Source organism: Vicugna pacos, chromosome 12 (assembly GCF_048564905.1).
Source record: "Vicugna pacos chromosome 12, VicPac4, whole genome shotgun sequence".
Classification (NCBI taxonomy): domain Eukaryota; kingdom Metazoa; phylum Chordata; class Mammalia; order Artiodactyla; family Camelidae; genus Vicugna; species Vicugna pacos.
In genome coordinates this window covers 24,074,003-24,146,091 of record NC_132998.1, presented here as the reverse complement: position 1 = coordinate 24,146,091, position 72,089 = coordinate 24,074,003, and positions in this window count along the sequence as shown.

Here is a 72,089-nt window from a genome sequence, read left to right as displayed (position 1 = left end):
ACCAAATGGGACAAGACACAGCTGAAAAAGAGATCTCGTTCAGACACCCAGGAGTTATCCTAGACTCTCCCTCATCCCTTGTCCTGACTTGGCCTGTGCATGGAGCCCTCTAAACTCTTCAAATCCTTCCACTTCTCTCCATCTCCACTGCTAATCCCTGGTCCAAGTTATCCTCTGAATGCTCCCGTAGCCTCCTAACCATCTCCCTGAGTTCAGTCCTGCCTTCCCTGCCTTATCCTCCATGCTCAGCCAGAGTGAACATCCTGAAACCGAAATGTGAGCAAGTCACACTCCCCAATGACTTCCCATTGTTCTTAAGAAAGAGAACGAGTCTTTAAGGGTGCCTGCAAAGTTCTGTATTATCTAGCCCCTGCCTTAGTCTGCTAGCCACAGCGTGCCAGAAGCCCTTGCTCTCACTGCTCCAGCCACACTGGCTTTCCTTTAGTTCCTCAGAGGAACGATGCTTCCCTAGCCCACAGGGACTTTGCACATGCTGTTCCCTTGGGCAGAAAAGCCATTCCCTAACATTTCAACTGGATCCCTTTCATCCTTCAAATTTAGTTCCAGTGTCCTTCCAGGAGGTTCCCTGACCAGTTATCAAAAGTGGCTGTGCCCCATCCGCTACACTACTCTCCATCACAGTAATCTGTGAATTCTCTGCATAACATTATCACAAGCTGTTGTGGGTTTACTTATTGTCTGTACTGAAATGCAGATTTCCTCACCTTGTCCCAAACTTCCTAGTCTGTCCCACACAGCTATTGCCAATCCCATACACAGAATAAATTCTCAGTGTAAATTTAGAAGTCTGAAGTTTATCTTTAGCTTCTTCCCTTTTCCCTCCCATGTTCTCTCTCACCTCTGAGAGGCTCTGTACCTCCTGGCTGTCCTGGGGCCTCAAGGCATATCCTCTCCCCCAGGCTGGCCTGACCTTTGCAGAGTGACCTTCCTCCTGCCTTCTGCCCCTCTCCCACCTATGTTGCTGCTGACCTCAACTAAAGCCTAAAGAAGAAATTCGTATTTAACCTAATTAACTTATAGTGAAGTAAGAACATGGCTATCCCCTTGAATGGTCATAGGAGTGACGCCACCCAGCTTCTTCAAGGAAAACTGTCCTTGGCTACCCAGGCTTCTCACCACTCTCCTCCTTCCTGTACTTCTGAACTTTTCCATTTCTCTCCCTGCAGTTTCCATGGCATTGGCAACTTCCAGATGGAAACAGGGGATGGAACAGTGGCATCTTCATGTGTTTGGGATTTGTCTTTATATTTACATTTGAGGATATTTTTAAGCCCAGGTTCTGTGATTTGAAGACCATCTAGATTGATCACTGCCTCAATAAATACATTTTATGTACTCTTTCCTGAATGCCATGCCAAAAACTTAACTAGATTTTTAGACTGCTTCACATCAGACATTTTATCCTAGAACTGCAAAAAAGAAGCCACTGGGGGAAAAAAAGAAATGCACTAAAAATCTACAGTTATACAATTGCCAGACTCTATAGCTAAACTAGTCTAGATCAAAGGAGTCCAGATTTTGAGTGTTTGCTGGCCTCTGTGTCGGGTCAAAAGCTCTAGCCGTGTCCCCCGACATGAGTACTTTAGGGCAGATCTTCCCACGCTTTCCCCCGTCTAAGAACCATTTGGGGCATTTGTTATGAATGCATTTTCTGACCTGCTGAATTAGATCCTTGATGGGGGGGACCACCGAGTCTACATATTTCACCAGGTGCCCCTCTGTTATAAAGATTATGGAGCAATCTCCTCTAGGAAGAGAGTGGTGACTGTTATAGTGGTGAAGGATTTGTCCTTGACAGTTTCAGTTCTGCAACCTTCATGGTCGGCCCCACTGCCAGAATTTCTGATCCAGTGGGATGGGGCCCAAGAATGTGAATCTCTAAGATCTCAAATGGTGCTGATGCTGCTTGTCCAGGCACCACACTTTGAGAATCGTTGCCCTTGAAAGAACTGTCTGTGTGTGCTGCCTCCACATCTCCCTGCCCAGTCCCTCCAGAACCACTTCAGTCGGTATTTATTCCCTATCACTCCCCTGGAATTGCTATGATCAAGATCACCGCTGCCCTGCTCACTGCCAAGTCCAGTCCTCATCTTCCTTGGCCCATCTGACAACCTGATTGTGCCCTCATCCATGAAATAGTTCTTCACCGGATCCCCAAAGCACCCCTCCCACGCTCCTGGTTTTCCTTCTACTCACTTTCTTGGAGACAGTCTCTTCAGCTGGGGGACCTCTTTTCTTTACCCTCTGCACTCGCTTCCTATAAAATCCAGCTCCATAGCTTTAAATACGGTCTGTATGGTAATGGTTCTCAGATACAGACCACAAGCCTGGTGATCTCTCTGGAACTGTATATTAATTGTACATGTTTTCATACATCTGACGGCCTTCGCAATGGCTCCACTCATAGTTCTATTAAGTAGGCATCTCAAACTTAACACGTACAAAATCAGACTCTCATGCCCCCTGGCCTCCACTACCCTGCTCTGCCTCCCCGTCTGGGCAAAGGGCAATCCCATCCTTTTAACTGCTTAGGCCACAATCATTTAGTTATCTTTGACTCCTCTCTTTTTATCACAGCTTGTACCCAATCCATTAACAATGCTGCTGGATTTCAAGTCTCACCATCGCTCCCAACCTCCATTGCCACCACCCCAGTCCAAAGGACTTTTTGTCTCTTTGCTGGATTATCACAACAGCCTCCTTCCTGGTCTCCTGACCTCCATTCTTGCCCTACTTTGGTCTGGCTTCCACACAGCAGTCAGAGGGATCCTGCCATAAGAAATCAGTTCACTTTCTGCTAAAGACTCTCCAGTTGGTTCTCATGCTATTAGAAATCAAAAGGAAGTCTTCACAGTGACCTGCAAAGCTGACACAGTCTGCGCATCCTCCCTGCCCTCACCATCGTCCACCACCCTCCACTCAATCAGGCCGGTGCAGCCAGGCCAGGCCGGCTAGAGTATGCAGGACACTGCGAGTCTTAGCACTTGCCCTTCCCCCGGCCTGCAGTGCTGCTCCTCTGTGTGTCTGCACAACTCACCCCCTCCTCCTTCCAGCGCTTGCTTAAATGTCAGCTTCTCAGGAAGCCTTTCCTGACCAGGCTCCTTAAAATCGTAACACCCTGACCCCTCACTCCCTGTCCCCTCTCAGTTTTTTTCATAGGACTCCTTCTAACACACTGCTTACCTCTCTTACATTATCTGTCTACCTCCACAAGATTGTAGGTCAATAAAGGCACAGATCTTGTAAGGTTTGTTTATTGATCTATCCCAAAGGATAAAGGCACATAACTGGTATCTGAAAAACAATTGTTGAATGAATGAACGAGTTCTAATTTTGATGCCAGAAGCTGTACATACATTATCTCATGTATCCCCATTTCTCAGCTGAAGAAACTGAGGTTAATAGTGGTTACTTAATTTGTCTAAGGTCAATACAACCTTTGGGATAAGCCTCTGTTTGTCCATGGGCTAGAAGGGTGATTCCCTAACCTTCTAACTGATGTCTTCGGATGTCTCATTAGACATTGAAATTTGTCCCAAACAACAGGTTATTCTCAGTTCCAAGTGTACCTGGGACCCAAACAGGTCTTGAAAGCCCCCTGATTCTCCCACAGTGTTGCCAATCCTCACAGGTTCCATCATCTTCCAGTGACTATGTTTAGCTCACTGAAAGCATTCTCAATTTACTGCATGCTAAGTCCACTTCTCTATCCCAGCGCTCAACTCTTCCTAGATTTACTAACTCCTGGGTGGTTGATTTCCACTCAGCGGCTTTCTGAGCCATGTCCCATCTTTGGAGCCTGCAGTGGGCTCGGGCTGGAGACAGGGTCCGCTCTGGCAGTCTACAGGGTTGTGAGTACATCTGAAGATGTCATCCCCAGTTTTCTTCTCTAAATGTCTCTTGGTCTTGCTTTCACTGTGTTCTTTAATATCTTCATAGTCACCATGTCAACGTTAGAATCTTCACAAAACTAACAGGAAATCTCACTTTATGGGAAAAATAAAACAAAAACAAACAAAACAAAACAAAAAAGTTCTCCAAGGAAGCTGGCTCTCTCCCTCTTGGCCCCCAGCTACCTTTCTGCTCCCATTTAAGGGATATTTTCAGATCTGGAGAAACAGCTCCTCTTCCACCATCAACAGAGAACTCTAAGTTATAAGGCTTGGAATTATGTCTCCTGTGATTCCTTTGCTTTTCTAAAACTGCTGTGCAAAATCACTACTGCTCCATCATCCCCTTTTCTTTCTTGTTTACAACTCTCTTATCTCTCTTTCAAAATCATTGTTCTTAACCAGGGTGCTTTGAACTTCATGAAAAGTCTTGAAGATGCTTAAACATATAGAGAGAATGTAACTCATATTAGGAGACCTCTTGATGGAGGAGATGCTGCTGTCCTTGTCACTGAGAATTGCAGAGATTTGAATGACAAATTTCATGAGTTGCCTAAGGAATGAATCAGAGGGTTTTGGCAACATCCTCTAGCAAGATCACAGACAAATAGAGACTGCTCCCCCAGGGAAGGGTGTACCAAGGCAATGTTTGGAGAAGAGACAGAGGTCACAATTCAGATAATCCCCATGACCATGGTCAGCACTGCTGCCATCTGGCAGCCTCCCCCAAGGATCAGAGATGAGGTTATGTAGAGCTATTGTGAGGAGTCGCTGTCTATCCTAGGACTTCTGGGTCTGCAGAGGTACTGAGTGAAAACAGGGAGAATAAATGTGAAAGCAGCAGAGACTGCTCAGGGATCTGGTCTACCAGCACGATCCGGTCCCCACTGTAAGAAGGCATCAGGGAACAGGCAGCTGCCCCAGCAGAAGGTATGATGCTGCGTCCATGGTGGCCAAGGGGCCCATCACAGGAGGAAAAGTTACAGGCACCAGACCAATTAAGACTTATAGAGGCCCTCAGCGCTGAGAAGGATACAGTGTTCTCCTCCACAGAGAGTTAACTCTTAAATAAAAAATGGTAAGCCATAAAGCAAGTATGAAAGAGTTCAAGAAGTTCTGTTTTTCCCTAGGACATCAAAGAAATTGAGAGGAAAAAATGCAGTGCCTCTAACTCGCTGGTGCCCTAACCACACACACGTTTGGTTTGTCTGTGGAGTGACATAGTAGTTCATGGCGGAGAAGGTTTTCCTCATAAGAGAACTTGCCTCAAAGTAGACGACAGTTATTCAGAGTCATCTGTCCCTTATTGCGTGCCAGCTCTGTGCTGATGCCATGCTCAGCAATTTTGCAAAGCTTATTTTCAAATCCTAACAACACAGTTTCATGGTGGTTTGGGGACAAATCCTCTCCATTCCATCCAAATGCGAGTAAACCAAAGAGTTTGGCAAGACCCTCCTAGACTGTGGACCATGTTTTACAACAAGGAAAACCAAATGTGTTGAATAGTAGCAGAATCTAAGACAATTGAGACCTGCAAGCGATTGACTGAAGGAAAGAACAGGAGTAGGTTCAGGAGAGCCTTCAGACCCAAAGCCTTCTGACCCTCCCCGTGAGGAAGAGGAACAGGAAGGGGAATCAAGTAGGAAGAGTCTAGAGCTGCAGGGCAGTTCCAAGTAAGGCCCCCGCCAGGTTTAGGGGGGTTATTAAGTCAAAGTTGCCCAGTAGAGAAGTCTCAAGTGTGTCCAGGACAGGTCTGCCTAGATCTTCCACCGTGCCAGCCAGTGGCTGGGAAGAGTCTGCAGGAATCTTGGTTGGGGTGGATGCAGAAGGGCAGCAGCTGGCGGGGATGGAGGGAGGAGGATGGTGCAGGGTGGGGGTTGCGGGGAAGGTGTGGGGGGCGGGGCATCTGTCAGTTACACCCCTGCAGCAGGAGATCTGAGTGGTGTTTCAAGGCTGCCACACAGAGGTATTAGAGAATTAAAATGAATTTACCTACTCACCCAGCTTGTTGGGTGGTGAAACTATGATTCAGATCCAGGCTTTTAGGATCCACATTCCATATTTTTCTCACCTTACTAAGCAGATCCCTTATGTGGGATGATGTGGAATTGTGGAACTTTAGGTGATTTTATCTGTTAAAGTTGTATTTATTATTTTTTAAAATGGTCTACTTTTAATGTGTTGCAGTCAGCTCACTTACAAGTTGAGGAGTTTTGCCAGCTACCGGGTTGTCCAGTGTAGAATTTTATCCAGGCTTCTGGGTATGACCTTGAGCCAGAAGAAAACATGACACCCTTGAAAAGTCCCCAGGCATCTTTGTACCGCAGGCATCACTGAAAGACGGCTTGCATTCTTGTTGGAGACACAGCATCCTGCCCTATAAAAAATCTCTCCACAGGCTGATGCCGTAAGACAATAAACAGAAACATCAGCCTCTGGCTGTGGCACAGATAAGCTTTTCTGCCCCATTCACCCTCCTCTTTCTCTCCTTGCTATGGAGAAGGGATTGTAGTACAGTAAGCCGTCAGAGTTGGGCTGTTAATGATAGCAAAAGAAAGGGTTGTTAAACAGATGTCACCCTCTAAGGAAGTCATTCATTCCAGCAATATTTATTGAGTACCTACCATATCCCAGGAAATGCAGTGTTGAAGAGGGACAAGTAAGGCTCTGTTATCATGAAATTTTCCCTCTAGTGGGAGGAGTAAGACAATAAAACATAAATAATTCTAAATGGCAGTAACTGCTACGAAGGATATAAAACGTTACAAGGGGCTCAAAGGTGATGGTGCTTAAATAGTATGGTCAAGGAAGGCTTCCAAGCATGGAAATGTAAGAATGGAGCCAGCCATCCCCTGAGGATGCAGGGGAAGAGCATCCCAGGCAGATGGAACCTTGGAGAGGAAGGACAGTGCCCAGAGGCAGGAGCAGGCATCTTGCATTTGAAGCAATGGGATGAAGATTGGTGGAGCTGAAGCCTGGAGAGTACATAGAGGATGTCATGGGTCAGAGAGTTAGATCAGGGCCAGCTCACATGGGACTGTGTAAACCAAGGCAAAGACTGGATTTTATTCCAGGTGGGACTAGAAGCCACCAGAGTGCTGAGTTGATCTGCTGCTGTGGGGAGAATGCATTGTGGGAGGCAAGAATACAAGTAAAGAAGCTGTTGGCAGGGATTTCACTGGTCCAGAGGGGAGATGATGGTGGCAATGGAGAAGGTGGTGAGATGTGATTAGATTCCAAAAGTCTTTGGTCTGCTCCTATGGAAGCCTACAGAAAACCAACTTTCTCTATGTGGATTGAGACTAAAATAATGGTCTCTTGGCCCTGACCACATGGGATGTCACTTGGGAGTTCAGCAGGATGCAGTCTGGACCTGAGGAGGGGGAGAGGATCTTAACCAAAAAGAAGAAAGCCAAAACATGTCCCCAGCTTGATTCTGCATGGTTGAAGGGAGATCTGATTCAAAAAGCAAAAACCTTTTAAATGCCATTCTTGGATTTGGGGTGTGTTGAGGATCCACAATTGGTAAGACTATGTTCTTTCTGGGAATGTCTGTGGCTGCACAGCCTGGAGACACCACAGGACACACTGGGGAGTTGTACAACACCTGGAGTAGCTACCAGTTATGCAGAACTTAACTACGTAGTAGGTACTAAGTGCTTTACTTCTATTACCTCACTTAACTCTCATAACAACTCCATTACGTCATCCCCATTTTGTAGATGGGGATACTGAAGCACAAGAAAGCTAAGTTACCAAACCTGATTACTCTCACTTTGAAGTCTATCTTCTGCTAAATGGGAGTAGGGCTCCAATGACTCCAAGGATATTGAACCCCCACTCAGCAACCCCTAGCTGACCTGCATTTAAGGGCACCTGGGCCAATCTGAGGCAGTTCTTCTAAGACGTACAGCCATGTGGCTGGTGCAGTCACCGTGGAAGTGAACTTTTCCACTGTGGCCATTGCCAGTACATCCTGGCTTTCAGATGGCCTAATGGAAGACCCTAGAAGAGGGTGCCCAGCCCTCAGCAGTTAGAAATTGCTGGTCCACCAATGCCATGGCCCAGCTCTAACCAGTGCTCTGCCAACCCTCATGGTGAGGAAACACTTAGCAAAAAATTCATTCAACAATATTTGTTGACCTACTAAGTGCTAAGCACTGCACTGGACACTGGAAGTGACAGGGAATAAAGCCACTCCCTGCCTTCAAGATTCTTATAGGTTAGTAGGGATGCCAACAGACAGACTGGCTAAAGTTCATAAAAGAAGAGAATTAACAACACAAAATACTCATCTAAATATTTAACCAGAAAGCTGTAGATCATAGAAGAGAAATGTGTTAGCAGAACAGAAATTAGGATCTAGAATCCACAGGGGTTGGGGCAGTCAGAAGAGGAGGATTTAAGAGAAGTAAGGGGAAAATTACTGAAGCCATTCTGGAGGAATTTGGAGTATTTCTAAGGATTCCAGACATTTCACTGAAAAGGGAGCATCTGGCTGTATTTCTGCCTGAGGCCACTGTCCTCTTTTGAGGCTGAAAGCACTTGCCATCTGCTTGATAATGCTAATGTTAATACAGGAAGCCATTCTGCTTATGACTTCAATTCTGCCCAGGAGAGATGGAGAGCAAATCTAATAGCACATGAAATGGAGGAAAATATGGTCTGGGGAAGCTCCCAGGCTGAAATCCGACTGTTCTTAAGAATTCTCCATGAGGCAGTGAGCATGAGTTGCTTGATAATCATTTATCAGTAATTTGTATATTGGGGGACAAACCAATATTCTTTGGCAGAAGAGGGGAAGTTGGGAATCTTGAGAACTCTGGAGCCCTAAAATAACTTCTCCCTCATCCACTTGACTTTCTCACGCACATGGAAGACCTTTGGGTCTTGAGTGGTGAAAGAATCACTTGGGTAGAAAAGAGAGAAAAACAAAGAATGTTTCTGATAAAGGTCCCACACTTTCTTCTAACTTAGAATTCCTCATCTGGGTCACATTATGGAGGTGGGGACAATGTTTCCAGAGGGCTGCATTAAAATGTTTTCTGGGAAAGAGGATTAGAGGTTCCAGGAGTCCCTTTCTTCAACTCCTTGGATGGATGATTAGTTCTTTGACACCTGGGAAAGACCAGTGAGTCTGGGGTGATAGGGACAAGGGAGGGCAGGTCTGGGTAGAGCCCCTACCTCATGATACTAGGCATTTAGAGCAACCAACTGCAGCACACCTCTTTATCTTTCTGATGGATAAGAACTCTTTTATCCATGACAATATTGACTCTTTGCTATTTAAATTGCAAATACATTTATTCCATTTGTCGATACCTTTTAGTTCTGTTTATGTTCTTTTTTATTTACTGAAGGATTTTATTTTCATTTAGTTAGCTTTCTCTTGGCCTTTATAATTTCCACCTTTGGTTTTATACATAAAGAAGCCTTCAACACCCAGTATTATAAATTATTGATATAAATACCACAATCTAGCCAAATATCCTAGAGCCCCTTTCTGTAGTACGCCTCCTGCAGGAGGATAAGATATATCCTGTTGAGCTCAAGTGCCACCATCTAACTTGCGTTGGTCAACGAAATGCAAGCAGGAATGACCTGTATCACGTCTAAACAGGAGCTTCAAGAGCCAGTGAGTGGTGCCTATGCTTCTTTCCTTTTGTAATAGTATCATTAATGTTTCTAGGTTGATACCATCCTATCAGCTTAGGTCCTGGGATGAAAGCAACATGGAAGAGAGCTCAGGTGACCCAGGATGGAGATATTGCTTGGGCAAAACCCAGACTTTTGTTGTAGCAAACTCTTAAGATTTGAGGGGCAGTGTTACCACAGCACAACCCAGTCAGACCTATTCCGACTAAGATGTGTTTCTGGCCTTTCACTTACACCTACTGTTAGACTAGAAACACAATCTTAATTCTTAATTACCTAGAGCTCACCTAACTAAAACTAAAAATAAATATAACCTCTCAGCTGTAAGTTCTATGAAACAAACAAACAACAGCAAATATCTATCTAAATCATGTATATCTCTATATCTATATCTGTACCCAAATCATCTTCTCAAAGGCTTTACATATTTGCTATTTTCTTTCTAAATTCAGCATTCCAGAATGCAGAGTGGCAAACTGTGGAATTGAAAAGGAAGGATAGCTACTTGGGGAAAAGCAGAAGTGTGGGATTAAAACTGTCTTGAGAACCCTTGGTTTCAGGGTTTTAGTGTTGCCCTTCCTCCTCTCACACACTGGACCAGGGCAGGTTCTCCTGGGCACGTCTGCATCGCTGCCTCAGCTGCAACCATCTCTCTCTATCAATTCCTCCATCTGGGCCTGACTCGGAGCTCCGTGTACGGAGGTCATGTTGGGTTGCCAAGAGAGGTGTAGAAAGTGACAAATTGCGTTTGTGTAGGGGAAGCACTGAAAGTTAGTGAAGTGAGAAGCTGGTGAAATTTGCCAACATCCCACTGGTCATGCCTCTGGATGCTGCTCATTCCTCAGGATTGCAAGCATAACCAGAGAGGCTGCTGGGCCACAGTAACCCTGGAAGGCATCGCTCTTTCTCAAAGGTGGCATTGTGACTTAAACACCACTGGGTTTGCCACAATCAGACGCAAAAGCCAGGAGGGATTTTCAGAGGAAAGACTTTTTAACGCTCTGCCTCCAACTGCAAGTGACTCCTCCATTCCCAAAATGGCCAGGCAACTCTGGGAGAAATGACAGAGGTCCTGGAGAAAGGTTAGAATTGCACCTTCCCAACTCTGAAACCATCTTCATAGCCTCAGATTTAGCCAGTAATGACAACTAATGGAGTCAAGTAAGAATCACATTAATTACATTTCTATATGATAAGACCTCATTCTGCTCTTCTGCCCACATTTTGACATTGAGCAGCAGCCAAACTTTGACTCTCTTTTGAGCTTGAATTCAGGGCCAACAGTACAGTTTCAACGTCATTTCTCTTCCAGCCCCCTCTACAGCCACCTCCGCAGCTCAGCGGAGATTCACAGACGTATAAATCAGCGTTGGCTCCGTTTAGAGGAGAATGGAGAACTGGACAGCACCCAAACAAGAAGTCATACCCAGAACAATTAGTTACCAGCAACACACATTCCGAACAGCACATCACAGAAACAGGAACCTCCCAAGTTTGGTGCACTTAAGAACAGAAGCAGCTGGAAAAAAAGGAAAAAAAAAAAAAAAACAGGGAAAAAAATTGGCAAAACTTATAACATAGGGCTATATTTTTGCTTGAGACTGGTTATTTGTGTCCATATGTTGAAACCTAACCCCTAATAAGATGATATTCAGGGTTAATACCTTTGGGAGGTACTTAGGTCATAAGGACTCTGCCCTCATGAATAGAATTAGTGCCCTTATAAAAGAGACCCCAGAGACCCCTGTGAAGATGCAGAGACAAAACAGCTGTCTATGAACCAGGAGGCAGGCCTGCCCCAGACACTGAATCTGCTGGCGCCTAGATCTTGGACTTTCCAACCTCCAGAACTATGAGCAATAAATATTTGTTGCTTATAAGCCACTCAGTCTATGATATTTTGGTGACAGCAGCCAAAATGGACTAAGACAACTTTATACAGTGAGAAGAAGAAATAGAGACCTCTGTAGCTGTTTCAGGGAACCCTGACCATGAGAAAAGGACTATCCAGAACCTCATTGGAAGGACACATCAGTGAACTAGATGATGGAAAGCAGGACAGGATACAAACTGGACCAAATCAAGGATGGTTTCATCCTCTCCTTCATGGAAGGGAATCCAAAGGAACATATTATACAAGTTAGGTGTCACCATTATAGTCATGCTGAAGATGGATGGCATTCTCACTCCATAGCTTATGTGCAATCATTCTGAATTAACAAAAAAAAAATTTTCTTCAGAAAATCCCAAGGTAAAGAATCCCTGCAGGCTTTTTTGAGATAGGTGTCTGGTAGATCTAGGTAAGAAGAACCCCACTGTCAAATGAAGTCAGGATTCCAGAGCCCAGACTGGACAGCTCAGATAACCAGCGCTCCTTATGGAACTCGTCCTGTAGCAGAAGGCTTAGTCCCACCTAGGTGTGCCCCAAGTTACCCTGCACATCTACCACCTCCTTTCATCCTCACAATGCCTTTGTAAGGCAAGCAGGGTAGATATTGGACAGATAAGGAAACTGAGGCCTGGTAAGACCAGGGTCACAAAGTTGGCAAATGACAGTGCTTTATCATTGAAACTCTTCGGCCCTTTCTTCCAGCCCCTTCTGCCCACCTGGCAAACTCTTCCAGAAAAGTGCTGAGAATACTTAATGTTCAAGCCAACAAGGACAGATGAGTCTTGGACATGTCTAAGGGTAGCTTCCCACTTTCTTTGGGATCTACCCTGAGCCCAGAGGTGGACCTTTGACAGCTGTATCTAAAACGTGAGATCTTGTTGCATCCTGGCCATGGCTGGTGGGTCCAGTTGGACACCTGACCTATTCAGAACATCACACACACATACACACATACACACACACACACACACACACACACACACCAGATTCAAAGAGAGGGAGTCATTGCAGCTAGATTCTGTTAGGGATGACTCTCAAGCAATTCTTCTTGGATGCTGGTGACATACTTCAGTATCCTTTCATTTTTTTTTTTTTATTTGCCTAACTAGTCACTTTCTGCTACTTGCAACCAGAGAACCATAACTAATACAACATAATGCCCCCAGTCTCTCCCATTCTGGGTCTTAAACTTGTATTTTCACATAACACCTCTTGCTTTTATCCAAATGCAGTTCACTCTTCATTGATGATTTTTTCTGCTTTTCTCTAACAATGGCAAAGTTGGGGTACTTCACATTTTGGCCACATTTTCCTGAGACTCACCAACTATTGACCTTCTCAGATGACCATGAAAATGAATTAGAGGCTGGAGAGAAAAACTACACTTAGGCACTTAAGAGGGATGAATGGACTGGCAGAAAGCCAATGGGATTGTGAAATCCCCATTAAATTAATCAACTCCCTGTCAAAAGGCCTCAGTTCCTTTAAACACTAAGAAGGTACTAAAAGTCTGTCTCAGGCCCCCCAAAACCAGCTGGTTGGTTCACATGGCAAGCTAGGTCAGTTCTGTATCCTTAAATCACCTTTCTTTTGAGTAGAGTATGCACTTGACATAATACCGGATCGGCAGGCTGGCAGGTAAAGTAACACTCGGAGGAAGAGTATTATGAGCTTGAAGCTTGCAAGTGGAGTTATACATATTTTAAAAAGCATCATTTAAATCGTAGCACCTGCCTTTGCTTGAACTAAGGGAGACCAGGATGGACTTTCCCTGTCTCTCCCATGTGATAAGGCAGAGTGCAGTGGCTGTAAATTAGAAAACAACAGATAGAGCCGGTGCGTGAGGCAGCACTCACCGCACCCTGGAGCCTTCCCGCCCTTTCCTGACTGCGCTGCAGGGTGATGGGGAGGACAGACTGGCCCGGACCCCGGGGAAAGGGAGTGATTTGCACACATGGACCTAAAGGACGGCACACAGAGCCTTCGAATCTCTAGGTGGCACCAAGCATGGGTAACTGAGAGAGTATTTTATGAGCCTCCAGAGTCTACTTCAGTGTGGCTAAAGGTGCCCTTAATTGGTTTTCTATTCAGAAACATTAAATTAACTTTACCGAAAAATATTGCTTACTTAGGTCAATGAAGGAAAATTGGATTTAGATTTAGCATCTCTGCACAGATGCAAAATAAGCTCTAAAACCTTCACATTTTTACCACAGCATATGGGTGAAGCGAAATGCAAATGACTCTGCAATTCCTGATTTGAATATCAGTACCAGAGTGTCTGACACCAGCTCCTCCTTCACTCTCTAGGTCTGACGTTGGGGGAGAAGATAAAAGAGTTCAAGAAACAGAGTTAGCTTTGGATTCCTCTATGTTATTAGTCACCACGGATGGGTAAACCCCTTCGTTTAGAATGAGCAGGCATCAGAGCCAAGCCGGTCGAGTCTTGCTCTCCTAGTCAGATGTGTTTAGACGCAGACAAGCAGCACTGAGGGCTGAGTCCTGAGACTTAGATCCAAAGCTCAACCGAGACAAGCACTTTCTCCTGTGTGCCCCTAGAAAACGGGGGATCTCAAGATCAGATCTTCTCTAAATCGCCTTGCAAGTCTGACTCATGCTTATAAATGCCATTTTCTTTATTTCTAATTTTCCTAAAGTGTGGGTAAATTTTCTCTCCAAAAGTTCTATGCAAAACTTGAACATAATAGACTATTATCTGTTATTTATCTAAAATCTAAACACCCCAGAAGCTCAAATAATCAGAATAATTTGTTTCCAAATTTCAACTCTTAATTGCTCTATTGTTTCATTACTTGACACCATTTTTAAATAGATAAACCATTTATGGCTAATTTTGAACAAAGGAAGTTAATATTTTCTTCCTTTTAATCTAACATAAGAATAATTTTTGTGAGACCACGTAATGTTCATAATAATAGTTACTCAAGTAGAATATTAAATTAGCTCCAAAATCATAAAGAAAAGATTAGTTTCTGTTCAGTTGGGCTTTCTGAAGTATGTTCTAATTCTCTTCCAGGGAAATTCTCACAAAGTGAGAGAGGAATCAGAGTAGTTCAAAAAAGATGAAACAGCCTCTACTATAGTACTCACCAGGTTCTCTAAACTTCTCCAGTAAGGCTGGGGTTCACGTTGATTTTTTTTCCCCCTTGTAAGTAAATCTCCTTTCATTCAAACTTGCCTCATTTCCATCAGTTATTCTTGGCACCCAGAAAAGACATAATGGTTTTCAGGGTTTTGTTTGTCTGTTTATTTGTTTTACTAAAATCAGAATCCTGCCAGGCCAGCAACACAAAGAGTCACAGACAGCTTTATTTCTTTGGATCTTGAAAGGACTGACCCAACTTGGGGGGCAAGTTTCCTTAAGTCCAAAACTGTATTACAGGAAATATCTTTTCTTTTATAATCTTGAGAGCTAAGTGCGAGCATTTAAGATCTGTTTCTCTTCCGCAAGAGAGCACAGTTGCTCAGGAAAGATGCTCAGAGAGCAACGTGGGATGGGCACTCACTGGACCCTGAATCCCTGCTGATGGGGAAGACACTGTCCCCTCTCCAAGGCCACACAATCTCTCCAGGGGACAGACAAGTCCACCCTGGCAAGCCCCTGCCTTGGGTAAACACCACGTGCTATGGGGCAAAGAAAGGATGGGAGGAGAAGCCCTCTGAGTGCTATTTGTATTAGGGGACAGCATCATAAGGGGGTTACTCTACCCTTTCTTCTCACTCTCTCCTTTAATGCATTATAGAATAGTGGTCAAGACCAGCACACTGTAGAGCCAGGTGGGCTGGGTTCAGATCCCAGTTTAGCCACTTACAAGCTGAGCAGCCCTAGGTAAGTTATTGAATCTCTCTGTGCCTCGCATTTCCCACTGTAAAAAGGAGTTAATAATCACGCCTGCTTCCTAGGGTTGTTGTGGAGACTTAAAGTGCTTAGACCCATGCCTTGTGTGAGCTACTTAAAGGTTCTTATTTCTCCTCAATGGTTTAGGTTTTAATGTCTTGCCTATTTACCCTCAGTCGGACACTTTCAGGTTCTCACATAGAGCAGAGGATGTGAAACTGAGTGGCAAGCTCTCTGAAGAGTCAGCTCAGTTTCTAAGCAGCCCGGCCCCCTCCACCTTCCCCATCTCTCTGCTCACAGCTCTCCCCAGGGCTCTCCTGTCTGCCCCTGTCCTTCTGCCCTTCTTCCCACCCGACTCCTCACCCTTCCAGGGTTCTGGTTGCTTTCTGCTCTCCCCTGGAGACTCCTGATCTCACCAGGCTGCGTTCCTTCCCTCTGCAGTCTCCTCAGGACACTCTCCTTCCTTGCATTTTACTTAGTATTACAGTTAGTGTTTTAATACTTCCTTCACTCTCCTAACCTTACTCAATTGTAAATTCCTTAACGGCAAGGCCACGTCTTATTCATCTTGGTATGAGTTCTACAGTGGCTTTCACACAGTTGGTCCTGAATGTATTTCATACATAAATGTATGAAGCAGAAACAAATAAACAAAACCCACAAAAAATGTAATGAAGTTGGGGGTGGGTTCTGAAGTCCGACAGATTTGAATTCTGGCTGCAGAATATGGGCTGCAGAAACTTGGAAATTGATTCTCTCTGTTCCTGATCTCCTCATCAATGAAGAGGAAAGACAGTACCTCCCTGACAGGGTTGTTGTAGGATTAAAAGCGATGATGTGTATGAAGGACCTAGAAGGGCACCTGAGATTGAACACAAGTTCAAGAACTGTTAGCCGTAGTTGTTGTAATTATCTCATTCCCTCCCTCTTTATTTATAATTAATCTGGGGCAATTTTGTTTATAGAGAAACATCCCTCCACTTACCAATGACCCCTAAGGAGAAAATGTACTCTAAAGCAATACAACCATTAAGAGCAATAATTATGAGCCTGAGTTAATAATAATAAAAAAAAATCTAAATATGCTAAGCCTATCTGCTTAAGAATTCCAGGAAGTAAGTTTAGTATTTCAGAAATCTGTCCATCAAACAAACATTTCAAAATGCCAGCATTTCAGAAAAGTTCCCCTCTATAAGTCATTTTGTCTCCAGCCATATGATAACACAATCTACAGTTCACCTGTCTGAAGGTACTGTAAAGGTCACTTGATAACAGGTCCTAACTCTCCCTTAGTACAGCCAAAGGGAAAGGAGGCACAGAGAAACATTTAGCTCCAAGATAATAGAATTAGTGGCAAAGCTTATCCCTAAAAATCTATTCCTTCTCAAGGCCTCGCCCAAATACCAAATGCAGAAGCAAATCTCATTTAGTTGTCCTTTTAAGTATAACTTTTAGTCAAAGGCCATATCATTAAACTGAACCTTTAAAACTCCAAATCTCCGGTTAAGATGGTGTGACTCAAATACTTAGCATTCTAGTGGTCTTGCTTGTTGAAAAAGAAAAAGAACCTTAAGTATTATATCAATTGGGACCCAGTCAGGAGATAGAAACCATGCCAGTTATTTTAACAGAAAGACGATAATATAAAACATTGTTAACTAGGTATTGAAATACTCGAGAGGAAAAGAGGATGCTGTCTTTGGCAGCAGGAAGCAGCTACCAGTCCTCTGCCTGGAGGCACAAAGGAAAGATGTTGGAATTACTGAAAGGTAGACACTTGGAGGTGGGATGCTATGGAGCTGAAGCTCAGATGCTTTAGGGGAGGCAGCTGTTTGCCTGGTTCTAGTTTCTCTGAGCTTGGATGATGGGCTCCACGAGTCTGGGACACAAACCCTTAAAGAAGGAGTATCAACCAGCTGCTGCTGGCATCTCTGCGGGGTGTGAGGAAAGATGTCCCTTCTCCCTCCTCCAGACTTCTAGTCTCTAGCACATGCAGTCGGCAGAGCTGAACCAGAAAGCGGCTGGCAAAGCAAAAAACTGCTTTGCAGAGTCAAGCCTGGTTGACATCAAAAAGTAGTGGGGGGAAAAAGTGAGCTGGGAACTAAGAAACTTAACCTGGTACAAGTGCCTAAAGGAGGGGAAATTTTAAAATATTTTGCTTTGCTTCATCATAATTTATACCCAATTTACTGATTTGTTTCTTGTCTTTTTCTTGGCTCCTATTTGCATAGTTCCTATCAAAACTGAGGTAAGAAAGTTGTCTTACCAATCCAAACATGTGTTTTTATTAGACTTATAGATTAAAATCAGAGGTTTTTTTTTTAAAGGCATAACAGCAGATTTTTCTACTCTGAAGCCCTACAAAATTATGCTTTATCCACTATACTTATTTTCATAAATGCTATTTATCTTCAAGAAAATAATATATATGAATCTGTAACTGTAAAAGATGATTGAAAGGTAACCCTGCAAATCTAATGGACTCTATACTGTATGAGTTAATAATTATAATGAATAACTTTGATAATGTGAATTGCTACTGGAATCCACCTATCGCTGGAACATTCTCCATTATTACCTTTGTTTGAATTGTTACAAAGAATAAATTGTCCAAAACATCTAATTCCTAACCCAGCCTGGTAAAACTTGATTGCATTTTGCTCAAAAGTAACTAAGAAGTTGCATTCAGGTTCAATGAAGACCAATTCTGAAATATTTAGCCAAAGAACATACCCCTATTCATTTAGGAGTACTATTAATTCAAGAAGCATTCTTAGGATGGCTTATTGTGTCTGTCACTATACGTAACTTTGTAGGTTACGGTTAAAACAAGGTCTGTACAGAGAAAGGCAAATATCAGATGACATTGCTTATTTGTGGAATCTAAAAAAAAGAGAGAGAGATACAAATTTTATTTACAAACCAGAAATAGACTCACAGACATAGAAAACAAACTGTGCTTACCAGAGGGGAAGAGAGGGAGGGATAGATTAGGAGTTTGGGATTAACAGCTACACATTACTATATATAAAATAGATAAATGACAAGGACTTACTGTGTAGCACGGGGAACTATATTCAATTTCTTATAATGAGTTGTACTAGTAAAGAAATTGAATATATATATATAACTGAATCGCTTTGCTGTACACCTGAAACCTCTGTACACTTCAATAAAAAATAAGAATAGGAAAAAAAAAAAACAAGGTCTGTAATTCAAGAGACAACAAATTAAAAGAAAAGATGTTCCCAACACACCTAAAAGGGTCTGAGTCTGAGACAGATAGCTCCTCTCCCCCCGACAGTGGGGCATCTGGAAGCCTAGCTACAGCACATTTCCCAGCCTCCCTTGCAGCAAGCTGTGATGACGAATTTCTCTCCAGTGGACTGTGACAGAGTTGGGATGCTTGGGTCACACAATATCCCACATGTACCCACCCCCACCATGTTTCTTCCCTTGCCTTGGGGTGCAACAGCAAAGACAATGACTAGAGTGACACTGGAGGCTCCGAACTGAGGACAGCAGAGCGACATCACCCTGAGTTTCTAAATGCAGAGACAATCCCCTCCCACCTCCTCCTACCCTCAATCTAGTACTCCCCTGGACTGTAAAAGCAGAAATAAGCCTCTATACATTTAAGCTAATATACTTCAGGTGTATTTGTTTTAGGAGTTTGGCCCACTCTAATCAATATATAGTTGGAGACTAATACATTGTTTAGAAGGATTTGAAGTAGTCAGAGTTCCTAAAAGAAATAAAACCTAATCTGGGTTTGCATTAATAACAACCACAATTAATTTTTTAAAAGAAACTTTTTGTGCCAAAAAGAGACTGTGCCAAGATATGACATGTATTAATTGATTGTCATGACAGTCCTTCATATCGTGTGTCATTAAACCTTACTTTGCAGATGAAAAACTTGAAGTTCAGAGCAGCTGGGTAACTTCCCCTAAGGCCTACAGCAATAATGAATGGTAGACCTATCATTTGAATGCAGGTATTTCGGCCTCCAAAGCCCATGCAGGCTGGTGGGGCATAGTATAAGGAAAAGCATGGAGGCATTATTGAGGTGGGAAGCCCCATTAAAGAGATCAGCAGGACCCCCAGGCAGGGCCACTACTCTCCTGCCAGCACCATCTGGTTCCCTGACCTGGCAGCATTATCTCGCTTTTTGCCTCTGAAACGGCTTCTAGGAAAGTGGAACTTATCCTTGATTCTATTGGTTCCCTGAGCTAACTCCTGATTGGTCCATTTGTGGTGACTCATTTGCATGGAGCTTACTCCTGGTTGGTCCATTTCTATCACTCCTGATTGGTCCATTTCTATCACTCCTATTGGTCCATTTCTAAAAAGCTCGTTCCTAATTAGTCAACTGTTACACCTTATTTGCATATGATGTTGCAAAGTCTAGACTGGTAGCCTATAAAAGCCTGTGTAAACTTCCCGACAGGGTCCAGAGCTTGAGTGTTAACTCTTCTGGACCCGCCAGCATAATAAACCTGAGTTTTCCACTGTCTGAGTGCTGCATGGTCTCTCACCCGGCTCCAGGTTGCTGTCACAACTGAGCTGTAACACACTTTGCTGCAACATTTCTGGAGGCCCCTGGGAGGTTCCAACCTTGCCGGCCCCTTGAGCTGCCAGGGCAGCGGAACAACCGCCTGGAGGTCAGGAACTCCGAAAGTGAACGAGGAGGCGCTCCACCTTACAGTAGTCTGGGTTCTCCTTCACGGAGGTGATTCAGTCCTCTGGGCAACTGTGCCCCAACCAGACTCAGTGGAGGGAACGGACCAACTCACCAAGCAACACGGCCAGACAAGGTAGAAGCCCCGGGAAGCGTCCATATTTAGGTTAGGGTATTCAGGTCCTGTCCAAGTGGACAGAAGAGACTGACCACCTCCTTCAGGCTTCCCGTCTGATGGTATTCCGGACAGGGAGATTAGGTTAGTTAGGGACGCCCCTGTGATAGGGAGGGAATGTGCGAGTAATCTCCGTGTGTTTGTGTGAGTGTGTGTGCGGCCTGTGAAGCATGCGATCAGGCTCGAGTTTGTAGCTCCACAGCATTCTGCTACGGAGTTCGAGTGAGTCCCAACCTGCGGTTCCGTGGTGACCTCATATGGCTCATGGCGGTATCGGCCCCTCAGGGTATCGATCGGAGTCAGCGGTTTATACTGACCTGCCAAAGCTAAGAGGCACCTTCGTCCCCGCGAGGGGAGCGGCCAGGCGGACGCAGTGAAAACCCTCCCTTTGTCTTGTTTGCGACACCAGCACAGGGTGGCTACACAGGGAGGGAAAGGGACATAGGACAGTCTATGAGTAAACGACCCCTGTGCCCTTGGGGACTAAGACGAGACTACTTTGAAAAAGTTTCAGACGAGACCTTGTCACCAGTCCTCCAGAATATCCTGTCACAATTAGTGCACCAGCCTCAATACTACTCCTCTGTCTGAAATTAAGAGCGTAGGACCTGAGCCAGAGGGAGCCACCACAGAACCGGCTCAAACCCTCTTTTGAGGTCCCCCTTTTTGGTCCATTTATTCTGCCATCGGCCGGACATCCCGGCCTCATGTTTTGTCAATCCAGGCTATAGAAAAGACCTTATGTAGGGACCCCTAGAGCTCATCCCGGCCCGGGAGAGCCTCAGGGACTCCTGCCTATTGTGGAACCCTAACTCACTGGCAGCACTTGCAGCCAAGCAGATAGGTATTAGGCCCAGTAAGGCAGCGGGCTTTTTGAGAACTCCACTGTTTTGAGGAGTGGAAAAAAAAACCAGAGATACAGGGGTCACAGTCTGTGGTTCAAGAAGCAGACCCACACCTATTAGGCCATAAAATCTGTCAACTAATAGTAATGCGATCCTCAAAATCAAAGCCGATAGTTCTGGACTGCATGATTAAAAATTTCAAAAGGGGTTTCTCAGTAAACTATGGGATTAAATGGTCACCAGAAAAATTGCACACGTTATGTGAGTTAGAGTGGCCCACCTTTGGAATGAGATGGCCCCCAGAAGGCACACTCTACCTGTCAGCTGTCCGGGCCATAGGGTACCCTGACTAATTCCCATATATTGACTCTTGGCTAACGATCGCCCAAACCTTCCCTGCATGGGTCCGGGTCTATGCAAATGGTTAGGGACAATATAAGATCCTCGTGGTCCTGACGTTGAAGGTAGAAAAGAAAAATACAACGGGGCCAGTCCTTTGGGGAAACTCTGAAGAACTGCCAATGGTGCCCCTGCCATGTGTTCCTCCTGCTTCTGCGGCTCCACCACAGCTGCCTCTACCAGATGGTCCACTGCCACCTGTACTGCCACGGCGGCCCTGGGCTCCGGATCGGGAGCCCATAAGGAGGAAACTCGGTTTGGCCCTGTGGGCTGCCCAGCCAGTGGCCACGCTCCGGAGGCCTCTCCAGGGGACCCAAGGGCCCCAACACATTAACGATGATAGTTCTGTACAGCCCGGCCGCTCCATCCTGTGCTACCAGCCTTTCAGTACAACGGACCTCCTAAACTGGCAACACCACACTCTGCCATATTCAGAAAAACCCCACGCCATGATTGACCTCCTGGAGTCCATCTTCCAGAACCACCAGCTGACTTGGGACAACATCTGTCAGCTGCTCCTGACACTCTTCAATACTGAAGAAAGAAAGCAGATCATAACAAAAACTAAAAAATGGCTACAAGAGCAGGCCCCAGAGGGACCCATGGATGCACAGGAATGGGCCCGGAATGCAGCCCCAGACACAAGACCAGAGTGGAGCTATAACTCCCAAGCTGAACGGGAGGCTCTGCAGACATCAGAGAGCCCTCCTACATGGGTTGCAAGCCAGGGCAAAGAAACCAACCAACATGTCTAAAACCACCATGATCCAAAAGCCAGACAAGTCCCCCATGGACTTCTATGAGAGGCAATTTGAGAGCCTCTCAATTTAGAGGAACCAACGGAAAGGAAGGATGGTGGGTGATGCCCGACAAATGGATATATATACCTGAACGATTGGCCCATCAGGTGGTCCTTCAGCAACATGAGCTCACCCACCTGGGAAAGTCTGCCTTAGAGGCCCTGCTGGAACAGTACTGTCTGATCCCTCGACTTCCATCCCTCTGTGCCTCAGTCTCACAGCACTGCCTCATACATGCCCAGAACAATGCACAACAGGGTCCAACTGGACCAAGAGGAATCCAGTGCTGTGGCCAGGCTCCTTTTAAAGATATGGGAATGGGTTTTGCAGAAATAGGGCCCAGCAGAGGATACAAATACTTGCTGGCTTTTGTCTGCACCTTTTCAGGATGGGTAGAAGCATACCCAACACGGACTGAGGAAACAAGAAAAGTAACAAAGGCCTTACTCAGAGAAAATATTCCTAGATTCAGGATGCCATTGATATAGGGTCAGACAATGGACCCTCATTCGTGGAGGAAATAGTACAAGTGGCAAAAACGCTAAACATCTGCTGGAATCTACATGCGGCCTACAGGCCCCATAGTTCAGGGGGAACAGAGCGCATGGGCCGGACCCTAAAACAGGATATGATAAAGCTCAGTCGACAAACTACCTTGGACTGACACTCTGCCCCTGGCTATCTAGTGGGTACACTATGACCCTTGGTCCAAAATGGGATTCTCCCCTTTTGAAATTCTGTATGGGAGACCCCCTCCCCTGATTATACTAGGAGAAAAAATTAGGGAAGTGGGAAGCTTCGAACTTCATAAGCAAATGCAGGGCCTCGAAAAGACTATGTGGAAAGTCCATAGTGGGTAACTGAAAGGATCCCAGTCTCACTGGGAACAATGTCAACCATTTGCATAGATAATCAAGAGCTAACTGTAAGTCATCTGTTTTTGGCATTTGGATGGCTCTAGAGGAATCCAAGGCAAATAAACAAATGTAGGCCAGGGGATGTCTCAATAAAACCACATCTAAGAGCTACTAGGCTTTGGGAAACCATCTTGAACTTTGAATAGAAGATGCAGGCATCAAGGTGGAGGCGGTTATGGACCGTATTTTCCAACGCTGTCTTTGAGATGGCATGTATAAAGTGTGAGAACTGGTCTTTTTATTTTGAATGGAGAACATTCAGAAGTCATTTACAGTGAAGATGGTCCAGTAGTTCATACTGACAGGCAAAAGCTAAATAGAGCTTTCTGCTCAGCCTGCTGTGCTCCAAGACACCCCCACGCTCCATCCTCTTGAAGCTCTTCCCAGAAGCCTGGAGTTCTCCTTAACCCATAGTGACAGCCAGCAACCAAAAAGGTTAAGGCCACTCAGACTGTGAACGCCAAACACTTTCACTGCAGAAGCATAACCACAGCAGAAACTGTGCCTGTCCTGAGTGCTGTCTGCCCAAACTTCCTTGCTTCCCACCTTCCAGACACGTGGCCCAGCACATCACATCCAGGCCTCTAGGTGGTCAAGTGTGGCCATGTAACTAATTCTGGCCAGAGAGTTAGGAGCAGAAGTGACAGTGCCACTCCCAGCTTGGAACATTTAATTGCTAGAGCAAGACCTTTGACAATTATCTTTCTTTCTGGCACAGCAACGAGGAACATTTGAGGTGATGGTTACTCCATGAGAGACACAGAGTTTGAGCAAGAAATAAATCTTTGTAATTTGAAGCTGCTAGGATTTTGCAGAAATTTATTAGGAGAACCTTGCCCTTCCTGACTGATACCAATAATTAACTATACTGAGCACTCTCTTCTAATCACTTTATATGTACTCACTGAATTCTAACAACGACCCTTTGAGACAGCTAGTATTGTGTCCCCGTGGCACAGATGAGGAGACAGGGAAGTTACGTAAATTGCATCAGATGGTGTAACTCATGCAAAAGGTAGAACTAGATGCAGGTACAGGAAGTCTGTCTCCAAAGCTGAGCTCTAACCACTGAGCATGGCGCCTCGTGACTAGTATCGTGCACTTTAATACGATCACTGTAACAAGCTTTAATAAAATCGCTCATCCTCAAAAACATACACATTGAAAACTGCAGTAAAAACATATCATCGTCTCAAAGTCACCATATGCTACCATCAAGTTTAACTCTTGTTTGCAGTTAATTGCAATTATTTTATAAGGCGAGAAGAAAAATTGGCATCTGAAATAACTGCACCCCAGATGTCACTACTTGAGTCGCCAAGTTGCATGACAATTTTTAAAAAAGTAATAGCACGCTCATGAAATAAATAACATTTAATCACGAAGGCTGTGCTTTCTGCAAGATCTGGGTCTACAGTCTTGGACATGGTCTCCGAGTTAAAGTCATACCTTAAAAAAACAGGAACTGGAAACATTATCTATTTAGCGTGTTTCATTTTAGATTAAACAGATTTTACTCCCTGTTCCCTGGTAATTATATATAATTAAAAAGCACCAAGGAATGTGTGTGAAAGAACAATGAAGTAATAATCATGTGAACAGTGGCTTATTTTAACTCACCACTGAGAGGAAGTTGCTTTTATTCAGATTAATTTGTGAAAGGACTGATGAGAACATGACAGTGAGACAGAAGGGAACATGTTCTTTGCAATTGCTCAGCTCAAAAAATAGGATTAATGAAACAAATCTAATTGCATCAATGCTTCATAAGGCATTATTACTGAGTAGACCTTGAAGGTCATGCTCCTCTGGAACAGCTTCCTCTCCAGGTGAACCCATCCTATTTTTCAGAACCTTTCCTGAAGTCAGACTGACTCAGATCACTGTTCTAAAGCAAGAGCTCACTGAGTAGCTAGAATAGTCAGGAGATGTGTTCAGGCATCGTCTTAGCATAATGCTGCCCCTTCCTCATGTGCATTCTCCAGAACAAAGTCAAGTATGGAAATGTGGACCAGCCCAAGTTTAAAAGCAATGCACTGGGCATTACAGTGCAGTAAGGCCTTGAGCTGAGTGCTATGGCGTGCAAAGCGTAAGGACCTTAACACATGCTGGGAGCTTGCGCTGTGTTGGGTGCTATCTCATTTAAGCCTCACAACTTTTCTATGAGATCAAGACCATGATGATGACCACGTTTACATCAAGTGGGATATAAGGCTTATGTTAACACCTATAGAATGCTATATAGCGATTTAGGTGTTCAGCAGAAAGCATAGAAGGAAGGTAGGAAGGGCCAGGACTATATGGCAATTTAAATAGGGTGGTTAGGGGATGCCATGAAACTGACATTTGAATAAAAACCTAAAGGAAGTAAGCGGAAAGCCACAGAAGTCTCGGGAGGACAGGCACTCTTGGCAGAGAGAAGAATAAGTGCAAAGACTTGAGGTGGGGAGTGTTGAAGGGACAGCAGGGAGGCGTGTGTGGGAAACAGCAGGGGACTTGTCAGAGGGAAGGGAAACAGGGCATGGCAGGGGGTGTAGGTGATTGAGGGACTACGGATGTTAGGTGACAGGGGAAGTCCTTGGAGCCTTTTGGGTGAAGGAGGGTCAGGATCTGACCACAACAGAAGCACTCTAGTTGCAGTGTTGAGAATAGACCAAAGGGCAGCAAAGAAGAAACAGGACGACTAGTTAAGTTATTGCAAACAATCAGGCAAAAGGGGACAGTGGTCGAGCCCAGGGTGGCAACAGAAGAAGGTAAAAAGGAGGCTGGACTTGCAATAGACTTTTTTTTAAGTAGAAACAACAGGATTTGTGACAGATCAGATGGAGCTTGTTGGAGAGTAGGGTCAGGGATGGCCCTGGTCTTTGCCCTGGCCACTAGAAGCCTGGGGCGGTCTTTTACTGAGGTGAGAAAGGCTGACAGGAATAACTTTGGAAGCCCAGTTTGTGGCACTGAAGTTCAAAATACCCATAAGACAATCAAGTGGAGGTGTTGAAGAGACCAACAGCCTTGAGCTAAAGAGATAGACCTGGGCTGGAAATAGACATTTGAGCATCACTAGTATAAACACGGTACTGAAAGTCAAGGGAATGAATGGAGCCACTAGGGAAATGAGTGTAGAAAAAGAAAATGCCCAAAGGCTGAGTCCTAGGTCTCACCAACATTTTGTGGTTGGAAGATAAAGAGGAACCAGAAAGGGGATTTGAGGAAGCAGTCACAGAGGCAGGAAGAAAACCAGAGTCCGGAATAGTGACCTGGGAGTCAACCAGACTATAGGAAATAACTTTACTCCAGCTCTGCCTCCTTCCATGGTGTTTTGAAATAAAATAAGGGGATAAATGTGAACTCCTTTAACGAAGTTATAGAGTCTTCTATGTCTCCAGGACTCTCAAGAACTTTCCAAGTGTGTCTGCAAACTAAGTATATTGATTTTAAAAACTAAATGCACACATATTTATTGTATTGATTTAAAATATATCAATTGCAGCAACATGAATAGACCTAGAGATTATCAGATTAAGTAAAGTAAGTCAGAGAAAGATAAATACCATACGATATCACTTATATGTGGAATCTAAAAAAAAAAAAATACAAATTCTGGTTTATAAACCAAAAACAGACTCATAGACATAGAAAACAAACTATGGTTACCAAAGGGGAAAGGGTTGGGGAGGGGTAAATAGTAGTTTGGAATTAAGAGATACACACTACTATGAATAAAATAGATAAACAACAAGGACCTACTGTATAGCACAGGGAACTATGTTCAATTTCTTGTAATAGCACATAATGGAAAGAATCTGAAAAGAAAAACATATGTATAACCGAATTGCTTTGCTGTATACACCTGAAACTAACAAAATAAATTAAAAAGTAAAATCCATCAATTGAAGCAAATCAATCAACCAAAATACATAAGGTAAAGCTCCAGGAATAATAATAATACATTTAAAAATACTCAAGTTATAAAACCCACCAAGATTCTTAAACATCATTATCCTCCCAACATCCTCCTGACGTTTAATCAATCTTTCAGTGGCTACAGCAGCTGAAAGGGAAAATATTTGCCTTTTGTGGTATCAGTATCACTCCAGGACTTAACCTCCTGTTTCTCTGCCAGAGGCTGCAGAGCTGTCTCTGGAAGGTTGGTACACAAGAATGAGGCTGCGTCCCTGTTCCCCCTAAAGAGAGTGACATCCTAAACCAAGTGGCCCTTCACCTGGCGTGGTATCTGTCATACATTCAAACCTATTTTCAGAATCATGATGTTTGTGTTTACTGGACTTAGAGTTTATAATGAACCTATGAATCTTTGAGTCATGGGGAAGACAGATGCCCATCCACTTCAGCAAAAATGCCTGAGAGCAGCCTAAGGCAGTATTTCAGAGCAGCGTGCTCTGCAGTCAGTCTGCCCAAGTTCAAATCCTACCTGGGCATCTGTAAAGTAGGGGACCTATAAAATAGGCTATTTTATAATTTATAATTTATTTAATAGAGGACCTATAAATTAGAGAACCTACCTCACAGGCCTGTTGTGGGGGTTCAGTGAGTTAATATTTATAGAGCTGTCAGGATGGTGTCTGGCACATGGTCAGGGCTACACGAGGGCTTCTTCCATAATTGGAAATATTTCATGCATGCCCACTGTGCCCTTGATAATTGTCATCGGCATTGGGGATACGATGGAGATTAAGACAAGATCCATCCATGGGTGGTGGGGAGTAGGAAACAAATAAGGAAACAGATCAATGGGATAATTATAGAGCACTTGAAGTATTAAAGATGTGTGACAGAGAGTGGCTAGGAGTGGAGGGAGGTGAGGAAAGGCCTCTTTGAGAAGGGAAGATTTGAGCCAGGACCTGAGCACTGAAAAGGGACTAGTTTTGGGAGGAGCCAGAGTTAGAGGATTCCCAGCAGAGAAAACCAGAAAAGCAAAGAAATCCAGCCATGAAGACAAAACAGCCAATTCAATCTCAGAAAATAAACCATCGAACTGAATGTGGGAAAGCATAGGAGTCAAACACATGGGGCCAAGTTAAGCCACTCAGGAATCAGGCAGGGAACGTAACCATGGGATTAGGTACCCACGGACAAGAGTCTCTGAATGTATTGATGAAGTATTGATCAAGCTTGATGCTACAATGGAAGGATATATATGAATTCTGATGAGACTGACCTGCAAATGTTCGCGGTAGGATTTAGAAGTATGCCTCCTCCTTTCACCCACTCACCCATCACCCTGTCGTGAATAGGTTGATATGGTCATTGTTTTATGTGCTCTAAGTCAAGGCAGAACAAGGGACAGGTAACTTCCCCCCACCCCCAGTATAAAATGGCCTTCCTCCATAGTTTTCTTTTGCCCAACTAAATCTGCTGCTTCAAGTCCTTCCTGCCAGCTGCTGAAGAAATGGCATGAATTCAGGCGAAAGGATTACCTGGTCCAACCTCTCTTGTCTGAGACTGTCCTCAAATGCTAAGCTAATAACCATGTAGGATCAAACAGCTAAGGAAGGCTCTCTGCTTTCTGCTCACACAGCCTGACGGATGAGCTTTTGCCTTTCTACCATCCCCAGTCTGACTTTGTTTCGCTTTTGACAGCTCTGGACTTTGCGGAGAAGCCAAACAGGTTTAGAAACCAGTTTGGTCCCAGCAGACCTGCACAGTGGGAACTCACCTCTATACACAGAGATCTGGGGCAGTGCCTTCCCTGGGCACTAGGAAGTCAGCCCAGGCTCCCAGAGAGCCCTAAGACAGCCAGTCTAAACAGATACATCAATCTGTTCACTGAGAGAAGAAAGCTGGCTCTCCCAATATAATTACAGGGTGGCTGATTTATTATTCTGAACTTTGGTGTATGACAGGGGTAGTGTCATCTGTGCCAGTTTATGGTATTGGGCCAAAACACGAAATACCAAGCTAGCCTGATTGGTTCCAAGAATCCATTTGCACAAACAGAGCTCCTGCATATGCCAGTGTGCGTTCAGGGATTAGGCCACGTGGCTTAGCCTCTTTGGCAAAGTCTTTTCGAGAAGGAAATTACAAGTCTTCATATATTCAGAACCATTTAATAGCTGGCAAGTTCCTGCCAACCACCTAAGCTACTGCCAAATCTACTGAAATATCTTAAAGGGTCCATCCTTGTCAGGTTAGTTTTAGAACTAAATGAATAGGCTACCTTTTCTCCGAAAGGAAAAAAAATCATTTCTCTCTAGCCATGGTCCCTGGCTCTATAAACAAGCTAAACCCCAGCTGGGAAAAGGATACTTTATGAAAGACCGTGGGAGGCCATGTGAGATCGTGGTCCAGGAAATGGTCCCTGGAAAGACAGAGACTGGAGGTTAGAATTACAGCTTTTTCACCCCGTCTGCTTCGTGTCCTTCAGCAAGTTTCGTAACCCCTACAAACCTCAATGATCTCATCTGTGAAGTGGGAATTAACTGTCATTATGAAAGTGAGTCGTTCTAGATAAGTCACCTAGCACGAGAGAGGTATTCAACAAACCAGTCTCTCCGAATGGCAGGGTCTGACGATGAGCCCTCTGGATATGAAATTCTCTGTGAAACATTTTTACATTCGTGCTTACCTTTCGATCATAATTTGAAATTAATAAAGCCATATTTGAGATTAGCTGAAAGACCCATTTGGATTAGATTGTAGACCTCAACTTGAAACCTGTGTTTACAACTACATTGGCCAACAAGTAGTGTTCCTTGAATTGTCATGAGCTAGAAAGAACAGAAGAAAATTAGAGTTGATATGAAGGCCCATGATGCCTGGGGGTTGTGTTCATGAAGGTCCTAAGAGTTCAGAACAGAGGAGAGTGACGCGAGAACCAAGGGGTCCCTTAGCCTGGTCCTTATAGGCACTGAGAGGGCATTGTGCTTGTGTCACAGCAGTGAACAACAATCAAACGCACAAAACAATATTTGTCACAAGGTTTAATTAATATTATTGTTTTGAAATTTATTGGTGTTGTAGTTTTGTTTCTAATATATAACATTGTTTTGATTTCACAATTGTTTGCAAGTAGAAAAGAAGTTATCCTAGGGTTTAGGCTTTATATATTTAAATAAGTGAAAATAAAAACAAAGTGAAAAGGACACAAATGAACTTATTTAAAAAACAGAGACAGACTCAGAGACATAGAAAGCAACCTTATGGTTACCCAGAGGGGCAAGGGAGTAGGGAGGATAAATTTGGGAGTTTGGAATTTGTAGATACAAGCTATTATATATAAAATAGATAAACAACAAGGTCCTACTGCATAGCACAGGGAATTATATTCAATACCTTGTAATAGCCTATAATGAAAAAGAACATAAAAAGGAATATATGTATATATAAAACTGAATCACTATGCTGTACACCAGAAATTAACCACAACATTGTGAACTAACTATACTTCAATTTAAAAATTAAAAAAAAACAATTCTAAGCAACAATAGATGTTCATGTAAGTTTTTCTCCATAGAAAAATAGAATGAGTTCATAGATTATTAAATTTTCAGAAACCCAGTAGCCACTGTTAGTATAATTATTATGAAGGAAATAAAGAGGCTGATGCAAGGAATAAACTGCTTTCAGTGTAAAAGCAGGCTATAATAGTGCATAGACATGATGATCAACATTGTGTTTAAAAAAAAATTATGTCCAGGAAAAACAACATAAAGGGATATTCTAAATAATAATCGTTACATTTAAGTGATAGAATTATGAGTGGTTTTATTCTGTTTTATAACAGTTTAATTTGTCCTTAACAGACATGAATTTCATAATTTTAAAACATATGTCTCAAAGGCAAGCAGCCTCTACAGGGTGAGAACATAACTTACAAAGAACACAGGCTGACTGCAGATCAGCCACTGACCGGCGGTGGGGGGATCCCTCCTTTCCAGCACTTACATCCCAAGCCCCCAGTCCCTGGTTTCAATAGATTCCTGCAATTTGCACTTCAGATCCCTAAATACCCCCTGGGAGTTCCAACACATGTGATTTATAGGGTAAGTTTCTCTCTTAAAACACCCTTCTGGGAACTCTAATTCTCCGTAGTACCGATGAGTTCCAGGAACCATCTGTGCAGCAGTGAAGGTGGTCACCCCTGCAGTCTCCTCCCTTGGCGGGTCTCCAGGGCCCACCCCTGGCAATTGGGGGGAAAAAGCCTCTGATGGCTTTCTTGTCTCTCTGGCACCCCTTTTGGCCACCTCCGCCTTCTTTCTGGCGTTCCTGCCAGCCTTAGTCACTGCACCACGTTGGTGCCAGACCTTCCTTGGCTGGGTTTCCAGGGTTGTCTGCCCATTCCTCCTTAATGCTTACCTTGGATAACATGGTGGGAATTCCTACCTGTGCCAGCTGCACTCTTTAAGTGCCTAGGGCTAATGAGATTACAAGGCACACACACAGATACATATATGTGTGTATGTATATATATATGTACACACACACATATGTATATATATATATATTTATACATTTTAATACCCAGGCTACCCCAAGGCACATAAATTAGTATCTTTGGAAGTGGGCTCCAGCATTGGAAATTCTAGTGTCCAGCCAAGTCTGAGAACCATCAGATCAACGGCCTAAAGCTGAGGCAGTATCTCAGGTGGGAGATCGCACACACACTCTGAAACTAACTGCCTGAGATGGAATGGTGGCTCCACCACAAACCTGCTAACTGTACAACCTTGAGCAATTTAATATATCCCTTGTCCCTTCATTTATTTACCTATAAAGTGGAGAGGACGCTGATAAGGATTTCTGCCTCCTAGGGTGGAGGGAAGGATTAAATCTGATAATGCCTATGAAGTACTTAGGGCAGCCTAGCATACAAGAAGTGCTTCGTTCAGGCTGATTCTTCTCATTGATACTTATCATTACTCATCGTCCCCTCGTTACCCAGCTTAGGGGCGCCGGGGGTGGCAGCTTCAGGAATGAAGGAACAGAAGCTTTATTCTCCAGCGGAGTTGGATCTGCTCTGCAGGTCGGCAGGCTGGAGACAGGGTTTGAAATGTTCTTCTTTTCCTCTGAAATGAGATAGTATGACAGCTCCTGACCTGAACAGACCTTTGGTGGTCCCCAGTCCCCATCAAATGCTGCAAGTAAGGATGCTATGGGTCCTGTACATCAGTCCCTCTTGTCTGGATCCCTCCTAAGAGGCCCCATGGAGCTCTAAGAAGTGCCTGACGGGTGCTTATCCTGTTGTTAGGAAAACTCATTTCTGCAGCCGTCTCAGGCAGACCTGATTTTCAAAGGGCAGCTGCTGCCCTAGGAAGACTTGCACAGCCCTCCCCCACACCCCCCACCAAGCTTCAGGGAACCAGGGGGCGTGGCCATGTCCAGATGGGTTCTATTCTCTGCCCCAGTTCATCAAACTTCGTGTTAGAATAAACGCCCTCCCTAGCTCCATGTGCTGCACACCTGTGAGTGTTTGTTTTTGCACTTGACAGTGTTGATTTACCACTAGGCCCAGCAGGGGATGTGGTTACAGGGCTATGATAAGGCTCCGAGCAGCACTGCGCACAGGAGGAAAATGTCAAGTTGGGTAATGAACACTGAACCGCCCCATGCTCTGGCTTAAAAATATCCTTACCAAAATTATGAAAGCACCACAGAAACAAAACACAGCACAAACCATCTCTCTCTCCGAGGGCGATTTTCCTTCCCCACCCTCCACCACCCCGGAAAGTAGCGTGGGTATTGGAATTGGCACTGAACTCAGGCGGGAGTCCTGTGCTGTAATAGTGCTTCCAGTTCTCCCCTCCACCTGGGCAGGCAGATTTCACCTCTCTGTGCCTCAGTTTCCCCAGCAGTGTATGAGAAGGGTTTGGATGCTCTGATTGCTAAGATCCTTCCCATGCCCCATCACCTTAGCTACCTTGTCAGTGAACGCAAGGACCCACTGATGCCTGACGCATTCAGTTACTGAGCACGAACTATCATGCATCAGGCAATGTGGGATCAAGGGGAGAGAAGCGAGACCAGAGCAGGCCAGGGCTGTCCCTGGGAGCAAGTGTGTAAACAAGCAGGCACGCCCAAGGGTTTGTAAAGCCATACTGGCAACAACATTTGTTGTGGGGAAAGCTGGTTTTTGCAAATCAGGATCGTAGTTTTTTCATAAAGAAGGCGACTTTTAAATTTTGGGTTGAGTGATGGACAGATGCTCTTCAAGGTGGGGCGGGCGGGGCGGGGGAAGGGAAGGGCGGTGTTACAGGTAAAGCTTCAGCCAAGGCTGAGCTGTGGCAGAGCTCGGTGGGCTAGGGAATCGGGAGCACCTCAGAGTCAGAAACCCAGATTGTGAGGGGTGGGGCTGGGGGTGGACGTGGCGGTGGGGCTGAGGGTGAGGGTGGGGATAGGGAGTAGCGGGGGCGGGTGCAGCGGAGAGGCTGGTAGAGAGGAATGCCGCTGGATACCAGAAGAGATGAGAAGTGAGTAGGGGCCACATCAAAGATGTCTGATTTAAAGGAGTGTAGAGTTTAGCTTACAAACACAACAGAGGAGCCAATCACAACCAGTTTTAAGCACAACTCAACTAAATTTGAGCCAATGAAAACTTCATGCAAAATAGTTACGGCTGTGAATGATTAAGAGATTAAAATAGGTGCTTTGTTTTATTTGCCACATTTTTTTTAACATTGTTAGATAACAAAGGTGCAGGCAGTGGTATAATCATGTTTCCTTGCTGGCTTCTTAAGTGACAGTGCTTGAGGCTTAAGAACGTAGGTTTACAAGTTGTTGGCTTTAATTTGCAGCCTTCTTCTTAATGCCCCTTCCATCCAGACAAAGCAGATTGAGAAACAATTACTTCCTAAAAGCTTTCAAGATGATTTCCATTGTGCCCTTACTATCCTTTCTCCTGCTATCATGCATTTTCTTCTTTTTTGTATGTACTTTGATTATCATCTGGCAAGCGGAGATTATATCATGAATATTTTATAACCCGATAGTGCCAGCACAGAGGAGGCTATTAATAGTGGAATGACTTAAAAGCAGATTCTCACATGCCTAGCACATGCCTGGCACGGAGCAGGTGCCTAATTAGAAGAAAGCTCATAGGCTATGGAGTCAGAAAGCGCAGGGGTGTAAACTTGGCTAGGCCACTTGATCCTGAGCAAGTCATATCACTCTGAGCCTCGATTTCTTCATCTGTAAAATGGAATTAATAATATTGTTAGAGGATTTTTTGAAAGATAGAATCTCATCACTCTCATACAGATACAAAATGAACACATGCTAGAGATTTTATTTAACAGATAAATGTTAAATTGGTTCAAAGGAGAAATAAAAAAAGCACAAATTTGTATGGTGTCAAGGAAAGTTAAAATAATTTTACAAACAGATGGAAACTGGCTTTTTCCAATTAGGGGGAGGGACGTAAGTGAGCAGAGAGGCCAATTTAATTCTATGCAACCAACAACCAATATATATTTGTATAGACAAGAATCATTTGCACTGCTATCTGTTATCTATTATCTCAATAGCCTATAGAGTAGCAAAATAGCTTAAAGGCAATGAAAGGCTCAAAGCCCCGCTCTTAGAACCAGAATGAGATAACTTGAAACAGTGTGCACTAAACAAAGTATAGCTTTCCCCTGAAGCATGAACTTTCCTCCCTATTATCTGGCTGGCATCCTCTGGTGGCCAGGAGGGCTAGAGCTCACGTATGTGGAGTACCTTGCATAGTTCCGAGAATATACCAGTTGCCCAGCAAGTGATAACTGGTTTTATTATCACTAATATGTTATGAAAGACAAAGGCTTCTTGAGTAGGTTGGTGCTTACGCAACCAGAATCAGAATTCTTCTATCACGTAATTCTCCCAGTAATGTGCCAGGCACTGGCTTGGTCCTCAGCAGCTTTTTGAATGACAGATCTATATGAAGGACAATATTCTGATGAACTGTGAAATAGATTTTTTTAAAACAATCAAAGATTAACCTTCTGAGTTAGGAGAGATGGCAAGAGAATCTAAGTGACAAAGCCATCATGCTCTCTTTCTGAAAGTCTGGGGACCTTGGGTGGGATTCATGTAACATGATGGTGGTTGAACACGGCTCTACCGCTACCTCTTTCCAGTGTGAGTTCTGTGGACGATGAGACTTTGCTTTACCCTGGTTCTAAGTCCTTACTCAAGCACAGCACTCACTGACGCCAGCTGGATTTTCCACTGTGTCTGCTATGACATCCCAGGTGCATTTTCTTTAAGGAATCAAAACTAGATTATGACAACACCATTGTTGCTGGCAGTTGAATTCTTGCAGGAAGCCGACTAAGACAAACACACCCTGTTTCCTGAAACCACCCCATTTTAAACGATAAGGAAGCAAAGAGAGAAGGGGTGTTCAGTAGAGCGAGTATGTATGCATGTGCGCATGCATGTGAAACCAGCCACTTCAGATGTGACATGATGTTCCTTGCATAAAGCTGAAATAATGTTTTGGTGGTAAAGAGAGACTTGGGTTGGGGTAGGGATAAAAATTGCGTGTATCTTGAAAGTGTCTCTGGTTTTAGTGGTTTGGACCCCAAAGTGGTTTCACTTGGCTGTTCCCTCTTTTTTTAATTTTGAAAGTCTTTCATTTTTTAACAGTAACTTGGAACCATCCAATTTGTACTTAATAATGACCTGGGCTTCTAATAATTTTCAAGATCTAAGGAGACAGAAAAAAAAAGTGCCTTTGATCCTCTTAAGCTGGACAGAGTTTCTGGAGCTCCAGCCCTCTTTACACACCTTCAGGCATCCCACTTGGGACTTGGAGGAATTCTTGCCTAGAGACAAAGTAACTTACTCCTCCCACAGCTGCTCGTAATTCTTCCATGCATAGAAAGAGCTCTTTGGAAAGAAAACTGGTCTGAGCATAGCTATGAGCCAGGAGGGTAGGAAAGAAGTGATGTCTTTAATTAGAAAGCAGAACTCACTGTGCGTAAAGGCAGGGCTAGTTTTTTTTTTTTTTTTTTTAGAGGCTATCTACAATTATTTCATGAATTTCTGATAAAGGCCCATTCTGCCAAAAATAACTATGCTTTGCAAATGAATGCCAGAAATTCCACAATTTTGAGTTTCAGTTCTGTGACTCAAGCATCTGTTAATTTGCAAAGATGCACATATCCAGTTCTTTCTTGGAAACTCAAGGACAGAAATGACCATAGAATCTAGTGACTCTTAACCTTCTATGGATTATGGGTGCCTTTGAGAATCTGGAGTATTCCACACCTCAGAAAGATTCTTACATGCACATCGTGAGTTGGACTTCTCTCCTATTGCAAACAACAGACACTGACTTTGGCTAAATTTAAGCAAAAGAGGAATTTGGTGGAAGGATATGGAGTGGAAGAGGACAAAGAGCTGCTTTGGAATTGAGGCAGCAGGAACTAACTCCTTGTGGGCACGATTTCTTGTGTGCGGCCAGTGAAATGAAATAGATCAAGCCATTTTCCCCCTTGCTGTAAGAACGATTTCCTGAGAGGAAATCCTGCTTGGCCTAGATTAGACCCCTGGCCACTCCACGGCTAAAGGAAGTGAAGTTATTGACTAGTAGTGCCATCAACGCACCTACTCACAGCAGTCTGCATGTCATCAGTAGGGGAGTCAGGGACCCTTGTTGTGGACCCAGCTCTAAAAACTGGGGTCCAAAAACCCCCGACTAGGGCTACCCTCTATGACCAATATTTAAATGCCTTCTTCAATATACTCTATTTCCTGAGAGTATGACTGTGGTTGGAGGAAATTTGTGAGATGCAATAGAAGAAAATGAGGATGAAGATGCTAAGAACTGACAAGAAACAAGTTCAAAAGCTGAGAGCAGTAAAACCAAGTTTTTCCCAGACCTGACCCTAGATTAAGCCATCTCTCTGTAAAGATGTACCTTCTCTTATACTAGTTGTGGGCTCTTACATCAGAGATCTGCTGGACGTGCACGGGCCCAGTGCCCTTATAGAAACTAAAGTCCGAGGGAAAATGCTTAAGAGAGCCCTTCTATGCAGCGTGATATCAGCCCTGGAGGGAGTGGTGCCGTAGAATCAGGCCTCTGGGCTTGACTTCTGATTTCCTTGGAGTGAGGACCACACCAGAGAAACCCATGATGGGGAGGAGAGTCTCGCCCCCATCTCAGCAGGGATGTGGGATGACTTCGACCTGAGCTGGCCTGGGACACATACCCTGAGGACCAGTGAACAAACTGCGTCTCTAAAACTGCTTGTTTAGTGCATGGCTGTGGCTATGGGGAGAAATGATGGACTTCACCATTTTAGAGCTTTATAACTCTGCTCCTGATTGGGTGGTGGAGATACCCTGTGACTTTTGTTCCTTTCCACTTCTTCAGATGCAGCCCCAGCTCCTCTCACGCTCACACACTAATCTCCAAAACTACAGGAGGCTACATTGGCCTCCTTTCAAACTCCTCCTCCTCCTTGAGACCTCAGGGCTTCATCACACATTGTACTTCTGCCCCAATTCTGGCTAACCCCAACTCATTTCTCAGTCCAAGCTTCTAGTTTCTTCCTCATGGAAATCTTCACTGATGCAAATTAGATCAGGCGCCCACTCATCAGCCTAGACTTGTTTTTCGTAGCACTTGGCATACTGATAAAGTAGTTGGTGCTAATCTATTACATCTCTGTCTCTGTGACCTGGTAAACTCTGGAGGGTACAGGCCATAACTGTCTCATTCACTTTTGTCACCCCAGAGCCAGGAATATGATAGGTGACCATTAAATGTATGTTGAATAAATGTTGTGCAGCATTATATTGAAGAAGAGAAGCTATCAAGGACAAATAGTAAAAATAAAATTAGGTAAGTTAGTAAATTTAGAGAATGAGGTACATGCTAATGAACATAGAGGTGGAAATAGATATAAAATGGAAGACACTGGCAGAATTGTAGCGTATCTTTCATTCTTTTAACCTCAGGAATGAAGGGAGCCAAGAAAGCATAGGAAATGTAGCCAAAGAGAGTTAAGGTTCTAGTTAAAGCTAAAAGCTCACGTATCACATTTGGTTGCCTTGGCAACAGAGCCACCATCTTATGATGATATTATAATACGCTAAAGCAAATCAAATAAATTAACAACTTATCAGAGATGGTACAACAAATGGTCTAGTTGTCTCTACCTTTGGCGATGATCAGGGTGAAATCTTATAAAGGACTCTGTGCTGCAAAGAATGCTGTCCTAAAACTTGACTTATGTATAAAAGGGTTAAACCAGGTCATAGAATTTGACAAACCAATTTTAAACTCTTTATGGAGAAGCACATAAGGCTATGATCAACGACAATGGTTTAAAATAAGAGAACAAGATATGAGACTGGCTGTATATGTCTGTTATCTTGAGCACAGTTATTATGTAGAACCCAGAACTACAAAACCTCAGTGGCATAACACAATAAGCATTTATTTTGGCTTAGAAGTTTACAGGTTGGCTGTGCAGTTCTGATGAGCTAAGCCAAGCATGGCTATTTTGGCTAAGCTCGCTGCTAAGGGCAGCTGGTGAGTTGGTTGGGCACTGGCTGATCTAAGATGGTCTCAGCTTGGATTGACTCTATTCTATATCATTTGTTCTCTTATTCCTCATCACACTAGCCTGAGAGCAGTGAAAGCAGAATTCTGAAAGAGGGAGTAGAAGCAGGCAGGGTCTGTTGAGACCTAGGTTTAGAATGGGCATACTGTCACTTCCACAATATTTGATTGGCCGAGGCAAGTGGCAATGCCAGTCCTGATTCAGAGGGTGGAGAAATAGGCTCAACTTCTTGACTAAATGAGCTGCAAAGTGACTTTGCTAAGGGCATGGATATAAGGATGTCATTAATTATACCCCTCAATTCAATTAACCTACCATACCAGAAGTCTACTTACTATAAAGATATAGTAACTAATTCATCATTATATTGGTGTAGAAATAGATAAATAGAACAATGATATAATATTATGATTCAAATGATAATAAAATATCAAAACAGAGGTAGATTGAAGATTCTCTCTAGGGAAAATGATAGACTATTCAACAAATGGTGCTATGATAATAGATTATCCAATGAGGGGAAAAATAGATCCTTACTTCACATCATACACAAAAGTCAATTCCAAATTTATTAAAGGTCTAAATGTAAAAAGCAAAACTTTAAAACTTTTAGAAGAAAATGTAAGAGAATATCTCTACAGCTAACTGTTGGGAAGGAGTTCTAAAACAAGACACAAAAGGTACAAACCATAATGAAAATGCAGACAAATTCAATTATATTATAATTTGTAACTTCTATGCAAAGAAACTTCTAAAAATTGAAAAGCCTCAGTCTTCAGGAAAGTATTTATAAAGCAAATAACTGAAGAAAGATTAGTATTATAGTATTGAGAACTAATAAAATGCTTTCCAAAATCAATGAGAAAAAGACAAACCAACAGAAAAAATGAATGAAAAGTAATGTGCAAAGAAAGAGGCAATTCACAGAACAGGAAACCTGAATGGCTAATAAGCGTATAATAAAACTATCAATCTCATTAGTAAATGGGCAGATGTAACTTAAAATCATAATAAAATATCATTTCACAGCCATTAATTTGGTGAAGATGATGTAGACTGACAATATCAAGAGTCAATGAGGAGCCACTGTAACTCTCATATACACTGGGTGAGAATTGAACTCAGCAATAACTACACTGAAGAGCAATTTGGCAATATCTCATAAAGTTGGACATGCACATAACCTACAGCCCAGCAATTCTATACATATGCTGTAGAGAAAAGTTCTCATATTCTTCTCAAATTATGTATGAGAATATTCATTGCAGGATTATTCATAAAAGAAAAGTGGGAACCATCCCTCTCTGATGTTTGATCAAAAAATAAATAGATATTTAAGAGAAAAAGAGGTGACAGGCTGGAAGAAGAACTTAAATAGTGTTAGGACATTAACTCCTAGGTATCCTCCTCCATGGTTCTCCTTGCTCTAGCTTCTCTCTCTCAGCTCATAAAATTTCTTCTGTAACATTAGAGATAAACAGTGGTTGAAAGATTCCATTCTTAACAAAGTTTGAAAAGTGCCGGATTAAACAAAGTTAAATAAAGTTCTTTTCTGCAAAACGTGCCAGAGTATTTGAAATGCTAAGTGATGCTTTAAATCTCTGAGCAGGAGATAGAGTAACCGGTCTCTCTCCCACTTGAGTGACCCAGACGTTTCTTCATGTGGCATTGACATGCAACAGTCTCCATGAAATGTATTTTGGGAAATGTGCCCCTTAAAGTTTTATTCTCCTGTCATCTACCTCCATCCTCATGTCTCAATCATGATTTCCACTTCCTTTTCAGTACCTGTATCTCTGTGACTTCATTTCCACTTCTCCACGCAGCCCTCCTGGGCCTTTGCCTTCCTTTCATTGGAGTCAACCTGTCATCGTGAAAAGAATATTCACACTCGTTTTGAAATCCGGTCCCCAGCACTTCTTGGCTGGGGTACCCTGGTTTCTTGGCCTTGGTTTCTGTCTCCAAAATGGAGAGAATAATCAAATGCCTTACCTCACAGGACAGTTGTGAGTACTGAAGTGCTTGATCCTTTCTTGAACTTTCTAAGTGTTAACTATGGCTTACATGCTGAGGGGGAAATCATAGTTTTCTTACTATAAGAGACTACTTTTGGAAACTGTCAGTTTTCTAGGGCTGCCGTAACAGACTACAGGAGGCCTGAGTGGCTTAAGCAGCAGAAACTTATTGTCTTCGTCTGGAGGCTGCAAGTCTGAGGTCAGATTGTCAGCAGGGTTGGCTCCTTCTGAGAGCTGTGAAGGCGAGTTCTGCTCCAAGCTCTCTCCAAACTTCTGGTGGCCTGCTGGCAGTCTTTGGGGTTCCTTGGCTTCTGCTACATGACCCAGTCTCTGCCTTCATCTTCACATGGCTTCTCCCTGTGCCCGTGCCTGTCTCCAAACTTCTCCTTTTTATCAGGACCCAGTCATTTTGGATAAGGGGCCCTCCCTACTTCAGGATGACTTCATCTCAGCTAATTTCATCTGCAGGGACCCTTTCCCCAAATGTGGTCTCATTCTGAGATGCCAGGGTGGGGCTAGGAATTCAACGTAATGCATATTCAGGGGACACAGTTCAACCTCCAACAGAGACCAATTAAAATAACGTCTAGGAAAGTGTTGCTACATTTCTGTAAGGAGTCACAAAGTGTAAGATTCTGTGTTTGTCACAAGTTACCACATCCTACAGTAGCGAGTAACCTACTTCGTTGCAGCACATAGCGAGAACTTGGCTTGGCACAGCCTAGACCGTTTGGGGGAATGACATTAACAGAGTTTGCCCAGGGACTCTTTAAAGTGAATGCTCTCTTCAGTTCTAAATCTATCCCCAGCTAACAGAGAAAAATCCACTCTGTTAAGAGTTACTAGATACATGGGGTTTATGCAGAAAAGGAGCTCCAGGAGTATGCAGAGAGATTAAATAATTGCTTGGAGGCAGGGACTTGATGAAATTTCCCAAATTAGCTGGGCCCTTCCATGGTTAAACCGAACAGAGAATCCAGCCCTTCTACATGCTGGCCCCAAATGCATCTGCTTTCTTTCTTTTTAATTGAAGTATAGTTGATTTACAATGCTGTGTTTCTGATGTACAGCACAGTGATTCAGTTATACATATAAATATATTCTTTTTCATTATAGGCTATTACAAGTTATTGAAGCATGTGCTTTCTTAATGGGATACTTTTACAACATCATTTGCTCTAAGAGATGAATTCAGAATGACATTAGGCCATCTTGAACCTAGCAAGGCTGTTCATGCTAAAATGACCTTGTTAACGCGAAGCAGCGTAGCATGGTGCTAAAAAGGCGTGAACACTGAAGTTCAGCTGCCTGGGTTTATGTCCTGGGTCTAACTGAGATCTTGGGCAAAAGACTTCAGTGACCTTCACCAAATAACCATACTCACTCGGTCGAGTGCTGTAAGGATTAAAGGACATAGTCCATGAAACCAAACAGTATCTGGAACATACTCAGCATCCAATAAATGTTGGTTACCTTTACTCTCAGTGTAATGAAAGAACTCAGAAAAATCTCTTTGAGATCATTTTTCCCTTTTAAATTGTAAAAAAGGAAAATAATACCCATCAACATGGCCACCTTCATTTTTATATACCAACTTCTAGTTCCCAGGACACTTGGAGTGTGAATGTAACTTTGTACTGTGCTCTTTTCTAATGTAAGCAGTGTCTGTGTTCCTACACAGTTGTTCTAAATGGCTGTATAAGATTATGTTCAATTAAGGCACCAAGAATTTTACCTAACTGTTCCCCTACAAGTAAATATTTGGATATTTTGTTTTTGTTATTTTAGGTACTGCTGACTAATCTCACTTTGTGCAAATCCATCGATTTTTTTCTCATTAAGACAAATTAACTAGGACAATCTTCCTTAAACCACTGCCTAAGGGTCTCTGCTTCAGTTTACCCTCCTCTATATTGCTCTGACCTAAATGATCTTCGTAATCTACTCCCTGACCTTTCTGTTTCTCAAGGTCTAGTTACGAAAGCCGAGACTCCATTACTACTTCTTAGTCTCCCACTGCAGATCCCCAGGCTTTCCATACTGTTCCTTGCTATGTCGTGTCACCCCAGATCTACTCATCCCTCTCTTCCCCGACCCGTTCATAGTGCTCATCCCTTCCAGAGACATCAAATAGGGAGACCACAATGTTACGGACATTTAGCATATCCTACGCTCCCCTTCTTATCTGGGCATGTTCTCAGAGTCTAAAAGGGAAACAATGTGATTCTTTCTAAAGCATCCTTCCTGCTGCTCTGTGCCTGTCAATCTTCTACTTATCCTTCAATTCAAATGCACTAACCCCCAGGCATAGCTCACTGATCCATCCTTACTATGCCCAGGGCGCTTGCTACATATCTTGGTATTCCCAACAACTAATAATGCTTGCACATTATGGATGAATAAGTCAGTTATGGGCAGATCGGTGCATAAGAATTTAGAAACTGCTTAAGTTGCCTGTTTTACATGATTGACTAGAGTACAGCCGTTAACAGTTAAGGGCTTTGAAATCAGATAGACCTTGATTTGACAAATGTGCTAATTAGGAAACTGGGAAATGTAAACCAACCTCTCTGAGATGCAGTCTCCTCATTTGCAAAGTGGGATCATTTCTTTCACCAACTTTCTTGGATAGATCAGATGTGGGTTCCATGGGTTAATAGATGCAAAGCACACAATAAGCACATGGTTTAAGTGGAAGCTGTTAATACTATCTCCACCCTGCCAAGAAAAGATGCCGGAAAGTCAAAACCAGCCAAAAGTATTGCCCCTACTGGATTTTGTCAATGAACCCCAGGTTCTCACCTCTTACGATATGAATGGGGGCAGTACCATTACCTTATTAGGAAGATTGAATAGCCCAAGTTTTCAATGAGTTTCTGCTATGCATGTTGATGGATATATTCTGCTCTTGTCTCTCACTATTTCTTGCTCACTCTATCAGGGATGTTCATTTAACAGAAAGGGCTGCTAAAAGCATACCCCCACCCTTCCAGCTCCAGCTATAGTCCGTGTCCAGGTCTTTTCCACAACTGCTTTATTGCCTGAGAGCCATCTCATTTTTGTCCTTCCTTTGAGTTGAGGGTGGTTTCTAGCCAGTCCCACTAAACATGTGAATTCAGTGTGTGATCTGGAAGAACTGATATATCAAGTCATGAACAACCGTAACTCCTTGATTATGACCAATTACTCTATCTAGTAATATTGATTGGCCCCAGAGAAAGGATCACTAAGTGGAATTGTTATGAGTGGAGGAGGGGGAAACCCAGAGGAGAAAATGGAGATCTCGATGGCATTCCCAAAACTGCCCTGAGCAGCAAGCGAGTGGGAGACTGCGGGCCTCTCTTAGGAAAGGAAGGGAGTGTGTGAAGTGGGGGAAAGGGAAGACAGGGGAGGAGTGGTAGCCCATCTCACATTTTGTCGGAGATCAGCCTTCAGCGACAATCAACGTTCATTTGCTGGGTTGATGTGCAGGCTGCAGGCTGTGAGGGGAGCCGAAGCCACCAGGGTGAATCAAGCTTGCAGGCCTTCATGGCCCCAGACCAGTGCCTGCTGGTGCCAGGTGTGCTTCATACAGGCTGTCTGACCATCCAGGTGCAAGTAAAGGTGTGCTTGCTCATTCTAGGAAGGCTCTTCAAAAGCTTGAAGCTTTGCATTTGATTAAGATCCAGAAGATACAAGGTAGAGTATTAAAATGTAAAAGACTGCTAAGAAATAAAACCACAGCAATGCCAAAGAATTTAATCTAAATGCAGACATAAAATAAAATCATGACTGTTTGCTTGGTCCGGATGCCTGAAGCATCTTGAAAGAAGGCACATTTCTGCACCTGAATAATGTTAATCTTCAGTTCAGAAGAAAGAATGAATATGGAGAATTTGGAGATTGCTGAAAATCACTTCTGATTATGATTAGAGATTCTAGTAAATCAACCAAATATTTATGAGAAAACTGCAGTGTAGAAAGCATTGTACTAGAAAATAATGATGATAACCTTGATTATGGGACTTTATAGTTGGCACAAACCTTTTTACGTGGTGGAGGGTGCTCGCTGATTTTCAAATAATGTGCATGTGTGCTGTGTGGGATGAGGCTCCCTTAAGGAGCTTAGAATCCAGTAACAAAAGAAAGACATGTACACAATGTAATATAATAAAAACTGGACGATGATAAGGGTTATTATAAAGGTAACAAATTATGGTTGTTAAGGAGTAGGCTACGTAAAGGAAGCATACTTGAAAATGTACTTTGAACTTTTTATGGGTGGAGGTGTGAGACAGGCACTTTAAGCAGAGAAAACATCACGTACAAGGGCAGGAAATGGAAAATTGCAGCATGTGTTGGAAGAATGATAGGAAATGCAGGAAGCTTAGGTTGTAGTCGACATCTGTTCCATTTGCCTACTCAGTATCCATTCTCTATTCTCTTCACAATGGTAACTCTATTTACATCCATTCCCAGTAGCCACAGAGTGGATTTAACCCTAGTCCTGGAGTCAGGGCGGGGCCTGTGATCATCACCTGACCAGTCACTAACTTCTATCTCCCTGGATATAATAAATACTTCAGAGTTGGGCACGTGACTCAAATTATCCAATGTCCCAGGAATAAATCCCAGGAATTCTGTTGGAGTTTTCAGAAATTGGTATCCACTTTCCATGAGGCTGGTAGCTGAAAGAATGATGAAAACCTGGCATTTCCAAGGGTCTCTCTGAGCAGAGCACCTGCCATGGAAAAATGCCAACACATTTATACACCTGGATCTTGTGATGTCTAAAATAATCTGCCCATTGCCTTTTCAGATACAGAAACAATGCATCTCCCATGTGTTTAGCCAGTTTTAATTGTTTTCTGTCACTTGTAACCATAAGCATCGTAATGCATAGCTGAGGACCAATTAGAGACGGCCTTGAGTGCCACATCATGGGACTGCACCCTCTAGTCACCAGAAAGTCACAAAATATTTCAGGAAGGTGACAGATTTTGAAATCCCATACCAAAACCAGTTTGAAGGCAGTTTTATAGAGGGAGGAGCCAGGTAAGCGACTTTTAGAAAGGCAAAACCAGTGGTGGGCATGGTTGGCTTTTTGTGAATTCCCTTTGCGAGTTACTTGGAAGGATCATTGTCATCATTGCTGAAGCTTAATGTACACTAGCACTTTCCTAAGCACTTGCACACACATTAACTCACTTTGCATTCATGTCAACACTATGAGAAATGTCCAGTTATTAACAGTCACTCCAGCTCAATGAAGAAGGTCCAACTCCACTTTGCAGAAGATGAAGTTGAGGCACGAGGAAGTTAACAAATCCCCAGTGTCCCACAACTGACTGAAGGTTACACTAGGATCTGGATCTTGGGGGTCAGGTTCTAGAGCCTGTCCTCAAAGAAGACAACGGCCGATACCGTAAAGTCTTGCAAGCACCAACTTCCCTTCCCAGTGGCCCATCCTTCCCTCCCACTAGCCTGGCTGTCTGTTTTTAGGATCACTTCTTTGACCTAGAAAAGGAAGTTGGAGGTGTTATTTCTAGAATGCTCCTATTACATTGTTACTTGAGTAGGAGAACAGGATGCTGGCCTTTTCCCATCAAAACAGCAACAGAGTCTTAAAGGGGACAGGTAAGGGGGAAAATGTAGAGAAATTGGGATGTTGGGACACTACTGCAGGAAATGACAAGTTTCCCTGGTGTTGGCGGAAGGGCATTATGTGTACAGGTGAGGAAAGAAGGGGCAGAGAGAGAGAGACGGTCTTCTAATAAAAATCCCCTGTATCTTTTAAAATGCAGATTTCTGTCCAAATTCCCAAAAGCACATTCTTGCAATGGTATGCTCACTTCCATAAATGGCCCTTGTCTGTGTTGTTTCAGTGAGTCCTTGGATACGAGGAGATAAAGTCAGGCCTCCCAAGTCCTGTCACTGTCAAGTACCTTCTCTCTGCCAGACCTTCCCACAGTCCCAGATGGTCTAGCTTCTCCTCCCTTGTCATTTCCTGAGGGGGTGGGAGAGAGGAAAGAGTTAGAAAAGAGGCAAGAAGCATAGAATTTGCCAGTACCAGCCCTGGATCTCACACAATCCATCCGGCAGGGCTGGTCCCAAGCAAACCATGGGTTGGTAAGTGGTTGAAGCCTGGCCCCATGCCCATGCCTCCCTGCCTGCCCACCTTCCCCTGCAGGAGGTCCCACCACCTCCTCCCCACCTCAGGTCGCCAGTTCCCACAGCAGTTCTCATTGCATGTAAGTGATTAATTATAAATGATTATAACTGATTGATGTAATCATCATTGATATAAATGATTACTTATACAGAGAAGTAATGCCCTCCTGGGTCAATGGGGTGATCACATTCATGGGAGCATTTTGGGAGAGAATTCAAGGGAGGAGGCATCGTGATTCTGGAGTCATTCATTTATTCATTCATTAAACAAATATTTATTGAGAGCCTAGAATATACCAGGGACTATTGTTGATGCTAGAGATAGAGTAGTAAACGTCCATCTTCATGAAATTTTATTTTATAGGGAAGACAACCAATAAACAAAGCCATAAACATACAAGCTAGTGTTGGGTAGTAGAAAGTGCTGTGAAGCAAAAGAAATCTGGATAAGGGTAGTTAGAGGGTACGAGATTCTAATTTAAGAAGAGTTGTCAGGGAAGTTCACGCTGAGGGTGTGGCACTGAATAAAGGGAGAGCAACAGGCCAAGTAAAAATCAGAGGGAAGACCATACTCAGCTGAAGGAAAGGGAGGAGGCAGAGTCATCGCTGAGGGTGAGAAGGTCCACGCAGCTGGAGCACAATGACCAAGTGGAAGCGTCATTGGGAATAAAGCTGGAAAAGGAGCCATGAGCCAGATAAGAATTTTGTACCATATTCTTAGGGTGATAGAAAGACATTAAAGGATTTGACACAGAAGAGCGACATGATGTCCTTTGAGGGGTGCGTGAGGCAAAAAGAATGTAAGAAGATGAGCAAAGAAACAAGGAGGCGAATTGGGAGGCTTGTAGAGGTCCAGGTGAGAGATGAAGGAGGCCGAGATCAGAATGATACTGGTGGACGTGCAGAGAAATGGTCAAGTTCAAGATACGTTCTGCAACTAGAGCTTTAAATCTCATTTGTTGCTGGGTCACAGAAGCCTCTGATGACTGTGCTTCCTGCCTTTGGCTCACCTCTGATTTCAGCCATGGCTGTGATGGACAGTTTCCAGGAGCTGCTACTTCTCTGGGACCAAGGGAGCCTTGGCCTATAAGCAGGCACACGGGATGTGCAGACTGAGGGCATCATTACACCAGGGTAACCCTGAACCAACTAGCCATATAAACTAGCTATATAAATACTCCAGCCTCCTGTATCTCAGGTGGAAGAGTCTCGAAGACATTCCATATACTTTTCAGAGATCCAGCCCTCATCGGTAACCTTGAACATACCCCTTCATGTTAACTTGTCCTCCTCCCTTGCTCTCCCGACTCTGACTCCTGCCTTCTAGGACCGCTTCCCAAATAAACTACCTGTACTCAATTTCTTACTTCAGCCTCTGCTTTGGGGGAGCTCAAACTAAGATCGAGAACTTACCCACTCAACCTGTTCCTCACATGCCACCAAGCCATTCTCCTCGGCAGCCAGAGAGATACAATCCTCATATACTGGTTTCTAATTTTCTTCCAAGGATCTATGAGCTTAACAACCAGAAACAGAGATTTTCCTCAACTCCTCCGAACATCCATCGTCCATCGTCCATCCCCACTTCAAAGGTTGGCCTCTGTAGCCCATCTTGTAGAATTTCAACAGAAAACAATTGCACATTACAGGGAAAAATAATCAGGGACCACTTCCAGTCAAGAGAATATGGAATACTGTAAAGAAGACAGTCTCAGAATTCATAAATGACTTTGTAATGGACCTGAATGGACACAATTGCCAAGTTTACAAATGATAAAAGGACAGGGGTATGACTGATAATTTGGCCAAGAGATGACATGCTTAAATGAGACTTGGCAAGAATCACTTAAAGTGCTTTGGCTGGTAGATTCTGAGCTTTCTTTATTAGAAAAGACTATAGATTAGGGAGATGTGAGACAAGTGAGTAATACAAAGCAGAAGAAATCCTTAAATCAAAATCGACATTTTAATAACTATGCTTTAAATAAATCCCCCCCTCTGAAGTCTTCTAATGTTTAACAGCTGCAAATAAATATGACACCAGGAGAAGCTAATCAAAAAGTTTAATAATGCAGGAAACAAAAGAGGAAACTGAAACAACCTATTTTCAGTCCCTCCAGGCTTTTAATTTCACTCCCTCTTCTGTCCTCTCAACTACCCATCAGCCCAACACCCTGCAGGTGGGCAGCCTCATGGCTAAGAACTATGAATCTCATGCTCTGTCATGTTTCATCTTTGTGTGCCTGAGCAAGTAACTTAACCTTCCAAGCCTCGGTGTTCATGCCTATAAAATGCGACTAAACTTCCCGATAGGGTTGTTTCAGGAGTTAATTGGGCTGATACACGTGAAGGCAGAGTAAACACTCAATAAAATGTCAGCTGTTGTTATTACTATTTCTACCTTGCTAAAGGAGCAGAAGAAAACTAGAGGAAAGGAAATAGAGAAGGAAACACAGGTTGACAGATAAGAGAATAGAAGGGAAGGGTGCTCTGGAGGTAACTAAGTTTACTGTCCAAGTAGGGCCAATATTCAGGCAGTGTGCCCAGGCAGGTTGGCCAGCTGGTCTCAGTTCAGATCAGTCAGTACCAATGCCCCCAGTTAGTTGATAAATTTTGTTTTGTTTTATTTTAATTTATTTTCTAATTGAAGTATAGTTGATTTATAATGTTGGTGTACAGCACAGTGATTCAGTTATACACATATGTATTCTTTTTCATTATAGGTTATTACAAGTTATTGAATATAGTTCCCCGTGCTCTACAGTAGGACCTTGTTGTTTATCTATTCTGTATAGAGTAGTTTATATCTGCTAATCCCAAACTCCCAGTTTACCCCTCCCTCCATTCCCCCTTTGGTAAGATCCATTTTGAATATCATCCCTGCCTTGGCTTGTGCATTATTCAACCACAAAGAAGCCACGGGATGTAAACCTTTGTAGTTCTTTAAGAAATCAATCCGGCAACACATTTAAAGGCCATGAAACTATTAATACCTTATCCCACTCCTGGGAGTTTATTCAAATACAAAAAAAGAGTAACTGTAGACCAGCTGATGCTTATGGAAGTTTTATCTATGAAGCCAAAACACCACAAACAATTTCAGAGTCCAAAATGAAGAAACGGTGAAGTGTGTTGTCATTCTTTTCTTCGATGGAAATTATGTACTATTATAATCACAATTATGAGAAAAGAAACCCATAGAAACATGAAGTTCTTATGGTATAATGTTCAGCCATAAAAGGTAGTGTAGAAAATTGTAAGTACATTCTGATATAATCTGCGTATTACATGTAGGGTGGAACAACAGAATATGCAAGAATAACTGTGGAATGAATACTTTTCTTTCTTTTTTCAAAACTGCTTAGTACATTTGTTATAATAGTTTAACAATTAAAAGGGGCTGGGGGTTGGGGAAGGAAGTGGCTTTCCCTTCCCCAAACCCCACACTCAGACGCAAGGAATAATGTATATAAAGCACAAGCCAGAGGGCTCGTTCTTGTTCTCTCATTAGCCCCACTGAGGGCTTTTGTGCAAATTAGGAAAAGCCGCCCCTGTCAAAGAACACCCTCCTTAGAATGCAGACATTTCTTTTGTATTGAGCTCTGTTCAGAGCCTTATCATTCTCCAATGGAGGCTGAGGAAATAGGATTCTTCCAGGAAAATGTTGGCAGGATTGCCAAAGGGGAGGCAACTGTAGACGCAGAGTTGAGTTATTTTAGGCAGTATGCAGATGAGAATTAGAACAATAGCAGCTGAAAACACAAACATGAGTGGTATAAAAGCTGAATACTATGGGCTACTAGCAATGGGATCTCTCTCCCTCCACATCAGCCAGTGGTGTGCTCTCTAAGCATTCCTCTTCTGCCTACTGAGGGTTATATTTAAACTGAACCAAGAAAGAGATTGCACCCAAGATCCCAGAAAAAGCTGGAGATGTGAGTCCCAAATGTAGAAGAAAGTGAATTTGCCAAACCATGCTGTCTGCACCCTCTCCGGAGGCAGGACCATTCTAGACCTCAGACGAAGGGGTAAAGACAAGTTTCCATGGTGCTTGGGAGGCATCAGAACCCAGAGCCCCAGGTCCACGGCAGCCAAGGCCCTTGTTAATGCCCTTCATTTCCACCTCAAACGGGCACCATTTGCACCCTGGGCACCTCACAAGATGAGTTGTGTCTTCCCAAGGAGACCACAAATGCATAAAAATGTTCAGGAGCACATGAAACATTTTCTGCTAAAGGGAGCTTTTATATTCAGCTCCCTGCGGTCAAGGACTGAGTTTTTAGAACTATGCTCCAAAAATATTTGAACAGTATGACCACTCCAGTGTCCTGGGGAGAAATGAGCGAAGGTAGCATCATGCTCTCTCTGGATGAAGAATTAGTGAGAATGTTCTTCCTCCCCACCTTCGTTTCTCTACATCCTGGTCCCATCAGACTTTGCTGGCAAGTTTACCTTGACACATGGGGGGAACCACTTTTACCAGAGGTTTGCATGAAGTTGGTTTGGGACTGGGTCAGAGAGCTACGTGATGTCCTTGGGCTCAGCACAGATCCCTGCATCTCGAGTATTTTCTCATCCTCCTGCTGGGATGTAGAGAGGCAGTGACCTCTGCTGAACCCCAAGGTGTGATTTCTCTTGGGTGACCTGGAGTTCACTCCCGCCCGACCCAGCCCCATGAGCCCCAGGGTGAGGTGATACCGCCAGCTGTAGGGAGCTGCTACCTTCACCAGGGAGCAGGTTTCTGAAACCACCAATTCAGGGTTCTGCAGACTTCCTTTTGGCCTGCTCAACCCAGCTTGTGGTTCCTGATGGCCCAGTACTCACTAACAGGGAGCCTGTCTGTTTCCTGGACAGTCCAGCCAAACCTGCCCAGCACCCCAACCGTAGGACAAACACAATGACACTGAGAGCCATAGGACGCAGCTCCCAAACCTGGTGAATTCTTGGCCCTTGGCACACAGATACTTTCAATTTTCTGGAATAATTCCACCTTCGTGTGATGCCTTAGTAAACAGAAGGCAGTCATCAGGAAGGCATTAATACAAATGTCACTGTGCACGTCACTCTCCCCCAAAGCAAGAGCAGCTTGCTCAAATGCCAAAGAATATTGAGAATTTGTCGAGGAGGCGCCGGGACAGAAGCCTAGCATTTCCGTTCCCTGCTCGTGCTGCAGCTCTGCTACCTTCCCTGCAAGCTCTAGGTTCCCCGACTCTAAGCCGTGCTGCTGGTTCATTCAGAGCACTGGCACTGTGCTTTGAAAGGGACAGCCATCCATAAAGCCCAGGGGGCAGGGGTTGGGGTGAGGGGTTCTCAGGCAGGTTTCAGCACAATCACAGCCCTTCCTTTGAAAGAGGGTACCAGATTCTGAGATGGGTTCGTGGCTGGTAGTTGAACTTTAAATCTGTCACAGCTGACTGGCCAAAACGTTTTATTCTCCCTAACTCCCAACTAAGGTAGATCTACCAAAGTGTGTTTCAAAATGGAAATTTCTCCCTGATCCACAGATAGGCAGTCTGGAGAAAGTATGCCAGTGATAGTTGTAGTCTTCCTCTTACCTCCTCCCTCCTCTGCCTTGGAGAGCAACGACCGATCCTCACAGCCCTCTAAGATTCAGATCCTATTCCTTCATTCAATGGCTGGGCACCCACTCTGTGCACCGCTATTGAACAATTGAACTGCCAGGGAAGATGAAGATTAGAAACATGATTTGGGCACAGTCGGGGGGTGTATCTGCTTTGGAAGTAAGTTCATTCAGGTGGGGGGGGAGTCATAGAAGGATGTCATCTCCTTTCCAAATCCTTCCTGGCTTTCCCTAAGCACTATTATTGCTCTATTCCCGTGTCTTCTCAAAGGCATATGTGCCATCAGTATTTCTACCAGATGCCTCCTCTACCCCTGCCATCCCTACCATTTCATTAAGAAGTCTTCAAGGTCATGGGCTGTCCTATTAATCAATGTTTGAAATAAATAAATCTCTACGAAAGGAACCAACCTGACCCCAAGGGTGATCAGTAAGCTTTTTAAAATCTGTGTTTGGGCAATCTCAGAAGTGATAGCATATTTTACTATTTGGAACAGGAACATGTAGATGAACATGACTGAGCGGGTGAGCCAGTGCTGAGTTAGGTAGTCAATGCAGGAGTGAATGAGTGCAGGCAGTGAGGTCCGTGAAAGAAAGCAGTGTGTGCTTAAAGCAGCTGCCGATCACAGAGTAAACCAGTCGGCTGCAAGGGCTAGGATGTGGGCCAGTCTAAAGGCAAATGTCACCTAGGTAATTCGGAATCATTGACATCCAAACTACTAAAAGTGTGTGGAAGTTATTTCAATGTCAGAGAGATATTTGAAATCTCATTAACCTCTTTGTACAGAAGGCCAAATACTACATCTCGACGGTAATTAGCTAACTGAATGCAGTAATGAAATGGTTGGTTGAGAATGTCCTAAACCTGTGCTTCTCAGATGTTAATGTGTACACCAATTACCTGAGTATCTTGATAAAATTCAGATAGTAGTGGGGTGAAGCAGAGATTTCTGCATTTCAAATAAGTTCCCAGTTCCATCAGTCTTCTCTGAGTAGCCAGTTCTAGAAGACCAGGGAGGACAAGTTGTGATTTGGACAAAACACACTCGTGAGTCTGCTCTGGTAGCCCATGGCTCTCTGTATTAGCCCATCAGTTTCTCCAATCTTGGGGGCGGCGGTTTGCCCTGTGTCCTCCCCTCTGTTATGGGCCCAAGAAGAGTGGTTGATTTTTTTCAGTTTATTTGAGTTTGTATTTGTTTGGGCAGAGTAGCAACTTCCAAGCTCCTTACATGTGGAACTAGAAACTGGAAGTCTCTGTTTCTGTTTTTTAAGAACCTCTCTGTTTTGAATTTTCAAGTAAGTCATAGCTATTCAACTTGTCCTCTGTGACTTTGGTCGTTGTTTTTATATTTGGACTAGGCTTGCCCACAAGATGAGAGAAACATAGGTCCATGTTTCTTTCTAGTTTTGCAAAAGCTTCTTACAGTATGTGTATATGGGAAGGTTAGAAGGCAGTAGTGCAAGGATATTCCTCTTTCCTGTGGCACAGTTTTTTTAAAATTGGATTGTGCAATAGGCTTCTCACCAGAGAACCAGGAACAGGAAAACACTGAAGGCTGACATCTTTCAGGACAGTAATATGAGTTGAGAGGCCAGCCTCTCTTGTTCCATAAGCACTCACAGTTCTCCATGGGAAGGATATGATGGGGGCTTTGACCTGTGCTTCAGTATGTGTGGTAGACAGAATAATACCCTCCTTTAAAATAGCCACCATTCTAATCCCTGAAATGTGTGAGTTTGTTACCTTCCAGGCAAAAGAAACTCTGTGGATGTAATTTAAGATAAAGACCTTGAGATGGGGAGATTATCCTGGTGGGCTCAAAGTAATCAAAAAGACCCTTGGAGAAGGAGGCAGGGAGATCAGAAGCTGAGAGAGGAGGCACTGGACCACGTAAGCAGAGGTCAGAGAGAAATTTGAAAATACTATGCTGCTAACTTTCAAAGTGGAGGAAAGGCCATAAGCCAATGAAGGCAGGTGGCCTGCAGGAGCTGGAAAAGTCAAGGAAAATGGATTCTCCCCCAGAGCTTCCAAAAGCTGACACCTTGATTTTAGGAATTTTGAGCTCCAGAACTGTAAGATAATAAATCTATGTTGTTTAAGCCACTGAATGTGTGGCGATTTGTTACAGCAGCAATAGGAAACTCCTATGGGATCGTCAGAGAGCAAGCCCAGGACAAGCCAAACCCCTGCAATGATTTCTGAATACTGTTGCTTCCCAGGCCACGTCCAATTCAGCTGGCTGCTGCCAGGATAGCAGGGTTGGTTTCACCGTCGGTGCATGGTCTCAGAGCACTGACATCTTACCAGTCCTTTGCCTAAAATTAAAAGGGCAGGAACTTGAGGCTTTTGGTTCTTCTCCTTTAATTAGCCCAGAACATTCCACGAGTCCTCAGGGTATTTCATTCTGATTAGTTTCTGATAGGGACAAAAATCACTCTACATTTTAGGGTTATTGTGAGGATTAAAGGACTTAATACATATATGTGTAGTCCTTAAAACGGTACCTGGCACATGGAAAGCCTTCAGTAGGTGTTAGCTTTTATTATTTCTGTTAGGGTTCTCTAGAGAAACAGAGCCAATAAGATGTGTGTGTGTGTGTGCACACGCATGTGCATGCGCGTGTGTGTGTTTTACCCAGAAAGAGATTTAAGGAACTGGCAGATGCAATCGTAGGGTCTGGCAAATCCAGAGTCCACAGGGTAGGTCAGTAGACTTGGGAAAGGATTGATGTTGTAGACTTGAGTTCAAAGGCAGTCTGGAGGCAGACTTCCGCCTCCCTTGGGGATTTCAGTTTTTTTTCTTTGCACTTTCCACTCATTGGATGAGGCCCACCCACATGATGAGGGTAATCTGCTTGACTCAAACATTACTCATTTAAACATTAATTGCATCTAAAATATATCTTCACAACTACATCTAAACTGGTGTTTGACCAAATATCTCAGTGCTATAGCTGAACCAAGTTGACATACAAAATTAACTGTCACACTGTTATTTGCATTTCCTTTCTTATTTCAGTGGCTAAAATTGCAGGAAAATATAAAATAGTAAAAATAAATAGTGGACATCTTTATCTTCTTTCTAGTTTTATTGGGAATGTTCTAGTATGTCTGTAGTTCTACCAAGTACTATTAAGGAACTATTCTCTATTTCCACTTTAGTGTATTTTTAATCATAAATGGGTACCATCTGCTACGATTATATAATTTTTCTCTTTTGACTTATTGAAATGATATGTTTTATTTATAGACTTCCTATTAATAAACCATTCCTTGAATTCCTATGGTAAACCTTACTTGGTTAGATTGTAGTCTTTACAGATCCTGCTAAATTTAATTTCTTCAGTATTTCAGTTCATTTTTTATAGATTATTATTATTTATTTATATATATTCTCTTTAATAAAAACCTTTACATAATCTTCATGCATAAAGACCCAGGCGTAGGTCTATTAGTCTTTGTTTTAAAATCTATTTTGTCCAATATTTTTAATTTGTATAAAATGTTTAACTCGTATTCCTGAGTCAGTGTCAGTTGCATCTAAAGGGGTTTGTTCTTAACTGCTTGGGGACGAAGGTCTGTCTTTGTAATCTTTGTTAAAATTTGGTATTACCGTTTTTCTCGCTTCATAAAGTGAATTGGTGAGAACTGCACCTTACTCAGTGCTGTACAGCAAGTCATAAAGCACGACTCTAAACGTCGTCTGTGTGTCCTAGCACTAAGAGCATCTCATCACAAAAGTAATTTGGTTTCTTCTTCTTGTGCAAATTCCCTTCCATTGACTCAGTAATAACATTATATCAATTTAATATTGTAAACATCAACAGCATTCTAAAGAACATGCAGATTTCCCTTACAAAAACACGATGTTTCTTTTTTACTCCATCTTTCAGATCCCCTACCTACTTTCTGTAACTCTCTGTAAAGTTACCCTTAAAAAAATGTCCCTAGCATGAATAGCCAGCTGTTGTTCAAGAGGGGTGGCCATCCAACCCCAGGTCTCTTTATGAGTCATTCTGCTTTAGGAATCAATTCTATATTCTTTGAGTTGTAACCTTCCTTTTCAAAAGCATCACTGTGTGGAGATTCTCCTACATTGAGACCAGCACAGGCCGACTTGGCTTATACTTCATGTGGTTTCCTACAAAACAAACTCAAACAAACAAAAGCATAAAACATGTGGCCTCTCCCGATTGGAAAAAAAAAGTCAAGGTTTGGCTTGGGTGGTCTTAATGAGGACAGTAGGGAACTCAGGGTTTTTCTTCAGGAGACTGAGCTGCCACTTAGAGTTCTGGGTACCTTCTGTTTAAAATTGAGGCTGGCAGTTAGAACAGTAAATTCTGATTCAAAATTTAAAAGCCTGCCCCACCACACCACATGCTGCCCCTTCACAGCAGATGGCCGAGATGACACTCTGCTCCCAGACTCTAGAGAGGCCAAGAGCCAACTGCTACATTGGTCCAATAGTCACTGAGGCCAAGTTTAACACTTAAGCTTCTTTATATTTAACTCTCATTTTGCTTTCTTGTGATGGATTTTTAACCTAGCACACAAATGGAAGTGATTTTCATAAATCAACATCATCCAGACAGTATTCTGGGGTCACTAGTGGCCCACAGATGTCAATAGGTGTTCAAAAGGAAGGGGAAAAGATTCTGTCTTCAAATCTGGAAACAGCTGTTTAAACAAAACTCAGCTGATTTCTTCACTGCACAACTGCTCGGGGCCTTTTGTCTACTGATGTTCTCTGGGACCGCTGAAGCCTTTGTTTCCCACAGTACGTCTGTTAACATTTCCAAGTATACTGCTGTTGGGTATAACATATTTTAGGGAAACATTATCTTAAGTAACCATTATTATCATCATTGCCTATACGTACTGAGTGCTTTCTAGACCTTGATTACTGTGTTACATATTACCAAGTACAAATGAGATATTATTAAACTATATCTCACTTAATCCTTGCAGCATCTCCCAGGGTGGGAGTTATTGTCTCCATTGCACAGCCGTGTAGAGAGGTTAAGTAATTGGCCTATAATGACAGCACTAGTGAACCACAAGCTCTAATTTGCATCTAGATCGTACTCCAAAGTCTATGTGCTTAACCAGTAGGCTACATTTGCTATCGCACTACTGCGCTTGGTAATGCTAATTTCATTAAATAGTGCATTCATTTTACATTGTAAAAATCAAGTTTCCCCACACTCTGAGAACCATCATATCTTCTCAAGCCCTGAGATCCTTCTGTTGGTGGGCACCTTCACACCCCACTGCAGCCACTCTTGACCAATGAAAGCTGAATCAAGTGTATATGGTCATGCCTGTGTGTTTTCCCTTGGGGCCTCTCTGACGCCTGAGTATGTCAGGAGATGTCTAAGTAATGACACCAGACCTCCTGCAAAGAAACAAAAAAGGACACCAAGCTGGATGTTAAAATACAAGTTTGATAGCATCTCCAAGGACATAGTGGAGGAAACAGAGGGTAAAGATTAGTGGTCAAAGCAAGTCTCACGATGAGCTCAAGGCCAGAATAGGAACAAACAACAAAGTTACAGGAAAAAGGCCATGGTCGTTATTCTCACACAGTACAAATATTTCTTGACTTCAATTTTAATTATATGATGAATAGAATTATAAAAGTGTCTAGCTTAGGGCTGAGAAGAACCATACTAACCGAGGCCCTTCAATGATTCACAATTCCAGAATTAGCCTAAGACCCAATTCAGGAAGCCCTTTCTACAACTTTGATCAACTAAAAGGATGCAGTCTGAAGGGGATCAGGATGTGCCACCCCAAAATATGCCACTTTGGCATCAGAATTATTTTAAGCTGAAGACATTTGAAATTCAACAGATGCAGAAAGCAGGCTTCCTGGAGCTTCTCTTATCTGAATAAAATCAGGCTCCCACAAATTCCCTCTTCAGGGAGAGTCTGTTCCCAGGAAAAAAACCAAGAGTAAATCTACAGGGGGAAGGGTATAGCTCAGTGGTAGACCATGAGCTCAGTATGCCTAAGGTCCTGGGTTCAATCCCCAGTACCTCCATTAAAATAAATAAACCTAACCCCCCCAAAAAAATCCAAAACAACAACAACAAAAAGAATAAATCTACTATAATCTCCTCTTAGGGAGTTTTATGGGCCTAAAGGAGACAGAAAGACTACTCATACCATGATAGAATATTACAGATTTTCTTAACTCTTGTCTGTTCTCCTAAAAGCTCACTTGTCTTTCCTAAAAAGAAAATCTATTTGTCCTTCCCATGGAAACCCTTTCTCCCTTCTCTCTTTCCTCTCCTTGGTAAGGTATAGAGGCCCCACCCCTTAAAGTTACTCATCGCTGAGCCCTCCTGCACGTATCTGCACTGGATGTGTACATTTTTTCTCCTGTCAATCTGCCTTTTGTCAACATAATTTACAGGACTAAGTCACCCAACATATGAAGTTAGAGGAAAAGTTTTTCCTCCCATACAGTGCCATCCCTATGAACTCCCAAGGTCAGAAACCACACTCTAAGAATGCCCCTCTTTTTTTTTTTTAATTTAATTTTTAAAAATTTTATCGAGTTATAGTCAGTTTACAATGTTGTGTCAATTTCCAGTGTAGAGCACAATTTTTCAGTTATACAGGAGCATACATATATTCATTGTTGCATACTTTTTCACTGTGAGCTACCACAAGATCTTGTATATATTTCCCTGTGCTATACAGTATAATCTTTAAAGAATGCCCTTTTTAAGCTGTTTGATTTGAAGTCTTCTTTTGCTTGCAGCCAACAGCATCCTACTCAAACAAGCATTAGGTCTGAGTTGCCCACTGAACAACCAGAGGGAGATACCAAGGGAGAAAATGGACACATGAATCCACATCTGGGGATGAGGTCAGGGCAGGAGAGAGAGGTCTGAGGTCAGGGGCATATGGATTCTATTTAAAATCACAGTGGAAGCAATGTAAAAAGAGCAGAGAAGAGGCTTCAGGACTGTATCTTGGGGAACTTAAAGTTGGGCAAGAGAAAAGGAGACTCAGAATGATGAATAAAGTAGGAGGAAAACCAAGAGAATGTGATGTTATGGAAGCCCAAAGGGGACAGAAGGGATTTCCAGAGGGAAAAAGAGTTGGGTTATGTTGAGCACTTCTGAGAACTCGTGTTCTAAAGCCCTTGTGACTTAGAGAGCTTCACCTGTTCTAGAACCAGCGCGCTGGCCCTCTGTGCTTCAGGTTACTGAATTTTCTGTTCCTCTGTCTTGCGTCTCCAGCTCATGCTCTCCTGGCCTCTGTGTTTTCATCTACATGGTAGCCTGCACCTAAGACATGCCTCCTTCCATCTCCTGTCTCCACCCATCGCTGCTCCTCCAGGTCGCAGCCTGGACACTGCTTCTCCAGATCTAGCTGGGGGGCGCCTTCCCTATGCCTCCAAACACCCCTGCACTTCCCCTCTTATACCAGCTCGCTTGGGCTGCCATGACAGAATACTCCAGACTGGGAGGCTTAAACAACAAAAGTCTATTTTCTCACAGTTGTGGAGGCTGGCAGTCCAACATCGAGGTGCCATCACAGTTGGTTTCTGATGAGGCTTCTCTCCTTGGCTTACAGGTGGCTGCCTTCTCACTGTCCTCACGTGGCATGCACAAGGAGAGAAGGCTCTAGTGTCTCGTCTCCTTACAGAAACAACAGTCCTAGCAGATTAGGGCTTAACCTTCTAGCTTTAATTACCTCCTTAAAGGCCTTACCTCAAGTACAGTCACACTGGAGGGTAGGGCTTCAACGTATGAAATTTGCAGGGAACACAATTCGGTCTGTAACACCCAGCAAAGCACATATTGGGTGGTAACTTCTCTATTCCCCATTTGACTATAAATTCCCTGAGACCAAACCCAGGCAATGTGTTTATTTTGTTTTCTGTTAACTTCAGCATGTTACGCAGTGCCTAGAGGTACTAAAAACAATTCATGGGCTAAATGAACAAGAACATGAACTTAGAGTCGGCCTCTGCCTTGCCATCTGGCTAACCCACAGAGTTAGCCAGGACTGTACCCTAACTGGGAATTCTCCTCCCAGGAGTGTCCCATTTTCAATCGTCAGTAAAATCTAACCCTTTTGAAATAAATGGAAGGAAGCCTAGTGTGAATTAGTGAGAAAGTATATAATTTTAGAATAAGTTTGGTACTTTCAAGGAAGCCCTAAAAAAAAATCCATCATGTCTAAACTACTGCTTTGTAATTTGTTCACTAACTGTTTGCCTTCCAACAAATGTTAAAAATTGTTTAAAAGGTGATGAAAGACAGTTCTTAAATAAATGTTGCAATCATCCTGAAAATGAGTTTATACTCTGCCTTTGTTTGCAAATTCTATTTATTCCATACAGACAGGGCAAAGATAAACTATAATATAGCCTCCAGACCAAAGGGAAAAAAAAAAGGAAGGAAGAAAGAAAGAAAGAAAGAAAGAGAGAGAGAGAAAGAAAGAAGAAAAGAAAGAAAGAAAGAAAAGAAAGAAAGAAAAGAAAAGAAAGAAAGAAAGAAAGAAAGAAAGAAAGAAAGAAAGAAAGAAAGAAAGAAAGAAAGAAAGGAAGGAAGGAAGGAAGGAAGGAAGGAAGGAAGGAAGGAAGAAATTCTGAATTGAAGTCCTGGTGCAGGATTCTGACGGTCTGCACATTTTAGGAAAGATGAAAATGGATAGGAAAAGGGGGTTGCAGAGGGGCTCAGAATTGCATTATTTCAAAACTCTGTCTTTTGCTCCAAAATATCAAAGTAGGGAGTTTGATTTCCAGATGTTAGAATGCTATCTTTAGAAATAGGAAGTCAGCAATGACATATATATCCTCCTTTCTCCCCTGAAGATTACATGCACAGTTTTTTAAAGATATGAAAATGACTTAGAAATATGCAGAGAAACTGGCTTTTTTTTTTTTTTTTAGCAATTTCATTTCTAGGTTTTCCTAAACTCTAAAGAGTGTTAAGGGGGGGAAAATCTTTGCTGAACAAGTTTCCAACTGTTGACTGGTGTTAACCCTTCAAAGGTGCCTTTCTTCTTTTTTTTTTTTTTTTAATTGAGAGTATTTGTAGAGGCTGACTTGGGATGTAAAGTCTAGTTCCAGTTAGAAATAAAATGCACGAGAGAAGAGGTGCTCAGCTCCCCGAAGGTTCCGGCTTTCTCTGTGCAGCTGGATTAGGGCTATTATCCCAGCGGTGGCCCCATGAGGCTCAGTGACATGTGACAAACAAGCTGACTTGCAGCCGTGCTGACACAACTGTACTAACAATAACACCCGAGCAGACACACCCCAGCCTGTTCCTCCTTCCAACCCGGGCGGTGTCAAGTGGAAAAATGACTTGTAAGAGGCAGCACAGGCCATCCCTCTGGCTTCCAGAATCATGACAAGGAGCCGATTTCTTAAACAACAGAAGGGTGTAACAGGGAAGGGACAGACGCTGGGAAAGAAATATTCAACTTGGATAATTATTTCACTTTAGCACAGCCCGGAAGCAAGCTTATTTTGTCCCCGTTTGGCCCCAGACATACACAGATTTGTGGATAGTTTTCTATGACGTCGGTGAGTTCTTGTGATAAGATGGAGAGGAATAAATAAGGCCCAGAGATCTGAAGAGATTGCCGAGAATCAGTAATACCCAAAAGGAAAGGGTACAGGGGCACTTGTGGTCATGGGCTAGTTCAGATGTGGCCCCTTCTTCCAGTTTATTGATAATGGTCCCCAGAGAAAAACTCCCTGGTAAATCCACTTGATAACAAAAATTTCTTGCTTTGGCCACCAGGCCACCATCGAAAGCAGCTCTAGCCTGCAAATCCTGAATTGTAAGAAAAGAAGCATTGGTTTTGTCACAGTGTAGAGTTTGAAGGTAGGCACTGTGCCATATTTGAATGCAGGGAGTGTGAAGGCTTTGGGGGATACACTCAGAAGGGTTTGGTGGGTGATGTGTGTAAGTGGAGGCTGTATCTTACATGCCTGGCAGTTCTTGGCAAGGCCCACGCTGGCCCCATAAAAGGATTATGGGCCTCTGTCCAGCACAGAGTCTGAGATGGCAAGACACACTCTTTGGTCTGGACTATAACCCATGAATGGAATGGCCTTTGCTGGCCCCACTGGGAGAAGGGAGACCTTGCACTCTTCAGACACCCACCAGGCTGCCAGGATAACCTCAATGTGCCCACATGTGCACACCAGCCTCCGGTGAGCACTGCCCCAGGTTGGTCAAAACAGTAATCATTGCTCTCCTCCGGCCTGACATCTTCTCCTTCCCCCTCACTGGGCCCACAGGCTGAGAGGATTATGAAGCTTCTTTTGATTTGTTCATATCTGATAAATCAGAAGTCTCTGGAGAGGAGACTGTTCAGTTAGCTCTCCCTTCTGAAAAAGAATATTTGTCTTTACCTAGAGTGCACTCGCAAATGTCCCCATGGTCCACTTGTTGTCCTATTTTCGCTCATTTGGGCCTCAGTTTCTTCATCTGTGGAGTGGGATCACAGTCACCTATTCACAGAATTGTTGAGGCTTGACTGAGAGGAAACAATGTATGTGATAGTGCTTTGTAAACTGGGGGGAAAAAGGTAATCATCATTAATAAGTTGCTCTGATCTATGGTCAGATTTATTTGTGTGATATAAAAAAGGAATTCTGGAAACATTCTTAGTCTTTTTCTAGCTGTGTGAGCTTTAGCAAGTTAATCAACTTCTCAGAGCCTTAATTTTCGTGCCTATAAAATTAGGGAAACAATATCTATTCTTAGGAAGCTGTTGCAAGAATTAAAACTGCACCCTCTTACACTGAGCATGATGCCTAACACATAGTGGATGCTTTTACAGTAGTAGGTGCGGCTGCCACGTTAACCCAGAAGACAGCGATACAGATGGAATAGCCCTTCCTTCTCGAATGTGCTGAAGTGTTCTTTCTTGCTCAAGAATTAAATCCCTACCTCAGCTGTAGTTACGAGTGTACAGGGGTTTGGCTAATGAGAATGAAGACTGGGGCATGAAAATCAATAATTCATGGACTGCACTTCGAACACTTGGCTTAATTTGTATAAGAATTAGTATCTCAGATTCTGAGACTGAAAAGGCAAAGGTGCCAAGAAACGTAAAGCAAAGCAGATCAATGAATCAACCTTGCCAGTTCCCAGTTTGGAAAATGTTCTATCAAGTTAACTGGAGGTTGGGGTCTTTATTGACTCTCAGGAGAATGGAAAAAAATATATATATATAATATATGTTATATATATACTTTATATATGTATATAAAGACCTACCAAATAATAAGCCATGACTTTCAACTTTTAAATTTAATAAAGGAAAAAAAATATCCTCAAGCTTTTCAAGAAATAAGATAGCTTTTAGAGCCATATTATTATGTCTGTTAAGAGAGAAAAAAAAGAGAAAGAGTGAGAAACATCAGAAAGAAGAGGATGAGCTAAAGGAGAACAGTCTTCCATAAGGTAAAAAAAAAAAGTCGTTCTAAGCCCTTGTAGAACACGGCATTGCTGCACATTTGCAAACACAGGCTTATGTGAGGGTAGCTTCTCTTGTCACTTTTCTCACAGGAATAGCTTGAGACAGAAGTTTCCCAATAACCCAGGTACCTAATGACAGGACTTGTGTGCATGTCTGCTGTCACCGAGGACTGGGTCCTGGGAACAGACTCACCAGGGGCTGGGCTGGCACTGGATTCAAAGAAAAGAGTTTTGAGGAGACACAGCAGACACCAAAGAGAGCAGGAATTAGACTGCAATGGACTGAAAAAATCCTCTGTGTATCTCATTCATCTACTATGGTCAGAGTCTCTCTCTCTCTTTCGCACACACACTAGAAGGTGATGTCCCCTCACTCTTGCCAGGATTCTCTTATTTGACTACCACTTTCGTAAGCCCAAGGTAACATGGCAAGCCAAGAACAAAACTTGTTGGTCAGTTGGTCATCAGCTGTAGTTTTATCTAGGGGTGGGGTGCTGCCGAGCTTTGTCCAGGAACTTAGTGACCTGATACGCAGTTGAGGAGTTTCTATTTTAAGAACCCCAAATACAACTTTCTTATTTGTCACTTCGCAAGCAAATACATTGAGAAGACCAAAAATGCTGCAGAGGCCACAAAGAGATCCCACCTCCCACACCAACCCTGATCCCTCCAAATCCTGAGTGGAGAATGGGTCTGAGATGGTTTCCAAGCTCGGAAGCGGGGTGGCTCTCTCAGTGATGCTCAGAGGAGGCTCTGAAAGTGGGGGCATTGAGACACAGATAATGCATTTGCCACAGATGTATTAAACAGACACACACGAAACAGACACGCACCACACCGGAGTTACTGTCATCTAAGGACTGATACCATCTGCAGCGCGGTTGGTCTTTGAGTTTGAGCTATCACAGGGACACCTACCCACCATGCCTCCAGAAAGATATTGCCTATAGGATTTTTCTCACACTAACCCTACATTAGTTTGTATTCTTTACATTTAATTCATTTATTTTTTTAAATTTTATTATTATTTTTTAATGGAGTTACTGGGGATCGAACCCAGGACCTCATGCATGCTAAATGTGCACTCTACCACCATCTACCAACCTCCCAACCCTGCATTAGTCCGAGTTACTCTACGACCTTATCTGGCTGGTGTTGCTGTTTCTGCTGTCATTCCCCATCTCTCTCTTGAGTTTCTGCATGTGTATAATCCTGCCTGAATTACATGAGGTTGGAGAAACATCTTCAGCTAGTAGGAAAATCAATCACTTCCTTTGTTTTAATTTCACACACTTGGCGCTGGGTATCTTGCACTGAGGTTCACTTGCGCAGTTTATCCTGTGCAATCCTAACCCCCTAGGGCATCCTCATCTTTGCCCCAAACTGTGCTCCTCTTTTCATCCACTTCTCCAGGTAGCCATTTTTCTTTGCCATCTGCCCCCATAAGGTCTTCGGGTCCTTTTAAGATCTCAGACTTGCCCGAACAACTGCCAAGTCAATGCCCTCACTGACTACAAAGCTTGGCCCCAGGTTCCAACAACCAGGGCAGCCATCCTGGCCATCAGTGCCTCTCGGTCTCATTGTTCTGCTTCTGCTTCCCAGGAGGGGCTGCCCCATGACGTGGGGCAGGAAAGACTAACTTCTAGGCAAACTGCCAAGAAAAATCCTTAAGAAACTGACCCATTTCAAAAACTTCCTTCTTCCTAATTACAATTACTGCTACCTCTGCAGAAAAATTCCCTTTGTGCCTTCAAGTCCTTTTTAAACTCTTGCCGCCCTTTGGGCAGAGGACAGCAGCTTCGGTCCCCTTTAGGGCACCCATAAGTGCAAGGAGGCAAAGAGGAGACAGAAGAGGGATTTGACAGGGGATGAAAAGACCTCCCCTGGTACCAAAATTGTGTTTGCCTTCCATCTGCTGTACCTCCACTTGGTCTCAAGTGCCAACCCCACATCATCCATGTACACAGGATGCCCAGAGGGGCCAGAAAACCTTCCTTCCAGCAGAGAGAAAGCAGACAGAGATTGTTAGCTTGAAGAGGGAGAAGTAAAAATAAAGTTCTGTGGCATTTACCTGTCCCTTTATATGGGTCTGGGTGCTTGTATATACTCCTTCAGATTCTTTCTGGATGTCTTATTATGCCTATAAAAATGGTAGCAATCATTAGGTGGTCCCATCGCTGCCACCAGGAAAAAACCAATCATGGAAATTCATGAACACAAAATCTATTATCAAGTAAAAATTAAGAGTACAACTAATATACCTACAGCCATTTGGCATCTATCAGGGAGGGTATCTCCTGGGCTCTTGCATAAAATTTAGATCAATAAACCCAACTGTCAGAATGGAAGAGAGAGATGGGTGACTAATCTGATTCAGGGGGAAAAGAAGGTATGTTTCTTACATTGAATGGATTTACCTTCTAGTCTTCCATGTGGGAAAAATAATATTTGCTTTTCTTTTATTTTTCAGCCACTTGTGACCAGTACACAGTCTCGAATTCCCATGGTTGGTTTAAATCACTATAAATAGACCTCGGAAAATTCACTCTGACTTTTAGACCCTGGCACATAGATTCAGGAATTTCCCCTCCCCTTTCTGATGTTTAAAATTATATATATCTTCGCTATGCTTTTTTTGGTCAGGAAGTTAGTTTCTTTTTTACATGATTTCCATGCCAAGTGATGAAAAGTCTGCAGGAGGAGGAAAAATGCAGGATTGTATAGCGTGTGTTAAAGAGAACAGAAGCCCTGGAATACACACTGGTGTGTGACCCTGAGAGCCAGTCAGTAATCCCAGACACCAGTGAGCAGGCAGCAAACATAAATCTGATAATCCAAGAAAGTCCTAACCACTAGTCTATTTCAATTCATTTACAGTGTGATTAGTTGTGCTGAAATCATACATCTTATTCAAGTCACAAATAAACAAACACATCATGCTCACCAGATAAACCAAGAGTTGGGTTTTGGTAGCTATTCTTCCCTCAGAGGAGATAGCTGCGGGCTTGCTGGGAGGATAACTTGCCTTAAATTATGCAGATGGCTTGTTGGATGCATGGTTCCTATGTGAAGGAATAAAATAAAACTACCAGCTCATTGGAACCTAGTTTTATTGGACCTCAACCTGACTTTAAGGGAAGAGTGGGACCCACGAGAGATACAACTGTTAGACCATGATCCATACTCTGAAACTTGAGTTTTAATTAAAGAAGGCTATGCCATTTCTCTAAGGTGATAATCAACATTATTTTTCTTTTTAGGGAACTAGATTTTCACAGCTTCCTTTTAGTCATCTTAGTCTAAGAAACTCTGCAGTTGACATTCCACATGTGTGGACTGGGGGTAGAGGCAGACTTCCATCTATCATTTCTATACCCTAGGCCTGGGCGAGGGCCTTTAATCCTTCTGATTGTTTGGCACTAATGTGTTGATTTGTTTAGCTTACGCCAAATAAATAGTTGTCAAAACTTATATGCTAGACTGTAAACTCCCTGCAGGCAAAAGATAATTCACATTGTACAACTGAGGGGCGTTGACTGTTTCTGATGACAGCAGTAATGACTGGAATGTCTTCACTATCCTACCGGTTACTCCCATCAAAAGCTTTAAAAGAGTTGCCATGATAGGATTTCCAGAAGACTTGACTTTCTTTTAATGTCAACAAACATTAGTAGAAAAATCATCAAAGCCAGAGAGTGGGACAAGCCCTGCATCCAGCAGTACAGACAGGAAACTATGTCACGGGGATGAAACATAGTGATTCCAACCGGACATTAGAGCAAAAAGCCAAAGACCAGGTGGCAGAAAGCCTGAGTGGGGTTTCACAATGAAGCTAAATTACAAGATAAACTCCAGGATGGAATACAGACATTCTTTTTGTGTCTGAAATGAAGGTGGGTCTGGGGTGAGAATGAGCATCAGTCACTATGGCGTAGCCCAGGAGAAGGCAAGAAACCTCTGTATGCAGATGAAGATGGAAGAAAACAAACTGCAGACTCCCCGGCATCCAAGAGCCTCAGCGATATTAATTGGAAAAGTAGGGCCCCCTCCACACCACTGGACCTATGCACATAGATGTTTTTGCTTCCAGGGTCAACTGGTGTCACAGCTCGGGATGCCTGTGACTGGGACGCCCTCTGACTGGCATGTTCTGATCAGGCCCACCCAAGACTCCTGGGTGGTAGGGCAGAGAGCAGGGGGCCAATAACCCTCTGATCTGTGCTTTGACTCCGAGTGACTTGAAGAAACTGGGTAGTAGATTCTCTTGGTGTGTTTGGTTGAATAAGAACAAGCCAAACAAAATAAATAATGACCTCCCTTTCAGGAACTTTAAAGTATTCACTTCAAAGACACCAAAGCATCCTTCCCCCACTCCCTCCCATTCCTACTCCAACCACAGCGATTGCCTGTCTTCAGAAATAACCCTGAAGGAGTGGCTGGGAAATGAATCTGAGGTCGGCCATCGCAGGGCGGTGCTCGCTCACTCCCCATAGTCTGGAAAGTCTTGGTCACTCAAAATTCCCATGAATCTTGTGTGTCGCATTCCTGCCCCCAGTGTTCCCTCTCAAGGCTTTCTACTGTCCCTACAGAATGAAGAGTCATTTCCCCACATTCACTCCTGTCATCCTTGCTGGGGTCCAACCTGAAGTCTCACTCAGTATTTCATCCCAAGGACAGCATCTTAGGAATAAAACTTTCCCATATTTACTTGTATGGAAATGTCCATATTACATGCATTCAAAAAAGATAGTCAAGTAGGTCTAATCTTTAACAAATACACTCACTGTTGCCTAGAAAACAAATAAGAAATAAATACTCAGCTAAAATGCTGTCAGCTGGAGCTTCTTAATTTTTTCAGTGGAAGAATTTGTCTATAAACCCAACATCAGGTTTTTAACTACATTTGAGTATTTCTAAAAACAATAAAGGGTGAAAAGGACCTACTGTGTAACACAGGGAACTATAGTCAATTTCTTATAATAACTTATCATGGAAAAGAATCTGAAAAGAAAAAAATATGCATGTATATGTATAACTGAATCACTTCGCTATACACCTGAAACTAACACTGTAGATCAACTACACTTCAATAAAAAATTTTATAAAAATAAAAAATAAAGACAGAAAGAGTGTTAATGCTAGAATGGATATAAAAAATGATACAGCACCTTCGTGTCTCTAGATGAGGAAACTGAGGCATAAAGAGGTAAGGGTCTTGCTCAGGGAAATTATACTCCAAAATTCCTTTCATAGTAACATATTTAATAAAAATAGAAAACCCAAATCCCTACATATACTTTGTCAACAAGCCTGTGACTCTGGGGCGACTCTCATCAGTGTGAAAACCACACCGTAATCCAAGGTGCTTTCCACTGAGGATGCGTATTCCTCTCCTTAATTTAGAGCTGACAGTTGGTGGAGTGGGCAGAGGCTGCCCGCAAACGGTGCCCGGGTGGGATTTTCCTGCCGCATAAAGAGAATCTGTAGACCCAAGAGACGGATTCCTCCCAGCTCAAGCCTCCCTGGAAAATTCCACTTTAATCTGTGAATCAGGAAGGAGAACTGGAGGCATGCCCAGTCTTAAAGTATAGCAGGTCTTAAGCACTGTTCCATTTGCTCTCTCTGCTTCTAGAAGGAGATTGCTGTGGAGTCAGCTAAGAAACTTATTCTCTCTGAAAACAGCTCCTGTCTCAGCCGTGGTGATTTTGCAGTTCTTCTAGGACTTGAGGAGGCTTTGGGGAGGAAACAGGAGGCAAAAGCGTTGAGCGTGAAATGGTTCTGGGGACACTGCGCAGGTGGAGAGAGCAAGAGTGCAGAAGGGACTGCTCCCCTCCCACTCCACCGACCACTCCCCGCGCCTGGCAGGGACACCTGGGCATCCTAATTTAATATCTTCCATCCAGAGAAATTTCCAGGGAGGCACCACGCCCCCAGTTGTATCTCTTTTCCTCGCACCCCCAACAACTGCACAGAAGAAAAGGCTTTCATTGCAAGTGCAGAAGATAAGATCTTGAAATATTCACAGTGTTTTCCTTTCTTTCCAGCCTTTCCTGACCTTTCCCCTTGGGGTCAGAAGTCTCGACTTTGCCTGCGAGATGAATTAGAGTTGTTATGACTGAAAAGTAGGGAGAAAGGAAAGGATACTTTTCAGAATGATTCTTTCCACTCAAGGCAGATCAGTGTAGAAATAAAGATTTGCCGGCAGGCGGATGGCGGCTGGGGGGGGGGTGCTGCTGGCTGGCTCCTGTCATGAGCGCTCGTCCCCACCCCCAGTGTCCCCCTCCTACCGCCACTTGTTTTTGTCTCCTGCTGGGCGGGAGCCTCCCTTGTCACCTTCCCACATGTCACCCCAGATGATCCTCTCATGACCCAAGAAATTGCTGAGTCCATGGAACCACCCACGTGGACCGCCCTTGGTCAACGTTCCAACCTTTAGAAAACTGGACTCCTTGACCCTCAGAGGGTGGTGTCCTTGAGGGGAAAGACCCAGCAGTTCTATATGAGTGGGGCTAGGGGTGGAGGCTGGGGAATTTACCCAATTACACAGCAAACATTGGTGTTTCTAGAAGGACAGGGTAGTTTTTTTTTAACTGAAGTATAGTTGATTTGCTATATTATATTAGTTTCAGATGTACAGCATAGTGACTCAGTATTTTTAGAGACTGTATTCCATTAAAAGCTATTATAAGATAATGACAATAATTCCCTGTGCTATACCATATATCCTTCTTGCTTATCTACTTTATACATAGTTGTTTATACTTAGTAATCCTATAGCCCTAATTTGCCCCTCCCCCAGCCCTTTCCGCTTTGGTAACCACTACTTTGTTTTCTGTGTGAGTCTGTTTCTATTTTGTATATACACTTGTTTGTATTAATTTTTAGATTCCACATATAAGAGATACCATAGAGTATTTGTCTTTCTCTATCTGACTTATCTCACTATCCATAATATCCTCCAAATCCATCCATGTTGCTGCAAATGGCAGAATTTCACTTGTTTTTCGTGATGGAGTAATATTCCATTGCATAGCTTCTTTATCCAGTCATCTGTTGATGGACATTTAGGTTGCTTTCATATCTTGGCTATTGTAAATAGAGCTGCTATGAACACTGGAGTGCATGTAATGTTCAAATTCATGTTTTGGGGTTTTTTTGGATATATATCTAGGAGTGGAAGTGCTGGATCATATGGTAGTTCTATTTTCAGTTTTTTGAGGAGCCTCCATACTGTTTTCCACAGTGGCTGCACCGATTTACATGGGTTCCTGGAAGGATAGGACACTTTGAAACAGTTTTTAAATTTCTGATGCCAGCCTTTCTAAACACCTAAGGAGTCCATGGAGATGCTTGCTAAGTGGATAGTGACCTCGGGTGCTGATGGGATTTATGGCTGGCCTCCATTAATTGGTCTGGACCAGGCCAGTGCTGTGTATTTCCCAAACCATATTTCATCTTTACAACAACCCAACAGAGTAGGTGTTATACTATGAATGGAGAAACAGACGCTAGTGCTTCTGACCTTAAACGCTAGACCACTCTCCCTCTTACCAAGACTGGATGACAGAGAATAAGGGTAATACATTTCCTCAAATCTTCTACTTCCTAAAATATAATGAGTTTTTATGATAGGTTCAATTTTTTTTATTTGTGTGTTTTGGGGGAGGGAGGTAATTAGGTTTATTTATTTATTTTTTCAGTGGAGATACTGGGGGTTGAACCCAGGACCTCATGCATGCTAAGCAGGTACTCTACCACTGAGCCATACCCTTCTCCCTGATAGATTCTATTTTAAATAAACATAGGAAACTACATTTTCAATTGGAACTTGAAAGCTCCCCTGCTAATAACTAAAGCAAAAATTGACCTACCTAGATGGTTTAAGACCCAGGTCCTCAGCTGGCTAATATGCTAATTTAATACAAATTTGTACAAGGAAGGGTCTCCCTTGGTCACTCAAATCAAAGCATAAGAATCAAAAATTATTCTTTAAGGAACTGATCAAAGACCAGCAGCCCTAGGTTTTAACCTCCTTTTTGGGGCATGGTGGTCCTGTGACTGGTCCCCCACAGCAAACTGACCCCATCACCCCTCCCCAGGCACCCCATTCAGGAACTCAGAGGGGCAGTAAGCTCTTGGAGAGCCTTGCTAATGGGAAGAGAGTGGCTAGGGATGTAGGTTCTTGATTAATATTCAAGTTCTAGCCTTTCTAGGGGACCTTGCTGAGAAATTCCCTCTATAG